The sequence below is a fragment of the Carya illinoinensis genome, chromosome 7, assembly GCF_018687715.1.
Source record: "Carya illinoinensis cultivar Pawnee chromosome 7, C.illinoinensisPawnee_v1, whole genome shotgun sequence".
NCBI classification, from domain to species: Eukaryota; Viridiplantae; Streptophyta; class Magnoliopsida; order Fagales; family Juglandaceae; genus Carya; species Carya illinoinensis.
In genome coordinates, this window is record NC_056758.1 from 7,393,332 (window position 1) to 7,465,420 (window position 72,089).

Here is a 72,089-nt window from a genome sequence, read left to right on the forward strand (position 1 = left end):
GCCAAAATCTCCTTTTTGGCCCACAATAAATTCCTTTAAAACAATTTCTCGCCATTATCCTAGATAATGGTCTAACATGAGAAAACCACAATTTTTCCAGAAAAATGGATCACAAAGCCCACATATAAAAGCTCGCCATTTTCCCATAAAATGGCTCACAAATAATCCTTTAATCAAACTCGTCATTTTTCTAGAAAATGGCCCATATCCGAAATCCAAAACCAGTTTCAAATTTAATGCATGCACCATGATCTTCCCTAGGGATCATTCGCACACTTTGGCTCCTATACCACACTGCAGGTAATGACTACACATGTGATATCTAAATGAATGATACCCAATCTCGCGCCCAACGTGTACCTAGATCAGGCCATTCTCTAGTCCCTGCTAGCCAAGGGACCACGAAGTTAACATGACAGCGTTACTATATCGTACGATCCGGTCGTCGCCCAGCGATAATCCAGGGAATGTCACTCAGTATTATCCACTCTGAGTGACCAGAGGAGCTCTACCAAGATATTGTCCCATCCCGGCTTAGGGTCGTTATACACACGCACCCGAAAATTCATTTATGCCTGAAAACTCAGTTCTCACAATTTAACACATGTACATGCATGCACCATGCGATGCAAATGATACAACACAAAATATCCAACAATTCTCAACATCAACAACAAACAAATAACTCATTCCTCAAATCCATCTGACCCCCAACTCCTCGGACTCAGTCCGGAATAACCAACCAGTCACAATATATTGTAAAAGTAATAATATATTTAAATCTAAAATGAAGTTTGAAAAAACATTTACAGTGCTATATAACAATTTTCGAAGGATCAACAAGTTGAAAAGGGCGAAGAAAAAGCAACGTAACAGTGTAAAAACATTGTGGCGTGGGTTACAAAATACCCACTTTTGAATGAGGGTGAACCAAGGCTTGTGATTAATAGGGAATAGCTTAGAAGTGTTTATGAAGCTAGTGGAAGTGAGGGTTGGCCATGAGTGGCGGCGAAAATGGTCGTAGAAGGCCAAGAATCTCAAAACGGAAAGTGTGGTCATGGGGACTGCTACGACGACGAATCGGAGCTGAAAATGGGTGGTTTAGGACGGCAATAGGTCGGTGATTGTGGCCAGAGGTGGAACGACAACAGTGCTGGAGGGAAAAGACGTTGTGGCTTAGAAGAGCTCATGGCGGTTAATGGTGATTTGGATGGAGGTGCAATTAGGTGGGGATGATCATCGGTCGGAGGGGAAGTAATCTGGGTGGGTGGTGAGATGCATGGTGCTGGTAAACGGCGGCAGAAGTAAAACGACGAAAATGGAGGGGGGAGAGAGAGAGAGAGAGAGAGAGAGAGAGAGAGAGAGAGAGAGAGAGAGAGAGACGTGCGCATGGGAAGAAAAAATCGGAGGAAAAAGAGAAGAAAAAGAAAGAAAAAGAGAGAAGAAAGAGGGGAGAAAAAAAAAGATGGAGAAAAGAAATGAGGTCCAGTCCTCACCTCTGGAGTCCAGAAACTGATCCAACGAAAGCAACTTTAAAAGCTATAAAACGAATAAAATAATTTAAACACTAGATCTAGATAAAATATAATAAATAACTAGTAAAAACTAATTACTAAATTTTAAATCTGAAAATAAACTAAAATAAATTAAATAGCAAATTAAACTTAAAACAATAATTAATATTAAGAAAGCTCTACAAAATAATTTTCACAGCTAAATAAGTTCAATTAAAATACGATAATTTAAAATAAAAGAACTGCTATTTTAATTAAATTAAAATATTCCTTTAATAAAAACACAAGTTAAAAAGGGGGATCACATATGAACTGGTACATTTCTTAAGGCAAAAGAGAGGTGCAAAGTAAGAATTCATGTATTTGAAACTTGACATGAGTAAGGCTTATGACCATGTGAAGTGGAATTTTCTAGAACGGGTGATGAAGAGAATGGGTTTTGAGGCTAGATGAATTCAGTTGATAATGTTGTGTGTAAAGACTGTCATTTTTAATTTTGGTGAATGGAGAGCCTAAAGGCCCTGTGTATCCAACTAGAGGTTTGAGGCAAGGGGATTCCATCTCTCCTTACTTGTTCCTATTATGTACTGAAGGCCTTATAGTACTTTTGAAGGAAACAATAGTTTATAAACAAATGGATGGGATACAAATATGTAAAAGAACACCCAAGATTAACTACATTCTATTTGCATATGACATTGTTCATTTTTGCAGGACAACTTTGTAGACCAATTTAAATATTCAATACTTGCTAGAAATTTATGAACAAGCCTCTAGACAGAAGGTGAATTGTGAGAAGACTTATATGGTGTTTAGCAGAAAAGTACCACATAGTCTACAAGAAGTGATCATGGCTTTCTGAGGAGTCCAACATCACCAACAATATGAGAAACATTTAGGTCTCCCTCCTATGGTTGGTAAAGAAAAGAAAAATGCCTTTTTAGATTTGAAGCATAAAGTGTGGACTAAGTTCAAGGGATGGAAGGAAAAACTGCTTTCTCAAGGAGGTAGGGAAGTTTTGATTAAAACTGTTGCTTTATCAATTCCAACTTATACCATGAGTTGCTTTAAATTGCCTGTTACATTATGCACTAAACTATAAAATCTTATGGCCAAGTTTCGGTGAGGGAAGAAGAAAGATGAAAACAACATAAGATGGGTGAGCTAGAAGAATATGTGTGAAACAAAAGCCAATGTTGGGATGGGATTTAAGGATTTGCAGCTTTTCAACTAAGCTTTACTAGCCAAGCCAGGGTGGAGAATTTTGAAAGAAGAAAATACTTTACTTCATCAAGTGTTCAAGGCCAATTACTGCCCAGATACAAGCTTTAAAGGGGCTAAATTAGGGTATGCACCATCATATGTTTGGAGGGGGATATGGGAGACAAAATAGAAGCTGCTGCATGGATGTAGATGGAGGATGGGGGATGGGCAGTCAATAAATATTTGGATTGAGTTTTAGTTACCAAATCATAAATTGGTGCCACCTCAGCCAAATACACATGCTGACCACAAAAGGGAGCTGGTGGCAAGTCTAATTGATGCTAACACTAAATGGTGGAATGTAGAGAAAGTTAAAACAATTATTCCTCCTCGAGAAGTAGCAAAAGTGTTAAAGATAATGCTAAGTTCAAAGAACAAACCTGATTGCCTTATTTGAGAGCATGAGAAGTATGGACAATTTAGTGTAAGGAGTGCATATAGATTTTTTAAAACTCCTGGTCCATCTGGATAGGTGGGTGAATGTTCTAATGTTGAGGAACAAAAATAGATATGGAAGAAGATTTAGAAGTTGAAAATCCCCAACAGAATCAAATTATTTGCTTAGAGGGCTAACAAGGAGGGGCTACCAACAAAGAAGAATTTAAGGACTAAAAAGGTGATTATGGAGGCCTCGTGTCAATGGTGTAATGAGAAAGAATAAGATTTTAGTCATGCTCTTTTATTATGTCCTTCAATTAGAGAGTGCTGAAAGAAATATTTTCATAACTTGTTAGTTGCTGAAAAACAAGTAGACTTTCTGCAGACAATAAGAAAAGTGCAATAGATGGGGATTCATGGTGAGCTTGAAAACTTTTTCTTCATAGCAGGGGGTATGTGGTATAGAAGGAACAAGAATATGTATGCAAATCAAGTCCTTAGTCCTAAGCAGACAATTGGATATGTTTTATCTATGTCTATGGAGTACAGGGCAGTGCATGATCTTTCTAAGCAGAACATACAAGCAATATGTAGGTGGCTTCCACCTCCTAATGGATTTGTTAAATCAAATGTGGATGGAGCTATTTTTGCAAATCAATGTAGTGCTGGGGTGGGAATCATCCTAAGGAATGAAAAGAGAGAGGTTGTTCAATCGGCTAGTAACAAAGAAAGGGAGGTAAATGACCCTTTAGAAATTGAATTGCTAGCAATGGTAAGAGGTCTTCAGATTTGTATCCCTTTGGGCTTACAAGAGCTGTTCATAGAGAGTGACTTGCTGATCTTAGTGAATGAAGTTCTTGTTGAAGGGATTCTATAGAACTGTTAGGCAACCTAGTGTATGAAGTTAAGAGATTGATGAAGTATTTTCCAAAGTGTTCTATAGAGTATACTGGACGTATGGCTAATGAAGCAGCTCACAAATTGGCAAGATATGCATGGCATCTTCAAGACTTAGTGATGTGGTGGAATTCTTTTCCTGTATGCATCGCTCAAACTATTTGGGCTGAGTCTTTGATGTAATGATGGTTGTTTCTTTGAATAAGATTTTTGATTTATTATGGAAAAATAAAAAAAAGGTATAAGTAAAGGAAAGCAATAAAGTGGGAATCAATTTTCACAACTGCTGGAGAATCAGTATGAAAAGGACTGTCGTGCTAGCTGGTTCCGCCATAGTGATCTAGTCATAATGAACATATTTACAATAACCCATAATAACCTTATTTAGGATTTGTGTCCAGCATCCTTCGCGTTTTCCAAGTATGCTACGTCCAAGATGGAACACATCTATGCTTGATTCCCAATACCCCTCAAGGACTCCAAAGTTATTGGACAACCACTTCTCAGTCTAGGAATAGGTGATTTCTTTTCCAAGCAAGTATCTTGATCATCAATAGTCCACCTGCACAAATAATGTAACAAAACAGGATGAAATCTTGGGTCTTTTTTTTGCTAGATAGGATGAAATCTTGGATAGGTTAAACTCACTTGTATCCACTAGTCAACCTGTGTAGAAATACCAACATTGTCACCTTTGCCATGTTCATTCCTATGCAGGTTGTTGGTCCTGATCCAAAAGGTAAAAAACTGTATGGTTTTTGCATTTCCTGCATGGATAAATAAGGCTTGGTTACTTTAAATCTTACACCTAAAGGTCATTTATCTAGTGTTTATACCAGAAAGTTAAGGAATGAGCAGGAACTGGGTATAGAGCTAATTACATCAAATCTAGAAGGATTGAATTGCATGGGATCCTTGAAGAGATCTGGGTCAGAGTGTATACAAGTTGCATCAATGTTCACATGCCATCCTTTCTTTATCTCAAAACCTGCAATAATTCATGCATAATTGATGAAAAGGCGTTTCCATTGAGGCAAAAATTATGACTCAGAAGAAGCTATTTATGAACCCAAAATGAGTTTTTCAGTAGTTTTAAGGCAAGAAGCGTAAATAAATATTGATCCAGATCAATATCTGTGTAGGACCTTTAGCATAATCAAAACAAAGGAGAAACTAGCCTTCTATTGTGCAGTCATCAAGTGCCACGCGGGGAAACCACAACAAGACATTTGACATTCTTAATGTTTCTTTGACAACCTGTAAAGTGCATGAACTAAATATCAAGACCTTTCCACGAAGGAAGTCCATTTTAGTATCAATTTTTGAATTATATAAAGAATGAAAAGTAAAAGCCTTTCATCTAATTTATATGTTCTTTGCATAATCGAAACGGAAGCAGCATAACTTGCAAGACTTTTCATCAACAAAGAACAAAGTCAATTAGATATAATAACCTTTGAACCATAAGAAATGCTGTTGAGATCTTCAAGACTGAGTAAGGCTCCTTCAAGCCTATTTCTAGATATTGACAATTGTTCTTCCTGCAAGTTCACATGTGAAATTCCCAACGTACCCCTGTAAAACCACAAAATTGTTTACCAATTTCTTTGAGCAAATAAGTTAGATCTCAATTATCAAGATTATGAAACGAATCAAATACTTTAAAATAAATAATCAAACTTTCAAGACACAACGATTGGTTATGAAGGGAAACCCTTTAAGGAACTCTTTAAAGGTAAAATCTTACGGGACAGCCAAACCCAAAAAAGTCAATCTTATTATTTGAAGAACAATTACAAGTAATAATCAATTACAAAACCTTTGCAATTCGACTCTCTCACTTGTCTAGACAACGAGCCATTTGTCTTCTACTGCAGTAGCAGCCAGAACCTCTGGCGATCTTCAAATGTTGACTTCTCTTCTGAAACTCTAGAGGCTGAAATCCAATCGATGTTCCTTTACACTCAAAGTATGATCATACTCAAGAAGATATGAAAAACCACATGAAAATTCTCAAGTGAATTTTCTCTCATAAATGTTCAGAATATCCTCTCTGAAATTCGTGGCTAAAAGTGCTTGAAAAGATACAAAACCGAATCCCTTTAAATAGAAAGTCTGGAAAGAGTTCTAGTCGCAGTAGGACTCTGCTGATGGTTAGCAACAGATGCGAAAATGTGTTCTGACGGACTGCTAACATTTCGCGATAATATCTTCTGTTATTGACTAAACTCTGTTCAACTTTCTTCTTGATAAATACCAATCTTCCAGAACTCGATTTTAACCTTAAATATTTATCTAAACAACATCTAAGACTTATAGATAGACTCAATATTGTTTACATACAAATCAATACTTATTTTACATTCATCCAAATTTAATCAAATAATGATAAGATAAATCTTATCCTTAATCCAAATTTAATCAAATAATGATAAGATAAACCTTATTATTTAGTCATCTAATCCTAACCAATTTTTGTCTTTACAATCTCCCCCTTTGGCGGATTGGTGACAAAACTAACTTAATGAATGTCTTGCATATATAATCTTCCCTTTGACGGATCGGTCACAAAACCAACTTGATGAATGTAGTGTGTACCAAAGACAAAAACTACCAGCAGACCAAGATCTCGTAAAAAATATCTTAATACAGAAATGATAAGAAATGACATAGAACATTCTTTGAAGCTAGTATCAATAATAATAAAAAATTAGATGTAATGTAAACCTACAAAACGAAAGTGTTCTAGTCGTCATCAATAACCATGTTCAATACTTAGTTCTCTCCCTCAATATTCTGCTGCTCCCCCTGAAGTATATAGTTCTCCCCCTCAATATTTTGTTGCTCCCCTTTTTTATTTTCAGTAAATTCATTAAACTCTCACTAAATTTCACAATATCAAAATATTCCAATTTGCTCTTCCAATACTCCCCCTTTTGGTCACTAATCTGACGAGACACAAAATAGAATAAATATCACTTATTCCCGCCTTTCAGTAAGTATTCCCGCATGTCACGCGGGTGACCCGGGTTTGATCCCCGGCAACGGCGCCAAAAACTTGACTCACTCAAAAATGAGTAGCACTAATGCTATCCCAAGTGCAGGAGGATGTCGTGTAATAATTAGGAATAAATTCCTATATCGTCTCCTCAGGAAAAGTTGCTTAAAATTAAACTCGTTGAAAAAAATGTGAAAAGCTTCACAAAGAGAAAATAAAATGATGGTATGTGCAATGGATGGAAAAGGGTACTAGTCATGGACTAGATTCATGTTTTTAGATTTTGATTGTTGGATTGAAATGTAAAGGACTAATAAATTAAACTCAGAAATTAATAAAATTAAATTAAGAATTAAACTAAATTAGAAAGTAATTGACAAAACATGAACTGAAAATTGAAAATGCCCAAAACCAAGATTCTAGAATTCATCTTTGTAATTAAATCACAAATTCTCAAAATAACACATAACAATTGTAATCACTATTAAATGAAAACTTAAGGAAGTGAGAAAAATAAATAACACAAAATAAGTAAACAGAAAATAAATTAACCAAACTTCTAAGTAAAAAAATATCTCAAAAGTATTCTATAAACTTTAAACTGAAGTTAAATAAAAATAGAAAACGAAAAGTCTAAACGAAAACTTCCTTTCATTATTCAATTGAAATTCAAAACAAAAAGGAAACAACTTCTCACGTATCACTCTTGAAAATTAATCTCTAAACCTTTAATAATAACTCTAGAATAATTTCTCTACTCCCCACGTATGATGTTCAGAAAAATCAAAAACAAAAACAAAAACTTAAAACCAAACATTTCTTGCAATAAATTAAGGTAACACAATTAATGAGAACTTCTAAAACAATTCTTTTTGTTTCATGAAACAAACTAGCAATTTGATTAAAACTTCTAAAACAATTTTTTTTTGTTGCATGAAACAAAATAGTAATGAAACAACTAGCACACTTAATATTAAGGTATTACTCTTAATGAAATAAAATTCTAGAACAAATCTTAATACACTTAATAAAAATGCTAAAATAACAAAGCTTTGAAGCCAAAAGGAAAAACAAAAATCCAAATACAAGAAAGAGCCAACTCTTTCAAGAACATAACAAAGAAATAACAAAAGTAGAAAATTATAAAATGTAAGTTGTAGTTGTGTGTTGTAAGTTGAATTTTTGTTGAGTTCGGACTGCATCCTTTTATAGCCGAACATCTTGGCTAGTTGCATCTCACATTCATACTTCATTTGCATTCACACTCAATTGCATTCACACCTCAATTGCATTCACACTTAATTGCATTCACACCTTAATTCGGCTACCTCTTGCATTCAATCTTTTATTGCCGCCTCTTGCATTCAATCTTTTCCTCAATTTAAACCAAGCAACCAAGTCCAACACGGTATGTATACAGAAAATTCAGCACATCATTCACACTTCACGCCTAACTTGTTGAAAATTCATACACGGTTCTTCTTTGCCTCAAGTTGGTGCTGCCCTTCCTCCAATCAAATTAACTAGCCGACTTCTCCTATCTCTTTTCTTCAATCTGTTTTTTTATTTATTTTTTATTTTTATTTTTTTTAATTTCAGCACACAACACTCACCTACTTTAAGAATAATTCCAGCCAATTGCTTTCAACCCCTAGAAAAAGCATGCACCGACTGCTTATTACTTCCAGAAAAATAATCTGCACCGATACAACACAAGCACCCACCGATTGCCTCCTTCTATCACAGCACAACACATCTCCCTTCTTCAATCTAATTCAGTTCCAGAAATGCATCGACTCACTCCTTTTTAATTCCAGCACACAACTCTCTCTAATCATGCACTGACCAACTCTCTCTATGTCTCTACTCACCAGAATAAAGTCAGCACCAATAAAATCCTTCAAATCGACTATCACTCCTGCTAGAGAAATTAATCCAGCCGACTAAACTCCAATCCGTCACATGTTCTCTTTCTATCTTCCTTCATTTCGGCTCTTGTCCAATTTAATGAAAAGGAAGCAGCCTTTTATGACTTTTTCAATGTCAAATTTGGTGGAGACAATTGGTGGACAGCAGCAGCCTTCTTCTTCCTTCATTTTGGTGGAAAGCAACAGCCTTTGATGACTTCTTCTATGTTAATTTCAGTGGACAGCAGCAGCCTTCTTCTTCCAATCCATCACATGTTCCTCACCTTAATTTAGCTGCACCAACCGATGTAAGTTAAGCCAAACAAGCAGCCTTCCAATTAATGTATAATTTAGGTGGGTTGGAAATGAGTTGGTGGATTTATTTGAGTGTGAAAAGGGCATCCGTGAGTTTTGAGGGAAATGAGGAATGGGTTGGACGACAAGTGGGGGCTAGGCTTTGGAAGTTTGGTGGCTTGTTGGAGGGCAATTGTGGGTCATGGTTTAAGTGAGCATGATGTGGGGTGATTGGTGTGGCCGTGTATGAGGTTAGATGTAGTTGGGAGTGTTTGAATGGTGGGAAAGCTCAAGACAAAGTATGAACAAGGCATGAACATAATGAACCATGGTATGCACGAAAAATGGAGATGGAGATTAAAAAAAAGAAAACACTTAACAACAAAATAACACAAATGAAAAATTAGCTTGAGCAATTTCCATTCAAAGATGGCAAGAAGTGCTTCTATTTTTTGAGGTTCATGGATTGAACCCAAAAGATAGAAAGATAGCTCAAGAAACTTTATGAACATGAAGAACAGGAAAAACAATGGCACAAACGCAAATGATAATAGAAAGCAAGAAAAATTATGGACTAGAATGCAAAGTAATCAATAGTTGGTAGAATTCAAGCAGAAATTCATGCTTTTAATCAATTAAAATCACAACTTTGATTTATCCTTATTAATCATTTTTCCATTTAAAACTAATAATAATATTATGATGAATTTAAAATACATTGGTTTTAAATAGCTAAAATATGCAATATTTCAGCTCAATCAGTCGGCACATGTATGAGACACAAGAAAGAAAAAACATAAGGCACATAAGTGTCGTGTGCTTAGGCACGTGCTCGAGGAAAAAGAGTCCCATTGGGACTACTGCAACACCATCATAAGAGACCAAAAACACAGATTTAGGCTCATATCTCAAACAAACCAAACAAAAAACTTTATATTTTTATTTTTGTATTTATTTTATAGAAACCAAAATAAAAAGAGATTAGAAAAAATAAAAATAACAAAAAATGATTTTTTTTTATATATATTTAAATATATGAAAAAGCAATAGGGCAAGTAACATGCCTAAATGCATCTTAGTTCAAACATAGTGTAACTCACAAAACAAATTCAATAAAGTACATCCTTTTATTTGCAACAATCACTATGGATGTTCACTCCTCATAAGATCATCAATGTCAAAGTTCATGTGAGTGTGTGAATGAGCAAACTTATATAAGGTAGTAACTCTTTATTTTATTTTATTTTTCTCAATATATTTTTATAATATTATCCATGAGTTTTTTTTTTTTTAGATGCTCCCAAGAGATTGTCACTTACCTCAAAAGTCAAACTTTATGCTAGGGCCTAGATACATGAGCATCTCCTCCAAACATTAGTTTGCACAATCCTTTTTTTATGTCCATTTTTGTTGCTCGTATTTTTCCATAATGATTAGAGCAACGATTCTTTCTATAAGGACTTAAGGAGATAGATCTGTGTAGAGTGTTTGTCTTTTTCCGCAATGAATTAACACCGACTTTTTCTATATGGATCAACTCTTTGTGTTTGGCAAGAGGAGAGCTCTTTATTGATGTACTAGGTTCAACTAGTATTAGTTAATTCAAGGTATGAACTCTCTCTTTGAAGAGCATCTCATTAAATGATGTGAACTTTAATTATAAAAGGCATATATATAAGTTTTTCATTGTGCATCGAAAATAAACTTTGCCAAGATAATATATAGGGTTAGTATGCACAAGTGAATCGCACAAAATAGAAAGATGGATAGGTTTAGGAATTTATTATGTGAGAACACAAATGCTCAAACTTTGACATATCAAGTATGCACTTTCCTTAAAGAAAAGTTTTGAACCAAACCAGAATTTTTTTTTATATTATATTTTTCTTATTTAAAATTGAAAAACAGAAACATAAAACAAAATAGAAAAATAAAATGCATGTCCTAGGCTAATGCAATAATATAAAGGATGCAAGAACATGCAAGTAGTCCTATCCATTAATGTGACATGACATCTTCTTTGTTTTAAATTTTGGCCTATTTTTTTTTATCAACATCACTTTGTATGATATTTTCTTTATTTTGAAAGCAAAAATCTGCTATTTCACCAATTTTGAGACTTAAAAAATTGATTTGTTGACTCATATCACAAACTTGATTCTCTAGACTATTTCCTTTCCTTTTTGAATTTCTTTCACATCCATTTTTCTTTACTTTATTCAAGTTAAAACAATTTGGTCTTATATGACCAACAACACCACAATAATGACAAATAGGAATAAACTTACCTTTGGACTTACCTTAGTTGGGCTTATTTATCATTGATCTATCATGTGAGGCTCTTAGAACATGAGTTGTAGAAATGGCCTTCTTTAGAGTTTCCTCATCTTGACATCCTTTTAACAAAAAGGATATCTTTTGATGAGGTGGCAGTGGATGATGAGTCTTTAAGTTCCATACCTTGGGAAGTCATATACCCCAAACCCGTGCGATCACAACTAGATTTTTGAAAACTTAACATATCTTCTAGTTTCTGTGTTGCTGTTTTTTCTTGAACCTTTTCCAATTCATTTTCTAATGCAAATTTTTTGATCTCTTAATCTTGCTATTTCAATATTAGAAATTTTGAATGCATCAGAAAAATTATTTTTCTCACTTTCCATATTAATGAATTTCTTGTACAGCTTCTTGTTGAGTTTCTTTAATTTGATCACTTCTTTACGCACATTATTGTAAGATTCTTGTAAACTCAACTCATGATTATTCACAACTAGAGCAACCTTCGAATCACTATTGTCATCATCACTTTCAGATTCTGTTAGCTCAATATCAGAAAAATCATTAACAATAGTAGAAAAAGCCACAAAAGTATTGTCATAATTAGATGATAAACTTGAAGTTTCAGATTCTAAACTATCACTAAGTGTGATATTCAATACTTTTCCTTTACTTTTCTTGAAATTTGGACATTTAATTCTTATATGACCATAACCGGAACATTTATGACACTTTACTTTATCGGATTTTTCTTTATTCCATTTTTCAAAATAATTTTTCTTTGCAAAAAATTCTTTACCTCTTTTTTTCTTTCCATTATACTTTTTATTAAACATGAATTTTCTGAACTTTCTTACTATGAGATCTATATCCTCATTGTTAAGATTTTCTTCATCAGAAAAATCATCTTGATTTTCTTTTATAGTTTTTAAGGTAATAGACTTACATTTTCTTGCTTGAGGAAGCGAAGATTCATATGTTTATAAAGAACCTACCAATTTTTCTACCCTTATTGCATCAAGATCTTTACTTTTTTCAATAGCGGTAACTTTGGGTCGAAATTTTTCAGGTAAAAACCTTAGAATTTTCCTCACGATCTTTGAATCCTCCACCTTCTTGCCGAGATTAAACCTAGAATTTACAATATCAGTCAGTTTAGCATAAAAATCATTAAAATTTTCGTCTTCCAACATTTTAATCTTTTCAAATTTTGAGGTTAGCATTTGCAATTTTGAATTTTTTACTATTCTTGTGCCTTCATGTGTAACCTCTAAAATATCCCAAGATTTTTTAGCAATCTCACACATGGAGATTCTTTCAAATTCTTCAGAGGATACCGCCATGAAAATAGCGTTAAGTCCTTTGCTATTCAAATTGCAATTGCTAATTTCATCTTTTGTCCAAGCATCTATAGATGTCTTGGGTTTAGTCCATTCTCGTTCAATCGAATGCCATACACGTCCATCTAAAGACTTGAGAAAAGCCCTCATACAAACTTTCCAATAAGTATAGTTTTCTCCATCGAAGTATGATGGAACGTATAATGACGTCGACATGATCTACAAGGGCACGGATCACACTCGAATGAGTGAACCACGCTCTAATGCCAATTGAAATTTCCAACGTACCCCTGTAAAACTCCGAAATTGTCTACCAATTTCTTTGAACAAGTAAGTTAGATCTCAATTATCAAGATTATGAAATGAATCAAATACTTTAAAATAAATAATCAAACTTGCGAGACACAACAATTGGTTATAAAGGGAAACCCTTTAAAGAACTCTTTAAAGGTAAAACCCTATGGGGCAGCCAAACCCAGGAAAGTCAATCTTATTATTTGAAGAACAATTATAAGCAATAATCAATTACAAAACCTTTGCAATTCGACTCTTTTACTTGCCTAGACAAACGAGCCGTTTGTCTTCTACTGCAGTAGCAGCCAGAACCTCCGGCGATCTTCAAATATTGACTTCCCTTCTGAAACTCTAGAGGCTGAAATCCAATCGATGTTCCTTCACACTCAAAGTATGATCATACTCAAGAAGATATGAAAAACCACATGAAAATTCTCAAGTGAATTTTCTCTCATAAATGCTCAGAATATTCTCTCTGAAATTCGTGGCTCAAAGTGCTTGAAAAGATACAAAATCGAATCCCTTTAAATAGAAAGTCTAGAAAGAGTTCTAATCGCAGTAGGAATCTGCTGACGGTTAGCAATAGACGCGAAAACGTGTTCCGACGGACTGCTAACATTTCGCGATAATATCTTCTGTTATTGATTAAACTCTGTTCAGCTTTCTTCTTAATAAATACCAATCTTCCAGAACTCGATTTTAACTTTAAAGATTTATCTAAACAACATCTAAGACTTCTAAATAGACTCAATATTGTTTAGATACAAATCAATACTTATTTTACATTCATCCAAATTTAATCAAATAATGATAAGATAAACCTTATCATTTAGTCATCTAATCCTAGCCAATTTTTGCCTTTACAACATGAATATTAATTATATTCCTAAGATGAATATTCTTCTTAAAATTAAGGCGCAAAAGAGAACCCTTCTTTGAACCACACCCTGAACTCTATTTTGGCTCAAAAATCAGTAATTCTCACTCACCATGGGCCTTTCCTGGACTGCTCTGTTCTCATCCAGAAACTTGACAGCCCACATCATTGCAGCTGCAGTGCTCCTCTGCCCTCCAAGTAGCAAAGACAAGAGGTTGTCCATGATTTCTTGGTCGTCTAGCTTTTCATTGGGAGTGTATGAGTCTCTGTGTAACATTGACTGCAAGAAATCTTCTGAAGACTCACTCCCACCCCGTCGCCTTTAAATTAGCACTCTAAATATTTCCATGAGCCTTTTACGTGCCTGCTTTGATAATGTCTGTTAGTGTAACATATTAAAAAAGTTATGAATATTAAGATCTATCATCTACCATTGTCTTTTTAATGGATAAGTACACTGTGTACGCTCAAACTACTAACGGTCTTACATTTTTCACAACCTACCATAACTAACACATTTCATCCTACCGAACGATACTTTGTACTCTTCATTAAAAATCTGACTGTCAAGATTATGCAACGTCACCTATTTCGTTCATCTCAATAGTCATAATTGAATTAGGGTGCAAAAATGTCAGTTTTTAGTAGTTTGTGCATATAATGTGCCAATTTCGATTGTTTTAGATGTGAAGTGCAAAACTCCTAATAGTTTGAGGATGCAAGTAAATGATTTACATTTACTTCTGCCATTATCTGGACTTCTAACCAAGATGCAGGGCTTGCATGTCCAAAAGCCAGGCAACTGTACCCTTGTAACCATCTCTAAGGCTGTCAATCTTACCTTGATGCCTTTGTAGTATGGGGTGCCAGGTATCATCAAAGGAAAGGATAACATGGCGTTAGAGACAGAGGTGCAGTCTCTCTCCATATCTCGCAGCAAGGATTCCTCTGTAATACTCATTAGCATGTTGCACATTGCATCAAATGTTAACTGTAAATTAGAAACCGTCAAAAGGTTAGCTTTTAGAGTACATGCGACTGCAATTTTATCGGGCCGTACTTCAATCATTACAAGCTGAAGCACCTACCATGCTATTAATGGTATTAATGAAGAAAAAACAACTGATTCAACACAAAGAATTGTAACCTTACCTTCATGGTGAAGTCAAGCACCACAAAGCTTTTCTGAGCTTCTAAATTCTTCAGCCTTTCACACAGCATTTTGTCAAATTTCTTGACAAACTTGGACATAGAGTTCATGGAGAAAGGATTGGCTAGAAGACGCCTCATCCTTTTGTGGCTCTCAAATGGCACACATAGCAAGCTCTTTTCTCCTACCGCATCTGCCATTGATTTCACAAACCCCCTCTTGAACTGCACAAAATCACTAGTAAATATCGTTTTTGTGCCATCAGTACTTGGAACAAACAGATGGATCTTCCCAAATATCCTTGTCTTGAACCATTTCCCATACCTACATTCAGTACCACATTGTCAACTATATGCAGCATGTAATAATAATATGGATCAAGGTCCCCTCAAGTTGTTGCCTGAGTTTGAGGGCCCCAAATGGAATAGAGATGGACACATCAAGTGGACTCTACTGCATTTATTGAACTTTTAATGTTGTAGGATTCACTTGATGTGTTTATCTCCTTCCAACTTGATACCCTCAAGTTTGAACAACTTGAGGGGATGTCGTATCTACAAAGACCAATTAGGTAGATACCGATATGCTACAGTCACATGCCATTAGAAAGAGAATAGAAGAACCATTACTAATGAGTTCATATGAGCACGATAGATTCTCTCATTGTGATTGGGAACACACAGAATGAATCGTAGTTTTATCTTGAACTACTAATACTGATCATAAACATGGTGGAGAATCACTGACCTCTGTCGTCGGAGTCTAACAAAATCATAGCATCCTCTGGTGCTGTTAGTGGCTGAAAGAAAAGAAATGGTTTCACGCAGAAAAGGCAGCCCCAGCCGGCCAGGGATGCCACCTTTCTCAGTAAAGACTTTTCTCCAAGCTTTCGAGACTTATTCCTACAGAAACCAGTGCGGCAATGATAACACCATAATAGTTCCATACTTGAAAAATTAGCTCTTTCTTAGACAGATCCAGCATTTTTAGCTTTCTTGAACCATTCTCCCACTGGTTGAAGAAAAAGATGCCGAGGTTGTGACATCTGGTCCAAATGGTGCACTTATTTATATAGAAAGATGGCAAAAATAATATCTGGAAGGAGACAGGTTTGCTTTGTTTTAAACATTTAAGAAAATGGGGAGCATCTTATAATTGGGTAAGATTGTTAAACACAAGTCTAAGCAAGATTCCTGTCGGTAATAGACAATCCCGGGTGCCAGTATTGATATTGCCACTCTGGATGTCGTTATTTGAATGACGCAAATACCTACGACTCCTCCAGGCTCCATTCTCTTCTATTTGACTCCTTCCATCGAACATCGGCCTCGTTTAAGAACCTTATGTGCAAATACCTTTTTCTTTTTACTTCATTTTCCCACCTTGGGCAACCGCAAAGGGAATTTGTTCTTGGAATTGCTTATTGGAAACATTGCAATGGTGTATTGATCTCCTCTCTCAACTTCTTAATTTGCTAAGATCATTTAGATCAATTGGCAACACCTTGATTTCTCATTAAGAGAATCAGTGATCGAATTTTCCCTCCCCATGTATAAAAAAAAAGATTTTTTTTTTTTGAAATAGAAACATATTCATTCAGATCAACAATGTTGGCATTCAGCCAACACGAGCAGAAATACATGAAGGGATAGAAACAATATCTATAAGTTCAGTATTAAGAGATGCAGCCTCTTTAGCAAGAGTATGTGCCACCCCATTTGCTTCACGTTTGACATGCCTAATTTTTCACTCAAAGTCATAAAACAAAAGCTTCACTTCAGAGATGAGGCAACTGAAAATTGCAGCAGAGGACTCCCTTTGAGAAACAGCTTGAACTACATTGATAGAATCATCTTCAAAGAGAACCTTTTGCAAACCGAGATCCCTACAGAAGCGAGCTGCTTCCAACAGGCCTCGAGCTTCAGCAGTAGTGGGATTAACACAATAATCAAGTGGTTTCATTATGGAGGCCAGTACTAATCTATGATTATCCCTAACAACCACCCCAACACCAATTCTGATAATAACATCTCTAATAGACACATCCCAATTGCACTTTACCCATTGCTCAGGAGGTAATTCCCACCTGGGAGCACTGGTCTGTGGGGCTTCAGATGGTCTATGTAAGCTCCCCATTGCCTTTGCATAGGCTTTGCTTGCTGTTAGTGCTGTTTGGTAAAGAACTGTAGGAGGTTGGAAACAATCTTCAAAAATAAAAGCATTCCTTCTGAACCATATTGATCGGGCTAAATAGGTGAATAAAATCAAGTCTTGTCCAGATAACCTGGTGGACATTTGGGAAAAAACAGATGCAAAATCTGTAGTAACAATAGAGGCCTTTTCTAGTAGTCGATTTCCCAGCAACCAAACATCCTGAGCAGTAGGACAATCCCAAAGAACATGACCAATAGTCTCCACTTCTGTTTGACAAACTGGACATAAAGCATCTGCAGTCAATTTTCGTTGGAAGAGTTTCAACTTTGTAGGGAGGGCATCAATACAGGCACGCCAAAGAAAAACCTTAACACTAGGAGATATAGTTAAGTGCCAAAGTTTCTGCCATATATGGTTCCATTCGTTGGTTCTTGAGGATTCCCCTTTCTGTTGATTCTGAATCTACATACATAGATGATAGGCACTTCAGATATGAGATGAGATAAGTTGAGATAAGTTAAATAAAATATTATTAAAATATATTATTTTTATATTGGGATTTAAAAAAGTTGTATTGGGATTTGAAAAAGTTAAATTATTTATTTTATTTTGTATGGAGATTTGAAAAAGTTGTAATGATTAAGATGAGATGAGATGAGATGAGATGAGATGAGATGAAAGTTTTGTGAAAACAAACCATAAATCTTCCACTTGATGTACCACACCAAACAAGTTGATCAGAACTCCCTCTAGGATTTACAGGGATTGCCATTATTTGAGATAGGTAATCTCTATTAAAAATGATCACTAAAAGATCTTGTTTCCACCAACCCTCATCTGTATCAATAAGATTTGCAACCATTGCATTAGCAGGCAGAATACTAACTTGAGATTGCACTTTATGAGAGTAAGTATTAGGGAGCCACTTATCATGCCAGATGGAAACCTGTGTACCATCACCAACTCTCCATATAATACCTTCCTTTAGCAATTGAACACCACACCAGACACTTCTCCATAAGAAAGAGGGTCGAGGACCCAAAACAGCTTCTGTAATTGCACTACGAGCAAAATACTTGGCTTTGCAGATCTTTCCAGCTAAAGAGTTAGGTGAGTTCAAAAGCCTCCAAGCTTGTTTAGCCAACAAAACTTTATTAAAATACATCAAATCCCTGAAGCCCAATCCACCACTCTGTTTACCCAGACACAAACAATTCCAATTTTTCCAATGAATCTTGGAACCATTATCAAGGTGGCCCCACCATAAATTAGAGATTAAAGAATTTAACTCTTTGCAGAGAGCTTTTGGCATTAGAAATACACTCATGCAATAAGTTGGTATGGCCTGTAATATTGCTTTAATTAAAATTTCTTTTCCAGCTAAAGACAGGGACTTTGTCTTCCAATCCTCAAGCTTCCTTTTAACTCTATCCACAGTATGCTAAAAAGCCAATCTCTTTCCTTCGCCTATCAATGAAGGGAGGCCCAAATACCTGTCAATATTGCTTGCTGTCTTGAAACCAGTAATCTCCTTTAGATATGCTCTAGTGGAGAAGTTTGTGTTTTTGCTTAAAAATAGGTTAGTTTTATCCCTATTTAACTGCTGTCTAGAAGCTTCTTCATAAAGACCCAGTAGATGGTTTAGTCTAGCCCATTCATACATGTTAGCCTTACAAAATAACAAACAATCATCAGCAAAGAACAAGTGGCTCATCCTTAGAACTCCTCTGGCAATTGGAACACCAGTTAACTGACCATCACTTTGAGCTTTATATAAAAGTGAGCTGAAAGCCTCAGCACAAAGAATAAATAAATAGGGTGACAAGGGGCAGCCCTGGCGTATACCCCTCTGTGGTCTGAAAGTCTCATAAGGAACACCATTCACCATGACAGAGAAAGAAGCAGAGGAAACACAACTCATAAACATATCAACCCATCTTTAAGGGAACGCCAACTTTGTCATTACAGTTGAAATAAACATCCATTCAAGCTTATCATATGCCTTACTCATATCCAACTTCAAAGCCATATATCCTTGTCTACCATAGAGTTGAGTATGCATAGTATAGAGGGTCTCATAAGCAGCAATAATGTTGTCAGTAATTAATCTTTCAGGAACGAAAGCACATTGGTTAGGAGAAATAACATATGGCAAGACCAACTTCATTCTATTAGCCAACACTTTAGTAATAATTTTATAAATCACATTACATAGGCTTATAGGTCTATATTCAGTAACTTTTTTAGGATTGTTGCCTTTGGGAATAAGCACAATATAGGTGTGATTAATCAGACCAATACTCGATCCCCCATTTAGAAAAGATAACACATCACTACAAACAGAATTGCCCACAATATCCCAATGATTTTGGTAGAAACAAGCACCAAAACCATCAGGACCAGGTGCTTTAAGAGGTCCCATTTGAAAAAGAGCTTGTTCAACCTCCTCCCTTGTGAAATCACTCGAAAGTAGGTTAGCCATCTCTGGTGTTATTTGCTCAGAAAGACCAGCAGTACATAAATCAAGATTAGAAGGGCAGGAGGAGGAAAATAACCTTTTAAAAGCACTACCAATATCCTTAGGCTCCGTGAAAACAGTGCCATACTCATCCATAACACTCTTGATTTTATTCCTCCTTCTCCTTTGATTTGCACAAAGATGGTAATACTTTGTATTCTTATCCCCATGTTGTAACCAATGAACCTTTGCTCTCTGCTTCCATTTTAAGTGTAGTCGATGTTGCAAGCCATTAACCTCTTTTTGTAGATCAGAAACTTCCTGAATAGAATTAGCCTGTAAATTCTGCCGCAAAACTTCTAATATTTGAACTTTTGTCTGGAGATCAATGTCAGTAACTGGATCCTTACTTTACTCCATGATTGCAGTGAGGACATGCAACCCTTCAACTTTTGCTTAAGCTAAGAGACAACCCCACAGAAGTAGTTCCATGTGTCCATGCCTGCTGAATAATAGTCCCACATTCCTCAAAAGTAGCCCAAGAAGCTTCATATCTGCATACTGGAGAAGAAAACCTTCGTTGGCAAGCCAAATAAGAAAGACTGAGTAATAAAGGAAGATGGTCAGAAGTAGATGAGGCCAAGACTTGAACATTTCCATTGTCAAACTTGTCACACCATCCTGGGGAAGCTACAACATGATCCAAGCACTCCTTAGTAAAAGTATGATCCCTTCGGTTATTTGCCCATGTGAACTTACCTTTAGAAAAACCCAAATCACAAAGGTGGCAATGAGACAACGTTATTCTAAAAGACTCCATCTGTTGCACACTCCTCCTTGCCCCACCAGCCTTTTCACTTTGGTAGAGAAGCTCATTAAAATCACCCAAACAAAGCCATCTCGAAGGGGATAAACTAGATAAATAGTGAAGCATGTTATACCCTTCCTGCCTTCTAGCCACATCAGGGTGCCCATAAAAACAAGTTAACATCCATTGAGAATTATCACTGTCATCCAAAGTCCATGAATTGATTAACCTTTGTGAATAACAATGAATGTTCAGTTTAATTGAATCCTTCCACAACAGTGCTAGATCCCCACCATGGCCTATACCATCAATAGAAAATAAACACTCAAAAACCAACTGCATTCTTAGTCTGTCCATTCTATATCTTGGTAACTTTGTCTCCATTAGGAAGATAATACTTGGCTTATTTTCCCTAACCAAACAGATAAGTTCATAAACTGATCGAGGGTTGCCAAGCCCTCGACAATTCCAACTTAGAAACCTCATGGCATCCGGAGGGGCTGATCAACAGCCTTTGCCGATCCATGAAAAGGGTGCACTACTAGGGAAATCTTTTGCAATGTCCTTGGGGTCTCCTCCTATTCAATAGATGAACCAACAAGTTGTTTCCTCTTTTTTATTCTACCAGGTTTGGGTGGTATCTTGGTAGGAAGTTTAGCCTTATTCCTCAAAATATTTTTCCATTTGAGAACAGAAAACTCAGGGCTACTTTGTGAACATTGCTCAGTACCATCTTGCAAAGAAACATGGTTGTTAGCAACGGTAGGGAAATTGGCCACCATGCCATGCCCAGATGCCTGACCTTTATCCTTTGAAAGAGAATCCCCTGAATCTTGCAACTGTGAACTGCCACTCCCAGAAACCCTAGTAAGAGAAACATACTGACCAATACCAACATGCTTAATTGGACCTGTAGCCCTCAACCAAGTTCCATATTGCTGAATGACAGAATTTCCTACAGAAGGATCTTTTGGTGTTTTCGAGAAATTCACACTTGAATGGGCAAGCATACCACATTGAAAATAGAATTTAGGCAATCTCTCATACTTAAAGGCAACAATAGTCTGCTTACCTTCCAACAACAAAGTCTTCCCCCTAATTAAAGGTTTGGACAGATCCAATTCAACAAGGCATTTCAGAAATCGACCCCACCCTTTGCCTTGTTCATCCACAATCACATAGTAAACCTTGCCAATACTTTCACCAATTAGTGAACCAACCTCGAAGTTCATACAAGTATAAGGTAAATTATACATGTGGACCCACATGAATGTATGAGAGAAAGAAATCGCATTTGGTGGTGTAAGACCATTAAACCACTTCATGCAAATCAGATTTTGATCAAAAAGCCAAGGCTACCCATCCCATACACGTCCCAGGTAACATAAATCAACAAAATCCAGAATAAACTTGTTCTCCCCCATGTCCACAAAGTTGAGTTTTGAGATAGGCTTCCACACTTTAGTCATAGTAGACTTAAAGGCTTCAAAGTTTATATGTTTGTCAACAATAATCTTCCCAATCAATCTCTATTGCATTTATTACTCATAGTAAAATCATCCATAGTCTCAAAGATTAAGTTGATGGGAAGGAAGATGAAAATTTTATTATTTTTATTATATTCTTTACGGCCTCTCTTACATGTGGGCCAAACTTTCTTAATTAGTATGTCTAATAAATGAAATATTTAATTAAATAGGATAGAGTGTAGAGTTAGGATTTGAACTCAAGACATTTTCAATGATATTATGTGACATCACCCATACTTGCCCCAAAAATTTAGAGTGATGGAAAGAGGGTCCATGACGCTTTTCTCTTCTTGTATTCTTATTTTATTTTTATGAAATATTTTATCAGAAAAATAAATAAATAAGGACAATACTAGGATGTACACTAAATTTGCACCCCAAATATGTAAACTAGTGCAAATAATTTTTTTTCTTTTAAGCATTTTTTAAACATCCTTTACAAGGCTAACCTATGACCGATGATGGGCTACTGCGACCTACCCATGATGATGGTACCAGAAATACCAGCCCAAAGTGAGAGGGCATATTGAGAAATCTCACAGGACTTAAGAACAAACTCATTTTGGGCTTTATAAGGAGTTATCCTACTCCTCCTATTAAGCATTTTAAAGGGATAAATTGGTGTTTCTATAGTGAAATGATATAAGATGGTTTTTGATGAAAGTTAAAAATTAAATAAAATATTATTAGAATGTTATTTTTAATATTATTATTCTTTTAAGGTTTGAAAAAGTTGAATTGCTTGCTATCCAAATGGCCTTAATCCTTTAGCAGACGTTTTAGACAATCGAACGATAATAGGCAAAAAACACAACCGCTTGAAGGTTGGACCATAAATGTACATAAGCCTTAGCTCACCAAGCGACCAACCTCAATTGGAGAACAAAAATCAAGGCTAAAAAAGCCTTGAGGAGGCTGCCAGAAAATTATGAGAAAAAATGGAAACCTACAACAGCTTTCCAGAAAAGAAAGAGGCAGGCGCTATGATCCTTGGATGAATACAGAGGATCATCCTCTGTTTTAACAAAAAATTAATTCAATATAACTTACTAACTCCCAATTAATTCAATTATTGGACATTAAAAATACTAACAAATTTCAAGGATGAAGAAATATTTCAAAAATCAGTAATTTAAAATTCTAAAACTTTAATTCAATTATATTTTGAAAATTCATCTAAAATATTCATCTTTTCTTTTTAATTCCAAGGTAATTTCTACGCTACATATCAAAAATCAAGAAGGTAAAGACAATTGAAAAGTAGGGAACTAGATTGAGAAATTGGATAGAACCTCATATTCAGTAGTCATCAGTCAAAGTCTTCCCAACTTTATCATTTTTCCATGAAATAATTTAATATATAATGCATATAAATTTTATAGTCTTTGGCCTTAATTTCTAAGTCATCGGTCAAGGTCTTCTCATTAATGTTGAGGTGTTTATATAAACTCTTTAAGAACAATTTCGCTTAGACGCCTAAACATGAAACGGAGTTTGGAATTTTTGGGTGGTGGTTACTACTGTTGGCGGCCTTGTTTCAATTATCTTCTATTCATGATTGTTTGAGGGAAGATAGAGTAGCTCTCTTGCAACTCAAAGGTTCCGGCCTGCACTCCTCGTATCAACCCTTGACATCTTGGAACTCATCTCACGAAGAGAGTAATTGTTGCGAGTGGGAACATGTTGTGTGCGACAACACTACAGGGCGTCTAATCGAGCTTGATCTTGTGAGGAGCTATTCGAATACTGATGAAGTTTGGTATCTGAATGCGTCTCTGTTTCTTCCCTTTCAAGACCTTAAGTACCTGGATTTGGGTAATAATGGAATATCTGGATGGGTTCCAAATGAAGGTTTGTTTATATTGTTTTGTTTTTCATTTTCTGTTTAAATATTTCTTTTTTTTTATTTTTTGAATTATGCAATAGAAATCAATTTATACTTTGTCTAAATTGAAGGTTTTGAAAGATTATCCAGATTGAGCAAGCTAGAGGTGCTTAGATTGGATGAGAATTACATCAATGAAAGCTTCCTGTCATCCCTTGGTCAGATTTCATCTCTCAAGAAACTATATTTGAGATACAACCTCTTAAATCGACCAATCAATATCCCAATCTCAGGTAATTAGTCTAGAAGGTTAGATCGACATGTTGTCTTCTTCTTTAAAACACTTGATCTCTATTCTATACTAACTTTGGAATTGAAGGTTCCTTGGATCACCCCTCTCTTGCCTCAGGATCTGACTCGAGCAAAGACAAGGATCGGCTAAGTGACCCGGCCCAAGGGCTTACGAAACATGACATTAACATTTGGCACTATCTGTGGGATTTGACTAATCTTATGGTCGAGCGTGTCCTTCGTATGCTTGTGAGGACCCGTTCTCAGCTGGCATGGGAGTAGGATGAAGGCATGGCAAGTGGTAAGTAAGCAAGGTTGGCCGCTATGGAGCAGCTCATTCGGAGGCTCAATAGCTAGGTGAAGGACCTTCGGGAGGAAAACCAAGCCCTTAAGGATACCTTCCATGATTCGGTACACTAGGATGAGCCCAGTGTCAACGAACAACATTCGAGAAAAGAGGAGGAGTTCAACAATGCCCAGGATGAAAGGAAACGCATGTAGTAGGACCTGCGTAACCTTCAGGTAAAGTATGAGGAGGTATTTAGGAAGATGGGCAGCTCGTGCTCAATAGACCAACTACTGGTCAGCACAGGCCTACCATTGCCAACAAAGTTCGAAAACCTGCCCATGGAAGCTTATGATGGGACCCGAGACCCGGTGGAGCACTTCGAGACCTTCAAGGCCCACATGACGCTGCACAAGTTCCTCAGGGAGGTAGCATGCAGAGCCTTCCCACTGACCTTGAAGGAACCCGCAAGAATGTGGTTTGGATCCTCGGCACCTGGATCCATTGAGAACTTTGACGAGTTGGCCCGCCTTTCCTCACTCACTTTATGGCCAGCTGAAGACTAAGACACTCGGCCTCTTACCTCCTCACCATCAAGCAGAAGGAAGATGAGAGCCTGAAGACTTACTTGGCTAGGTTCAACAAGAAGCAGATGATCACAGAAGACCAAGATGAGAAGATCACGTTGGTGGCATTGCTCGAAGGGGTCTGGCCCCGAGTGATGTTCATGGTTGAGTTGGCAAAAAAGACCTGCCACTCTCTGAGAGTTCATGGATTAGGCCGATAACTTCATCAAAGTAGAGGATACCCTTCACACCCTAACTGAGCCTTGGCAGAAGGAGGTGGAGGGAGCGCGCAAAAAGGAAAAGACCTTGACCAAAGGCCCCACTCAGGAGAAAATGGAACATAAACATTGAGAGTTGAGAAAGGAGGAGCTCACTGTGAGAGGCATGCAACACAAGTCCAACCGTTCGACATTCACTATTGCACAAGAAGAGAAGCGGCACACCTCGGGGGAACGTCACTACTGCACCCACCATTGAACCACTTCTCACAACACTGAGGAGTGCTGATCACCTCCAACAAGCTACTGTCCACTGCGGTATCCATCCTTCTAGCGGAGAAAGCAGCCATGGAGAAGACGCTCCAGGGAGAGGAGTCCTGTCCGGGAATACCAACAGAGGGGACACACAGCACTAACCGCCCCCACTCTTTCAACAAGTGTACCAGACGGTTCCCCCTGTAGGGGAGATTTGAAAAAAGTGGGAGGCTTCATTAGTGGAGGGCCAACCTCATCAGGGAGAAAGGCCCATGCCAGAGAGGCCTGATACTGAGAAGTTTACTTAGCCTCCAACTGACCTGAGAAGCTCCCCTGAACCGAATCCGCCCCTGTAATCTCCTTCGAGGGAGTTGACGAGGAAGTGGTATTCTATCTGCATGATGACTCCCTAGTGGTCACCATGCAGGTTGCCAATTTCACAACCAAAAGAATCCTCATCGACAACAGCAGCTCAATGGACATCTTGTTCTGGGATGCATTCACCTTCATGGAGATAGACACAACTCGGCTCCTACCAACCCAATTGCTACTCAAAGGCTTTTTGGGAGAAACGGTCCACCCGACGGGAACCATCGCCCTATTAGTCTTGGTAGGCGACCCGCCCTGCGTCGCCTCAGTTATGGTTGACTTTCTAGTAGTAAAGGCTCATTCCTCCTAGAACACCATCATCGGCCGCCTGACACTCAACCAGCTACAAGCTATCACCTTCACCTAACACCTAAAATCAATTTTCCTACAATTTAGGGAATTGGTGAGATCCAGGGAGAGCAGGCTTTGACACAGGAATGCTATATGCAGGAGCTAAAGTCCACTAGGAGGGAGGTGACATGCAAGCATGCACCAATCTTGAAGTCGCGACAAGCTCCTATCAGGATGCAAGCTATCCCAACTAGGAGGGTGGAGGAGGGGCACATGCCAAGATGAAAGGACAACCGGGGCCCTCCCTGTTTTCTCACATTTTTATTTTTATATTTATTGTTATTTTTTGTCTGCTTACTTTGTAAATATGAGCTTATGATAGATTAATGAAAATGATGGATCTCCTTCAGGAAACTTGCAAAAACTACAAATGACTATGATTCTTACTCAATGAAACAAGGCTCCCTTGAGGGAATGACGAACCTCCCCAGAGGCCAATCACCTCGCGCGGGAAAGCTCGTCCAAGGGAATGCTTCTCTAAGGGAATGAACCAAGACCTTCTTGAGGGAAGGACGAACCTCCCCTGAGAAAATACTCCTTGCGCGGGAAGCTCATTCAAATGAATGCTCCCCAGAGAGGATGACGATCCTCCGCTGTGGGGAAAGCTCCTGGGCATGGGAAAGCTCCCACAAGGGAATAAACGAAGGCTCCCTTAAGGGAATGACATACCTCCCCTGAGGAACCACCTCACGTGGGAAAGCTCCCCTAAGGGAATGCCCTCAAGGATATACCTCACTCAGGAAAGCTCTCCTGAGGGAATGCTTCCTAGAGGGAAGTCTCCCCTAAGGGAATGATGGACCTCCCCTGAGGAACCACCTCGCACGGGAAAGCTCCCATGAGCAAATGAACGAAGGCTCCTCCGAGGATACACCTTGCGTGGGAATGCTCCCACGAGGGAATGCTCCCCTGAGGGAATGACAAACATTCCCCGAGGAACCACCTAGCGTGGAAAAGCTCCCTTGAGGGAATGAACAAGGCTCCCCCAAGGATGCACCTCGTGCGGGATACCTCCCCTGAGAAAATGAACGAAGGCTCCCCCAAGGATACACCTCGCGTGGGAATGCTCCCACGAAGGAATGCTCTCCTGAGGGAATGTCAAACCTCCCCCGATGAACCACCTCGCACGGGAAAGCTCTCCTGAGGGAATGAATGAAGGCTCCCCCGAGGATGCACCTCGCGCGGGAAAGATCTCACGAGGGAATGCTCTCCTGAGGGAATGACGAACCTCGCCCGAGGAGCCACCTCACGTTGAAAGCTCCCCTGGGGGAATGAACAAAGGCTCCCTGAGAATACACCTTGTGTAGGAAAGCTCCCACGAGGGAATGCTCCCCTGAGGGAATGACGAACCTCCCCCGAGGAACCACCTAGCGTGGGAAAGCTCCCTTGAGGGAATGAACAAAGGCTCCCTCGAGGATATACGTCGCGCGGGAAACGTCCCACAAGGGAATGCTCCCCTGAGGGAATGACGAAGGCTCCCCTGAGAATCCACCTTGTGCGGGAAAGCTCTCTCGAGGGAATGAACGAAGGCTCCCCTGAGGGAATGACGTACCTCCTCTAAGGAACCACCCCGCACAGGAAAGCTCCAGCAAGGGAATGCTCCCCTGAGGGAATGATGAACTCCCATGAGGCCACGCACCTCGTGCAGAAAAGCTCCCATAAAGGAATGCTCCCCTGAGGGAATTGATTGAGCTATAGTATTGCAATTATTTTGCACTTAAATTAGAGTTAATCACACTTTTCTTCCTAGTAATTGAATGAGTGTGGCGTCGATAAATCAATTCTCACTCAATTGATAATAGCCTAATTTTATGATCTTAATCTCTAAATTATTACATGAAATTTAGGATGTTAATTGTTTTGCATATATGCAGGTGGCCATGTAGAAATTTTAAAGCTTAAATTAATTCATGCCCTGCATTTTTAATCTCATTTTTTGGATTTAGTGGAAGAGGCACTTAGCAGACGAAAACGCAGCAATCAAGCTTCACGTTTTACGTTTGACGAAAATCACAACTCTCATAAGACCAATGCCCCATAATTCTCTTCAATGTGTGGACCCCATATGCACCCCATCATACGACCCCTGCGTCAACTTACGTAAAGGAGGAAACTTTCATCCTTCAACTTGCTTGACTCTTCAACATATAAAGCCTTTCCATTTCACACATGGTCTGGGATATTTCATAGAATAGCAAGAGGTCTCACGGGAATTAAATCCATGGCTAGTCTCATTGCAGAAAGCACTTATGAAAACCACTTCATCTCGTCAAACCAACGGTCCTCTTTGCATCAACTCCTGCGTCAACTTGCACCTCAATTCTTGCATCAGAGTACTTATGCTCTTCAATTTAGATGGAAGTGGACCCCGCATGGCCTTGACTCTTTAACTTAAACGGAAGTCCCTTGCATCCTCATCTTCATTTTGGAAATAGCATCATGCCCCTGCTCCATGCCTGCATCAAAGTACATTACAGAAAGTAAATCACGCTTGCGCCTCACGGAAGCTAAACGTGAGCCCGATTTCGTTGTAGTAGAGCATTTATTTTCTTTCCCTTCTTGGACATACAGTCACTGCTAGGAGGAAAGTAGCATGAAAATGTCCCTTAGAACGTAAGCTTCATAAATTTGCTTTTATTGCTTGGAAACGTTGGATTAGATGATATTGATGAATGTGGTTTAGCTTCTTAAGTGAGGATAATCATAATTTAATCAATGCACATTTACGAATCCACTTGATGTGTGGAAGTGATTGAAATAGCGTCAAGGTGCATTAGAGCAAAAATTCTTAGATGCTAGCTAAATATTTCCCATTCCCTAATCGTGTTCGACACATTTTTCTCCTTATTTTTCTTGCATATCCTTAAGCATTCACTCACCATCTTATACAAAAGGAAACAAGGCATTTTTAACAAGGAAGCCCTGCTCTTCCCTGATGCGGGGGCAGCCCGGGATGTAAGGAAAAACTGTGAACTGCACGAGGAGTCCTAAGGTAGAGAAACCCACTAAACAATTGTCCCGCGAAGCTGGGGGTGTGCTGTCTTTTCAAGACATCTCACAATAATGAAGAACATCATAGCTTTTGAAGGGGCATCTGTGGGAGCCTCAAGGAGGCCACTAGTGCATGTCTCCACAAGAACTCATCATAGGGCTCGGCATCGCAAAGCCAATCCTAAGCCAGGGTACCCATTGATGTTAAGAGCAACAAGTATGAGTGCAAAGGGAGGGAAAGACGGCAGGATTTCAGAACGCTTGAGGAAACAGGAATGAAGGTTTGATGGGAAGCAACGAAGGGGGAAGGCCTATATATAGGCTGCACTTCACATCCTGAGATCCAGAGTATATTGAAGGGCTCCATCAGATCATATGTGGATCTCACAGAAACTGCCAGCACAGATTTCATGGCATGGGTGGGGAAACAGCATCCGCGCCATAAAGGCAGGGCAACCAACAGATGAGCAATAAATGACTCACTATTTGAAATCCCTCCAAATCCGCACGAGAAACGACAGCCATTAACTCACTCCCTCAGGAAGGCTAAAGGGCAGGCATAACATTAATGACAGGAGAGTAGAATTCAAAGCGTCATCTCTGAGAGAAAAACACTATAGGTAAACGGCAGCCAAATAGTCTGAGAGGATAATTTAGAGCGTGGGAAGAAAGTCAGGACATAAAAGAAAGATACAAGTCTTTATTGATTAATCCGTCTACAATTTACAAAGGGACCACATGGCATTTACTACCGACATGGCCCCAAGAAAGTACACGACAACGAAAAGAAAGACTACGACCATATAGGAGGATCAGGACTAGAAAGCTCTAGGCCCTTCCGTGAATCAGAAGTTAAACTTCTCTCAACCTACTTCATACATTCAAACATATATATTTTAACTTATTTATATTTAAAACACATCTCAATAGGATCCACAAACACAACTATTCACATATCAACTCAGATCATCTGATATTGATAGAATCCAAAGTTTTGCACAAAATCAGCAAGATTACTCAACACCATGATTTTAGGCATTAGTCATTGATTTGTATATATCAATTCTTTCTATATGTTTATATGTTTCCATATATAGCTTAGCTCCCTATATATATTTAAATGTCAATTGTTTCATTGTAATATGTGAGTTTTAGTGAAATAAAAAGCTTTTGTTTATAATTTTAACATGGTATCAGCCTAAACACAATCCCCATTCCCTTTCTCATGGCTTCTTCTTCTTCTTCTTCCACCGTTCCCTCTCCCTACCTCCTTCATCCCTCTGATTCCCCCAATCTCATTCTTGTTTTTGGACTACTTACTGGAGACAATTTTCCCAAATGGCAAAAGGCCATGACTCTAGCTCGCAATGCCAAAAATAAAGTTAGCTTTGTTCATGGTTCTCTAACCCCTCCTGACAAAACTTCTCCCAATTACACCTAATGGAATCAAACAAAAGATATGGTTCTTACCTGGATTCTCAACTCTATTAGCCCATCTCTTGCCAACTCACTCTAGTATCACACAAATCTATGAGACATTTGGATTGATCTTCAATCCCGTTTCAGCCACGGCAATAAATGCCTAACTTTACCACCTCAAATGCGAGCTCTCTTCCCTTAAACAAAATACCCATTCCATTCATGAGTATTATAACCAGATTAAAAAAATCTAGGATGAACTCAGTCACCTCCAAACTAGCAATGATCTTACAGATTTGCAACAAAAAGCAGAGGATGAACACGTTTATCAATTCCTGCTTGTCTTAATGACTCGTTTTCCCAACTCAGAACCCAAATCCTAGTCATGGATCCCCTTTCCCCATCACAAAAGGTTTTTCTATACTATTTCAGGAAGAGCAGCAGCACCTCCTCCACATGCGGTCGCTCCAGCCAACACCATGGTCCTGGCTGCTCACTCCAGCAGCTCTATAGGCCCCCCAAAAAGCTACCTCCAATGAATGAAATGCGACAAGTCTGGCCACCTATGCAACTATTTCTGGCGTTTAATTGGATACCCACCTAGTCGAGAGCCTCATTCCCCTCATCAGCCTTCACTTCTTGACAAACCACCGTTTGGCGTGGCCCTTGTTACTCATCAAGTCTATTCCTCCAACCTCTCATTGCCGGTCCTTGGTCTCTCACTTGATCTCTACCTAAAATTTCTAGACTTGTGTAGCCCAACCACTCCATCGGCTAATTTTGTGGGTACAACTTCTTCACTTTTCACTTTTGATTGTTGCCGCATATAGGTAGTTGATAGTGGGGCAAGCCATCACATGTGCTTTGACCAAAGCTTCTTCAGTCAACCTACCCCACCCCCTCATGCCTAGTCTGTAAGTCTACCCAATGGTCAAACCGTTCAAATTGAAAGGGTCGGCACATGCCCTTTGATTGAATCACTTATTTTGTACAATGTTTATTTTGTCTCACAATTTACTTTTAATCTCCTTTCTGTCCCTCAGCTTACCACTAATAATTCTTGCCTTGTTTATTTTTCCTCTACTAGTTGTTTTTTCAGAACCCACAGTCGACGAGGTTGATTGGAGCAGGTGAGCTTTGCAACGGACTTTATGTGTATCGGTCCGAACCCGTTACTGCTTTTACTACTCAGCTCACTGCCAATAAGATCCTATGGCACCAACACCTAGGTTATCATTCCATATTAAATATTCCTAGTCTTTTTACTAATAATCCTCGTGTTCTTTCCGATTGTGATATTTTTGCTCGTTCTAAGCACACTAGATTGCCTTTTCTTTCACATGCTAATAAAAGTACTTTTGCTTTTAATAGCATTTTTTTGTTATATATGTGGTGGTTATCATACTTTTTCAATTTGTGGTGCTCATTACTTTCTTACAATAGTTGATATTTTTCTCGCATTACTTGGATATATCTAATGGGACAAAAATCTGAAACTTATACTCATCTCATACATTTTTTTGCACTTATCTAAAATTAGTTCAACACCATGATTAAAATAATAAGAACTGATAATGGATAAGAATTTCTTTCCCACAACTTTCAAAATTATCTCCATATCCACGACATTATTCATGAATGTACTTGTGTTGAAACTCAACAACAAAATGGTGTTGTGGAGTGCAAACACCGATACCTCCTAAATGACGCTCGTAGTCTCCGTTTTCAAGCACACTTACCTCTGAAATTTTGGGGTGACTATGTTCTCATTGCTACTTATCTCATTAATCGCACCCCAAGTTGTATTCTTCAAAATAAATCTCCTTTTGAACTTCTGTTTGACACTCCACTGCGCTGCGCTTACTTATGCATGTTTGGATGTCTTTGTTATGCTCAAACCCTTCATGCTTCCAGAGACAAATTTTCTCCCTGTGACTCTAAATATATTTTCCTCAGCTATCTCGGTATTCATAAGGCATACAAACTTTATAATCTCGACACCCAGGTCACCTTCTATTCCAGAGATATTACTTTCAATGAAAAAAATATTTCCCTTCCAAGATACTCCTGATCTCACAAATACATCTCTTCCTGTTATTCCCCTCCTTGTTCCTGTTACAAAAATGACTACTGTTAAGTGTTTGTTAGCTGTCGCTGCTACCTGCCAATGGAACATTCATCAACTTGATGTCAAAAATGTCTTCTTACACAGAGATCTTGATGAGTAGGTTCTCATGACACCACTTCCTGGTTATTGTCCCAAGAGGGAGACCCATGTCTGTCGCCTTCACAAATCCCTCTTCGGCCTCAAACAAGCATCCTACAACTAGTTTTTTAAACTAATCACTATGTTTCTTAATGCAATTTATACTTAGTCTTAAGCAGATCACTCTCTGTCCACAATGCTCACTTCCATGAGTATCACCATTGTTCTTATCTATGTTGATGATATTCTGGTTGCTGGTAATGATCTCTCTTGGATTGCAATTTTCAAATGCCTTTTTTCCACACACTTCAAAACTAAAGATCTCGATCCTCTCAAATATTTTCTTGGTCTCAAAGTTGTTCGCTCCCACAAAGTCATCTTCCTCAATCAATGAAAATATGCTCTTGATATTCTAAATGGCAGTGGACAACTTGGTGTCTGCATTGCTCCCTTTCCCATGGAACAACACTTGAAGCTCACCAATCACGATGGCACACTTCTTCCTGATCCTAGTGCTTATCGATGCCTCGTTGGATGCCTCACCTATCTCACTATCACCCGCCTAGATATTGTCTTTGCACTGAACATTCTCAATCATTTTATGCATACCCCTCATGTTCCTCACATGCAAGAAACCACTCGTGTTCTTCGTTACATCAAAAGCAGCCCAGGGCAAGGCATTTTCTTCTCCTCCTCTAGTAATTGACATGTTACTGCTCATACTGATTCGGATTGGGCTAGCTGTCCCACTACTCATCGCTCCACCACATGATACTTCATCCCACACTTCCTCCCATGAGCAAGTTCCAACATCTTCACTAAAGCCTTAGGGCGGGAACAATTTCATCATTTTTCACGTAAGTTGGGCATTACAGATCTCCGTGCGCCAACTTGAGGGGGAGTATTGACAGAATCCAATTTTTTACACAAAATCAACAAGATTAATCAACACCATGATTTTAGGCATTAGTCATTGATTTGTATATATAAATTCTTTCTATACGTTTATATGTTTCCATATATAGCTTAGCTCCCTGTATCTATTTAAATGTCAATTCTTTCATTATAATATGTAATTTTTAGTGAAATAAAAAGCTTCCGTTTATAACTTTAATAGATCACCTTAGCATCCAAATGCAGTTTAAAGATCCAAAACTAAAAGACAAAAATGGCACTACTGGAAAATATATAAGATGATGTCAAAGGTTTAACTATTGATCTAAAAGTTTAAAGACAATGATTTACTCCATCAACACTAACCTGACTGGGATAAGAGCTACTCGATCCCTATCAATATATATACAAACATAAGAAAATTTAGGTCCCACCATCATAGCACATAAAGAAAGGAGGAAGTGAGGAGGAGATAGAAGATGTTGAAAACTTGAAATTCTGTACGTTTAAAACTAATCAGAACAAGCTAGCTAGGTTAGGGATGGCCTGGATGCTTGGGTATATGTGTTGTGCTCGTCCTATGTACTTTGTGGGCTAACCTTATGTTGGAAGCCGGAAGAAAAGTCATGGTCATGTTTGCAATGATGCCCCTCATGATTTTCCCAATTTGCAGTGATGCACTAAACATTATTGGCTGAAATAGCTATCAAGTAGTACGTTTCAAATGTAACATATATATATATATAATTGACTATGCCTAACGAGTTTTTCAACAATTAATGGCTTTTTTGTCTCATTCACCACCACGGTCCTCGTCTCACGTTGTGGTTACTGTTAATGGTGATGTTAGTATCGTCTTAGAGTAGAGTGTAAGCAAGTAGAAAATTCAAAGAGTCTAGAGAGCGTTTCTCATTCTAAAACTTGCCTTTTATACCTGATCCCTGGGACTAGATGCCCATGTTCTGTGTCAGGGGAAGGTGTTCCCTCCATAGTTCCTTCCACCTTACTCCTTTAATGGGCGTGGTTCTTTGGAGGTTGCATGTAATGCGGTGTGGCTCTCTGAGGTATGCATTTAATGTGGCATGGCACTTTGAAAGGTGCATTTAATGCGGCATGGCCATCTACATCATTTTGCCAGGGGATGCATGCTATTAGGCTCTTACTTCTCCTTCCATCAGAGGATCAAGGGCTCCCCGTAATCTGTGCCCACTTGTCTGCTCAAGGCTACCAAGGATTCAATTCTATCGAGGTAGCATGCTCCTCACTCCTTTGTGCCCAGGTGGACTTCCCACACTTCCGAGCCATAGACTGACTTTTGCTACAAGTTTGAGAACCCTTTAACTAAGCTTGTGGATTGTTCAGTCGGCCTGGGCCACTCATGATGTTGGGCTTAGACTCTGGGTCGTTGGCTCGAGGAAAAAAATCTCTCTAATAGTTACCCCACCAATTTTTATCGAGCTGGTCTGATTGGAATTTCTCTTTCCTTTCCTTTCAAGACCATTGTTGCTTGACATCCTTCCCACTTGAGTGGGATGGCCCTTTTACCTTTTGGTCCCTCCTTGTGTTAGACCCCTAGGCTCCCTTTCATCGTTTGATGTGACATTCAACACCCCACATTTTGATTTTACTAGCACATCCCTTAATGATTGGGTTCTGATACTCGATGGCGGTCATTCTTTCCCTTCGGCATTAATGGTTGTCACGTAGTTTCTTTAGCTTCAAGCCACGCCATGTGTTCACGATACTTAAACCACTCCACTTCCCACAATCAGTTCGTGGATGTTGGAAGGCCAACTGTTGCTCCTTTATATAAGCTTCATTCTGAAAGGGCCTTTTACCCCCTTACCATCAAGCAGAAGGAAGATGAGAGCCTAAAGACTTACTTGGCTAGGTTCAACAAGAAGTGAATGATCGCAGAAGACCAAGATTAGAAGATCAAGCTGGCGGCGTTGTTCAGATGGGTCTAGCCTCGAGTGTTGTTTATGGCTAAGATGGAATGTAAACATTGAGAGTCGAGAAAGGAGGAGCTTGCTGTGAGAGGCATGCAACACAAGTCCAACCGTTCGACATTCACTATTGCACAAGAGGAGAAGCGGCACACCTTGGGGGAACATCACTACTGCACCCACCATTGAACCACTTCTCACAACACTGGGGAGTGCTGATCACCTCTAACCAGCTACCGTCCACTGTGGTATCCATCCTTCCAGCGAACAACGCAGCCATGGAGGGGACTCTCTAGAGAGAGGAGTCCTGTCCGAGAATACCAACAGAGGAGGTGGGAGAGCCTGAGAAGAGGGGACACACAGCACTAGCTGCCCCTCCTCTTGGCAAGTGTACTAAATGGTTCCCCCTGCAAGGGAGATTTGAAAAAAGTGGGAGGCTTCATCAGTGGAGGGGCAACCTCGTCCGGGAGAAAGGCCCATGCCAGAGAGGCCTGACTTTGAGAAGTTTACTTAGCCTCCTAGTGGCCTGGGAAGCTCCCGCGAACCGAGTCCGCCCCTGTAATCTCCTTTGAGGAAATTGACGTGGAAAGGGTTTTCTATCTGCACTACGACTCACTGGTTTTCACCATTTAGGTCGCCAATTTCACAACCAGAAGTATCCTCATTGACAACGATAGCTCAATGGACATCTTCTTCTAGGATGCATTCACCTTCATGGCGATAGACACAGCTTGGCTCCTACTAGCCCCAATGCCACTCAAAGGCTTTTTGGGAGAAACAGTCCAACCGACGGGGACCATCGCCCTGTCAGTCTTGGTAGGTGACCCACCCTACGTCGCCTCAGTTATAGTTGACTTTCTTATAGTATAGGCTCCTTCCTCTTAGAACACCATCATCGGCTGCTTGACACTCAACCAGCTGCAAGCTATCACCTCCACCTAACACCTAAAAATCAAGTTTCCTATGGTTCATGGAATTGGTGGGATCTAGGAAGAGCAGACCTTGGCGCAGGAATGCTATATGCAGGAGCTAAAGTCCACTAGGAGGGAGGTGACACGCAAGCATGCGCCAATCTTGAAGTCGTGACAAGCTCCTATCAGGATGCAAGCTATCCCAACTAGGAGGGTGGAGGAGGGGCGCTTGCCAAGACGAAAGGACAACTAGGGCCCTCCCTGTTTTCTCACATTTTTATTTTTATTGTTATTTTTTGTCTGCTTACTTTGTAAATATGAGCTTGTGCTAGATTAATTAAAATACTAGATCTCTTTCAGGAAACTTGCAAAAACTACAAATGACTACGATTCTTAGTCAATGAAACAAGGCTCCCCTGAGGGAATGACAAACCTCCCTCGAGGCCACGCACCTCTCGCGGGAAAGCTCCTTCGAGAGAATGCTTCCCTGAGGGAATGAACCAAGATCTCCCTGAGGGAAGGATGAACCTCCCCCAAGGAAATACTCGTTGCGCGGGAAAGCTCCTTCAAATGAATGCTCCCTAGAGAGGATGACGATCCTCCACTTCTAAGAAAGCTCCCACAAGGGAATAAAAGAAGGCTTTCCTGAGGGAATGACAAACCTCCCCCGAGGAACCAGCTCGCGCGGGAAAGCTCCCCTGAGGGAATGAATGAAGGCTCCCTCGAGGATATACCTCGCTCGAGAAAGCTCCCTAGAGGGAATGAACGAAGGCTCCTCTAAGGCAATGATGGACCTCCCCTAAGGAACCACCTCGTGTGGGAAAGCTCCCCTGAGCAAATGAACAAAGGCTCCCCCGAGGATACATGATTGAGCTGAAATATTGCATGTTTTAGCTATTTAAAATCAATGTATTTTAAATTCTTTGTGACACTATTATTGGTTTTAGCGGGAAAAATGGTCAATAAGCATAAATACGAGTTGTGATTTTTAATTGATTGATATCATGTTTATGCTTAATTTTATAACTATGATTTAATTGGACAATATTTCCATTTGAGATATAGTCTATTCTTGATAATCTATTTTTCTTTTAATTTATTTTTGAGTGTTATTTTTCTTCTTCTTATTTTCAGCTTAAATAAAATTCAAATGGGATTTAGTTGGAACTTTTGATCAAAAACACATACTAATTGAGAGGAATGAAGAGAAGAAAGGAAGCAGTGTACTTGGATAACTAAAAAGGATACAAAATGAAGAACAATAAATAACTTTCGGTGGTTACCTTCTTCTTTTGATTATTCAAGATGCATGTGATCTTTGGTTAAACAAAAATCACGGAGTCTTGAGAATTTTCGATGGTACAACATTAAAGTCATATAAAGGGGCTACGGCAAAAGTGAAAAGAAAAAAAGAAGCGGCTAGCTGGGATTGAATTTTCCGTGATAGTGTGAATGTAATTGGCAGTTTGTTAAGCTTGACTTTTGACTTTTATGTTGATAGAAGGAAAAGCAATTCAGCAACTTGAGGCGGCAACTTGTTGTTATTTGGTTTGACTTTTACGTTGACAAGAGGTGAATACTAAAAGTGTAGCTTTCCTTTCGGTGTTGTAAACATGGTAAGCAGAATCAAATATTTGGAAGCTCTCGTGTCGGTTGGTGTAGCTAAAGTGGACAAGATTGGAGGATGTTTTTGGTGGAGTCTTCACGTTGGAGGTCCCTTCAGTTATTTAATGATATATTCTTTGTTCTATAAAAGGGATGGCGAGTAGAGAGGGATTGGAGGGGAAGAAGGAGGTGCCGTGCTTGACTTGGATTGGAGGGAGTTGTACGTGGAAGTCTATAGTGAGGAGATTCGGTGGGTTTATTTTTCTTGCAGAATTTTTTGGCTGAGTCGGTAAGGGATGTGGGGGAGTAGGTAGGTTGGTTGTGAAAGAAAGGAGAGAGGGAGCTGAGAAGAGGAGTGTCGGTCGGTTGAAACAGAGTCGGTTAGTGGAGTTGAGGTTTGTCAGTCGGTTTGATTGTGGAAGTTGAGTGAAGACATGTGGGGCTAGCTGAAACGTGAAGATGTGGTCAGGAGCTGGAAGAAGAAGAAAAAAAAGCAGTAAAGTCGATGCAGGAGAGGTGTCATGCTGACTCTTGAATTTTCTGGAGGTGGATAACAACTTGATTTTATTTTCTTTTTCTGAGGGACGGTAGAGAAGGGGGAAAATTGGAGGTAAGTCGGTTATTGAAGAGGAAAAGAAAGTAAGTCAGGTGAGGTGGGTGGTGATTTATTGAGGGAAGAGGGAGTTTATTCGTTCAGTAGGTATGTGAGGAACGTTTGAGGGAGTGTTGGTGAAGGGGAGTTTTTGCCCAGCCCTGCTGGCTTCATTTCTATTTTCTGTAGTTCAACGATGGCGTGGATTTTATTCTCTTGACGTCGATTGGGTTCCAAATTTTATTGTTTCTAAATTGTTGCTTAGTATTTCTTGTGTTTTATTTTAGTTTTCTAATGGAGAATATTTATGTGATTTCTATAGCACTTGTAATGAATCTGTTTGGCTAAATTTTCATACTAAGGTTAGAGGTGAAGTTTAATGATTTAAATATTGTTTTCGAATCCATGTAAAATTTATTTTGTGAGCTTGATCGATTGAATGATTTTCTTATTGGATATTTTGATTATCTATATATTTATCTTGATTCGTTGTGATTTCCAAATACAGTGAATGCTTGAGGAATCCCTGTAATATTCAAATAGATTTGTGAATGTTTTAATCATCAATCGTTCACGCTCAATCATTAGCGACTATTTTGCATCTAAAAGAATTTGAAGAGGTTTGTGCAACTTTACAAACCCAAACTATCAATGATGATATTGTTAGATTAAAGTTGTTTCCATTCTCTTTGAAAGAAAAAGCTAAAAATTGGTTGAATTCCTTAAGACTAAGATCTATTGGCACATGGCAAGAAATGCAAAGAGAATTTCTGAAAAAAAAATTTCCAACTCATAGGACCAACACTCTTCGCAAAAATATTATGAATTTTGCTCAAAAAGAAAATGAAACATTTTTTCAGTGTTGAGAGCGTTTTAAAGAATTATTGCTAACTTGCCCATATCATAGCTATGAGACTTGGCGCACCATTAGTTTTTTCTATGAAGGTTTAACATCTCAAATACGTCAGTTTGTAGAAATGATGTGTAATGGTGAATTTTTAAATAAAGATCTTGATGATGCTTGGGATTATTTTGGCCAATTAGCTGAAAATGCCCAATCTGGGGAAAACACAGATCGTTCTGATCGGTCAAATAAGCCCAAACTTAATGCCATATCTCAGGAGGGTATGTATGTCCTTAAAGAAAATGATGATGTGAATGCTAGGATAGCAAGTTTGACAAGAAAAGTCAAAGCCATGGAACTTAGGAAGGTAAATTCAGCTAAGGCCATTGGAAAAGAGGAAGAGAATTGTGGCATATGTGAGATTAGTGGACACCTAACTCAGGATTGTCCAACAGTTCCCGCTTTTAAAGAGGTGTTACACGAACAAGCAAATGTCATGAATTCTTATAGGAGACCTTTTTCTTCCCCTTATTTGGAAACATATAATCTTGGATGGAGAAATCACCCCAACTTTAGTTAGAGCAATGAGTCCAATTCAAATCAAAATCCTCAAGGGCCATCTTCTTCTACTCCTTATGCACCTCCACATAAGAAAATCCTTGAGGAGACATTAAAAACTATTATGCAGGGACAGGCCAATATCAACACTCAGACAATGCAGGCAATTATTGAGATGAGAAGTTTCATTAGCAACTTGATCCCCGCATTGCACACTCAAGAAAAGGGTAAGTGTCCCACTCAACCTCAGCCGAATCCCAAAGGTAAATTTGAGGTAAGAAATTCAAATCCTTCTGATTCAAAATTTGAACATGCCAAGTCCATCACTACTCTATGCAGTGGAAAAACAATTGATAAGAGTATTTCAACGAAAGTTGATGAGACCAACAATTCTTTAAATTCCAAGAGTGATGGTGAACTTGACATGGTTGAGCCAGATATGCCTATGAAAGCCCCAATACCTGCCCTATTTCTCCAAAGGTTGCAACATTCTCACAAGTTGGTTCAAAATGCTGATATTCTTGAAATTTTCAAACAAGTAAAAACCAACATTCCTCTGTTGGATGCAATCAAACAGATTCATTCGTATGCTAAATTTTTGAAAGATTTATGCACAGTGAAGCGTACGATGAAAGTACAGAAGAAGGCTTTCCTCACTGAGCAGGTAAGCGCTATCCTCCAGAACAATTCTCCTCCAAAATACAAAGACCCAGGCTGTCCAAAAATTTCCCGCGTGATTGGAAATTTTAAAATTGAAAAAGCTTTACTTAACGTCGGACCTAGTTTTAACCTCCTACCCTACTCGGTATATGAGCAGTTGGGTCTTGGTGAACTTAAACCCACCAAGATAATACTCCAACTTGCTGACCGATCAATTAAAATACCGAGAGGGATAATTGAGGATGTGTTAGTTCAAGTAGGCAAATTTTATTTCCCAGTGGATTTTATTGTTTTGGACACAGAACCTATCTTTGATGTTTGTACTCAAATTCCTATAATTTTGGGTAGGCCATTCCTTACGACCTCAAATGCTTTAATAAATTGTATGAGTGGTGTGATGATAATTTCATTTGGCAACATGACTTTGGAGTTAAATATTTTCAATATTTGTAAACAACCTGATGATGATGATGATGTGCATGAAGTAAACCTGATCCAAACTCTTGTTCAAAATAAATTTGATTTGTCAATTCTTTCTGACCCTCTTGAGACTTGTTTGGTTCATGGTGAAAATTTTGATGATGATTCTGTGCTTGCATCTGTGAATTTTTTACTAAAATCTACTCCTATAATGGACACTGATAAATGGAGAACACGTTTTGAGGAATTACCACCTCATGATGTCGTGTCTCTCCCCTCAAGTGTGCAAACACCAAAACTCGACTTGAAACCTCTACCTGCTGATCTCAAATATGCATTTTTAGGCCAAGCAGAGACATTACCAGTGGTCAACTCATCAAAACTGGATGAAATTCAGAAGAAAAAATTAATTGGTGTTCGCATTGAACACAAAGAGGCAATAGGATAGACCATAGCTGATATCAAAGGTATCAGTCCTTTGATTTGTACCCACAGGATTTATCTAGAGGACAATTCTAAACCCTTTAGAGAGATACAGCATAGACTAAACCCCAACATAAAAGAGGTTGTCAGAACAGAGGTGTTAAAACTTCTGGATGTAGGGATCATTTACCCTATTTCTGACAGCAAATGGGTTAGTCCCACGCAGGTGGTACCCAAGAAATCTGGTGTGACTGTAGTTAAGAATGCTGATAATGAATTGATCTCAACTAGAGTTACTACTGGTTGGCGTATGTGCATTGACTACAAAAAACTAAATTTTGTCACCAGAAAGGATCATTTTCCCCTACCATTCATGGATCAAATCATTGAATGTGTAGCGGGCTATAAATTCTATTGCTTCCTAGATGGTTATTCTGGATATAACCAAATTGAGATTACTCCTGAAGATCAAGAAAAGACCACTTTTACATGTCCATTTGGTACCTTTGCATATCGAATGATGCCATTCGGACTTTGTAATGCTCCTGCTACATTTCAACGATGCATGATGAGCATATTAAGTGACATGGTAGAGTGTTTCATTGAAATATTCATGGATGATTTTTCTATTTTTGGTGATTCATTTGATGAATGTTTGACTCATTTGGAAAGAGTGATGATTAGATGCAAAGAAAAGAATTTGATTTTAAACTGGGAGAAGTGTCATTTTATGGTCACTCAAGGGATTGTCCTTGGTCACATTGTTTCTTCTCAAGGTTTTGAAGTGGATAGGGCCAAAATTGAAGTAATTTCTAAATTGCTCATTCCAAAGAACATCAGGGATATCAGATCTTTTCTATGTCATACAAGTTTTTACAGGAGGTTCATTAAAGACTTCAGCACAATTTCTAGACCTTTGTGTAATTTATTGTCAAAGGAAAATTCTTTTGTGTAGACTGATGACTGTGAGTTAGCTTTTATAAAACTAAAAGGTATGTTGATTTCAGCCCCAATTATGCGATCACCTGATTGAAATTTACCATTTGAGATTATGTGTGATACTAGTGATTTTGTTGTTGGAGCTATGTTGGGCCAACGTAAGGACAAAAAGCCTTGTGTTATTTATTATACAAGTAGAACTTTAAATAGTGGTCAAAAGAATTATTCAATAACTGAAAAAGAGCTACTTGCAGTAATTTTTGCACTTGACATATTTTGCTCTTATTTGATTGGATCTCAAATTGTCCTCTTTACTAATCATGATGCGTTAAAGTACCTTTTAGCCAAAAAAGATGCAAAGCCCAGGTTGCTTCGATGGATCCTTCTGCTGCAAGAATTTGATTTGATAATCAAAGCTAAAAAAGGAGTTGAGAATGCTGTTGCTGATCATCTGTCTAGACTTGTTCTTTCAGATTCCATAGAGACAGTTCCTATTAGAGACATATTTCTAGATGACCAACTTTTTGGTATATCTCAAATGCCTTGGTACGCTGACATTGCTAATTTTCTCGCTACAGGTGAAATTCCTCACATTTGGACTCAACAAGATAAGAGAAAAATTTTTTTGGAGGTAAGAAAATTCTTTTGAGATGATCCATATCTATTTAAATATTGCCCAGATCAGATAATTAGATGATGTGCTCCCAATAACGAATTTCAAAGTGTGATGTCTTTTTGTCACTCTAGGGCATGTGGTGGCCATTTTTCTAGAAAGAAAACTGCTTTTAAAATTTTACAATGTGGTTTCTACTGGCTTATCATTTTCAAGGACACTCATGAATTTTGTAAAACTTGTGAGCGCTGTCAAAAATTGGGAGGGATTACGTGCCGGAATATGATGCTATTAAATCCAATCTTAGTTGTTGAAATATTTGATTGTTAGGGCATTGATTTCATGGGACCCTTCCCAGTTTCTTTTGGCAATCTCTACATTTTGATAGCTGTGGATTATGTGTCCAAATGGATTGAAACTGTTCCATGCAAAAACAAAGACCACAAAGTGGTACTAAGATTTCTAAAAGAAAATATTTTATCAAGGTTTGGAACACCTCGAGCCATTATCAATGATGGGGGTAAACATTTCTACAATAAGCCTTTCGAGGCCTTAATGCAAAAATATGGTATTACTCATAAGGTTGCTACCCCTTATCATCCATAAACAAGTGGCCAAGTAGAGGTATCTAATCGGGAGATCAAAAAAATTTTAGAAAAGACGGTTAACCCAAATCGCACAGATTGGTCTTTACGATTAATCAATGCACTTTGGGCATATCGTACTGCTTTTAAAACCCCAATTGGTATGTCCCCATATCGACTCATTTTTGGAAAGGCATGTCACTTACTTGTGAAATTGGAGCACAAAGCTTATTGGGCAATCAAGCAATTTAATTTTGATGTGGATAAAGGTTGTTCTCTTCATAAGTTTCAGCTTAATGAGTTAAAGAAAATCAGGAATGAAGCTTATGAAAACTCTCGTATTGCCAAGGTGAGAATGACAATTTTTCATGACAAAAATATTTTTCGAAAATCTTTTGAGCCTTCACAAAAAGTTTTGTTGTATAATTCAAGGCTCCATGTATTTCCTGGCAAGCTTCGATTCCGATGGATCGGCCCCTGTGTTATAAAAACTGTTTATCCTTTTGGGGCCATTGAGATAGAAAATCTAGAAAATGGTAATGTTTTTAAAGTTAATAGACAAAGGTTGAAACCATTTTTGGGTGATTTTACTCCAGAGGTTGAGTCCACCACTCTGGAGGATCCTGCTTATCAGAATTAATTTCTAATTCCTCACTATATATACCATATTTGTTTGTTTTGTTTTTCTTTCTTTCAATTTTTGTGTCTTTTAACTTTAACAGAAATCAACTCCTTGTGTGCACTCGAGTATCTCAGGTGAATTCTTTCCTCTCTGTTTAATCATTTTCGTCTCAATATATGTTCTGCAGTGTTTATCTTGCTCTAATTCATGCTTGTATAGTATACATCATCGAACATTCAATTGAACATTGAGGACAATGTCACATTTAGTTGGGGGGAGGGTTTTCTGTTGAAAATTTCTTAGTACCAAAAAAAAGAAAAAAATTTGTGAGGTGCATTGAAACATAAATGATTAACACACACTCCTGGCATTCTTGTGAATTTGAGCACCTTTGTGGAGTAGTTAAGCAGAATTATTTTGTGAATATTTATTTTCAACCTTAAGCATAGAACATGACATATAATGCATCATATTTTGTTGATGAGTGGCTTGAAACACTGGGATGTGATATTCACAAAAATGAGAATTAGTATGATTTATATAGAATGAAGGACAAGTTTTGAAAGAACATTTTGCACATGCTTACACTTGTAGTGTTCCTCATTAATATTCATCGATTTAAAACAGGAGAAGTAAACTGTAGGACTACCGAGCCTAAAAAAAAAAACAAAAAAATCGTGTAAGTTTTCCTAAATAAAGGGCTACAAATAGTTACCCAAAACTTTGGGGGTTGAATGTTCAACCTTTAAACAGATTTGGCGTGAAAACTGCTAGTCCCTTAGGCTTTGAGGTAGTTAGAATCAATAATGATTAATCTTAAGGTTGAAAACTTCTATGATAAATCATGCTTATTAGTGAGGAACACACAGACGTTTAGCCACACACACATATCCGGGTTCTAAGACATTTGCCCCAATTCTATGTGAACAATTGTTGAGACTTTCCTTGTGGATACAACTCCTGGTGTTGAGTAGTTACGAATCGATTTTTTGTGAGAATTGAGAATTATGTTTGATTTTTTTTGTTTGAATTTCGAACTTTATGCAACGTTCATCCCAATTAATTTTCACTATTTTGCTCAAGGATTAGCAAAAAGCTGGTTGGGGGTGTGATTGAGCTGAAATATTGCATGTTTTAGCTATTTAAAACCAATATATTTTAAATTCTTCGTGACACTATTATTGATTTTAGAGGAAAAAATGGTTAATAAGCATAAATAAGAGTTGTGATTTTTAATTGATTGATATCATGTTTATGCTTAATTTTATAATTATGATTTAATTGGACAATATTTCCTCACATATATAGTCTATTTTTGATAATCTATTTTTCTTTTAATTTATTTTTGAGTGTTATTTTTCTTCTTCTTACTTTCAACTTAAATAAAATTCAAATTGGATCCAGTTGGAACTTTTGATAAAAAAACGCATACTAATTGAGAGGAATGAAGAGAATAAAGGAAGCAGCGTACTTGGATAACTAAAATGGATACAAAATGAAGAACGATAACTAACTTTTGGTGGTTACCTTCTTTTTTTGATTATTCAAGACGCATGTGATCTTTATGGTTAAACAAAAATCACGGAGGCTTGAGAATTTTCAGTGGTACAACATTAAAGTCATATAAAGCGGCTATAGTGAGGAGAGTCGATGGGTTTATTTTTCTTGCAGAATTTTTTGGCTGAGTCGGTAAGGGACGTGGGGGTGTAGGTAGGTGGGTTGTAAAAGAAAGGAGAGAGGGAGCTGAGAAGAGGAGTGTTGGTCGGTTGAAACAGAGTCGGTCAGTGGAGTTGAGGTTTGTCAGTCGGTTTGATTGTGGGGGTTGAGTGAAGACGTGTGGGGCTGGCTGAAACGTGAAAACGTGGTCAGGACGCTGGAAGAAGAAGAAAAAAGCAGTAAAGTCGATGCAGGAGAGGTGTCATGCTGGTTCTTGAATTTTCTGGAGGTGGAGAACAGCTTGATTTTATTTTCTTTTTCTGAGGGACGGTAGAGAGGGGGAAATTGGAGGTAACTCGGTTATTGAAGAGGAAAAGAAAGTAAGTCAGGTGAGGTGGGTGGTGATTTATTGAGGGAAGAGGGAGTTTATTCATTCAGTAGGTACGTGAGGAACATTTGAGGAAGTGTTGGTGAAGGGGAGTTTTTGCCCAGCCCTGCTGGCTTCATTTCTATTTTCTGCAGTTCAACGATGGCGTGGATTTTATTCTCTTGACGTCGATTGAGTTCCAAATTTTATTGTTTCTAAATTGTTGCTTAGTATTTCTTGTGTTTTATTTTAGTTTTCTAATGAAGAATATTTATGTGATTTCTATAGCACTTGTAATGAATATATTTGGCTAAATTTTCATACTAAGGTTAGAGGTGAAGTTTAATAGTTTAAATATTATTTTCGGATCCACGTAAAATTTATTTTGTGAGCTTGATCGATTGAAGGATTTTATTATTGGATATTTTGATTATCTATATATTTATCTTGATTTATTGTGATTTTTGAATACAGTGAATGCTTGAGGAATCCCTGTGATATTCAAATAGATTTGTGAATGCTTTAATTATCAATCGTTCATGCTTAATCATTAGCGACTATTTTTCTTGATCTTAAATGCTAAATCTTCCAATTAAACGGAATCATTTTTTTAGTTTAATTGAAATAAATTGATCAAAAACAATATCATAAATTATTAGACGGATCCTCAAAACCTTAGTCTTTCTCCATATCAATTCATTTTATCATTTTAGTTTTATTCAGTTATTTCAAAAATCATCATCTCAGTAATTTTATTTTATATTCGATCGCACATTTTTTTAGTAATTTCTTTTCATTATTTGAGTTTATTTTATTTATCACTTAAGTCAATCCCTATGGATTCAACCCTATGAGGTACTACAACACCTGTATACTTGTAGGTAAAACTGTACTAAATTTTTTGTTCATTAGTTTGAGTCAAAGTTTAGGCGTAACAATACACCTTGTGTGGGAATGCTCCCCTGAGGGAATAACGAACCTTCCTCAAGGAACCACCTCACATGGGAAAGCTCCCCTGAGGGAATGAACGAAGGCTCCCTGAGGATGCATGTCATATGGGAAAGCTCTCCTGAGCAAATGAACGAAGGCTCCCCCAAGGATACACCCCGCGTGGGAATGCTCCCCCGAGGGAATGCTTCCCTGAGGGAATGACGAACCTCCCCCGAGGAACCACCTCGCGTGGGAAAACTCCACTGAGGGAATGAACAAAGGCTCTCCCGAGGATGCACCTCGAGTGGGAAAGCTCCCAAGAGAGAATGCTCCCCTGAGGGAATGATGAACCTCGCCCAAGGAACCACCTCTCATGGAAAGCTCTCCTGAGGGAATGAACGAAGGCTCCCCCGCGAATACACCTTGCGCGGGAATGCTCCCACGAGGGAATGCTCCCCCGGGGGAATGACGAACCTCCCCCGAGGAACCACCTAGCGTGGGAAAGCTCCCTTAAAGGAATGAACAAAGGCTCCCCTGAGGACACACCTTGTGCGTGAGAGAATGCTCCCCTAAGGGAATGACGAAGGCTCCCCTAAGAAGCCACCTTGTGCAGGAAAGCTCTCTTGAGGGAATGAATGAAGGCTCCCATGAGGGAATGATGTACCTCCTCTGAGGAACCACCTAGCGTGGGAAAGCTCCGGCAAGGGAATGCTTCCCTAAGGGAATGACGAACTCCCACGAGGCCACGCACCTTGTACGGAAAAGCTCCCATAAGGGAATGCTCCCCTGAGGGAATTGATTGAGCTATAATATTGCAATTATTTTGCACTTGAATTCGAGTTAATCACACTTTTCTTACTAGTAATTGAATGAGTTAGGCATCGATAAATCAATTCTAACTCAATTGATAATAGCCTAATTTTATAATCTTAATCTCTAAATTATTACATGAAATTTATGAGATTAATTGTTTTGCATATATGCAGGTGGCCATGCAAAAATTTTCCCTCTCCTTGCATCCTTATTCTTTTCCTTGTCTCCTTTTTTGTTCTTACTTCCAAAAGCTGCTAAGACGTCCAATGAGCTCATGGTCTCCGATGCACAAGACTTGCCCAAGGCTTATACTTCAGAGCTGAGCTACACCAGTTGCCATTGGAGCTCGGAAGCTTCCTGTGAATTTTTGGAATCACTGATTTCTACGTACCGCATCCCTGTCATAGTATTCCTTGAGATTCTTGGCCATGGGAGGGGGTCGTCAATGCCAATGGTTTTGCATCGCTTCTTGCCCTCTTTGCAACATGTTCTCTTGTGGGCTAAGGTTGCCTTCCCCTCGCCTTGTCCTCGAAGTTTTGGACTATCTCAAGTTGGATCCCTCCTAACTTCACCTGAATGCTTGGCTTATTCTGATATGCTACTATATCCTATGGCGACATGTGCTATTGAAGTCTGACTCAGAGCACGCCGACTTGACCTATTGTTAATTCGTCCTTACCCATAATATCTAAAGGGGTGCCGGGGATATTTATAGCTTCACGATATTGCAAAATTAATGATTAGACCAGCAAATTCTTCTTTGTGTTTGAGTGGGAGTTCCCCTTCTGGGTCCAATGGGGTGTCATTCCTAGTGACAAGGTTGTGCGGCCGATAGCCACTCCCAAGGAGTTGTGCCGTATAGCCATTGTCAAGGAGTGGGTGAAAAAGCACCCCCTCGCAGTCCACTCGGAGATTATCCTGGGGTAGGAGAACATAACGGTGCATCTCCGTCCCCTTGGTCACACTATTCATGTCGAACGCGGTATTTCCATTTGGTCATCAGTGGTCTCTCCATGAAAGGAAAGGAAGAAGAGGAGAAAAGCAATGAAACAACTACAAAAAAGAGGAGAGAGAACACGTCAAAGAAACAAAGAAATATACTAGTTTATTAATAATTAAAAGTTGTACAAAGGAGAAGACTGAAACAAAAAAAACTGTATTACATCAAGATGATAGTAATAGAAATGCAAAATCAGGAACGGGGGGCATCGAGATCCTCCTCAAACTCGATAAAGCCCACCTTAGGAGTGTCAGGGTCGACTGCAGGCTCGGTGGGGCTTGCCTTAGGAACATTAGGGGTAGCCCCGACTCAACTCCTACAGGATCGGCTAGCTCGACACCCTTAGGATTGGCTACAAGGGCTTCGTCTTTAGGAAGGAAGGCATCAGGAATCATCTCTTGACCTAGTTCTTTGCCACCATGTTCAAGAGAAATAGGATGGGGCTTGAGCTGGCATAGATTGATGGCTCTCAAAAGTGCCTCAAGTGTTTGTGAGCTCACTTGAGGGTTCAAAATGACATAATCTTGCATCTTCTTAAGGCCTTTGATGTACTCATACACCCAAGTATCATAGCAAATGGAAAAAGCCTTTCCCAACTAGCCACTTAGGCAAGAAACAACATCCTACACCTGGGATAGGTCACTTTGCAGGTCCTTGCTAACCACGTCCTGGGCGGCAATCCTTCATTGAGCCTCCTCTAACTCTTTCAATACCCTCTAAACCCTCATCTTCTTCTCCTGATTAGCCTTGGCCTGAGAAATTGATAACAAGTCCTCTTGACCATTCAAGGCCATTGAAAGGGATGAGCACTCCCTCTCCAACAGTTTGAGTTGCTAGGCATCTACATCTCGACGGCCCCTAAGTTCCACACTCTTTGCCTGAAGCTGACTCAGTGACTTCTCTAGCCTGCCACCTAGGCAGTCAGCTTACCAACTAACTCATGGACCGAGGTGGCTTGCTCCTTCACCGTCGCCAACTCCGCCTCTAGGCGCCTTTTCTCCTTATTCTCTTTGCTCGCATAGCGGAAAGCCATCTTCACCATGGAATGAAGTTCTTGATTCTTCGCCCCTGCCACCTCTTGGCCACTTACAATGAAGTTGGCCAACTTGTCTGCTACCTGCAGCCCACCACGATAAACACCGAAAAAGTCAAAAAGAGGAAAAACAAGCAGAGAGGGGGAAAAAAGGTGAACCAAAGGAAAGAGAACCTCGGAGAAGAAGCCCCGCAAGGATCCAGCCACCTAGTCTAGGGCCTCAGCACAAGCTCCCCCAGCTTCAAGATGGGTGGATGCAGGATGACCTTTACCAGACTATCCACAAGGGGTGGCTGACGAACCACCCCTTCACTCTCAACTTCGCTTGCCGTCCCCCCAGGCGATTTAATGGCTAAACGATGGGAAGGACCCCCAGTCATGGGTGATTGCTTTTCCTGGGAAAGGGAGCATTCCTTCTCCTTGCCAAAAGCATGCGGGACCCTCTTTTTGGACCTCACGATAGTGGCCACAAACTCTTTAGTGGATGGCAGGATCTAGGAAAGGGACTCAACTCCCCTTCGAGGAACCTACTCGACTAGGAGATCAATAACTGCAACAATAGGTGCTGCACCACCTACAATAACGAGACTCAAGTGTGTACTCTTCTCAGAAGAGCTAGACCCTTCAGTGAGGTCTCCAGAAGCACCCACAGAGACTTGGTTCCCGAACACAGAATGGGCAGTAGAAGTAGAAAACACGATCATCTCCATGTTAACCTTGGGAGACGGATCGACCGAGGTCAACCGATGAGGGGCCTTCTCTAGAAAGGCTCCCCAAAAATGCATTTGGAGCATGTTAGCCCTCTAAGACAAGCCGTGTGGCCCTACCAGTTAGGCAGGCACCTTTGGATCAATGACCGATGCTGGCTCCATGACTAAAGCTATGGTTGGAGAAGTAGCAACTGGCACGTTAGGGCTAGTGGGCTTCCCTCCCTCCTGCCTATAAGGTCTACAAGAGACACTCAAGAGGTTGGGTGCTGGGCAGGTGTCGCAGATCCTGGCTGCTGCGTATCGAACGAAGGAGGCTGAGAAGAGGGCTGGGTTTATTGTGCCTTAGCCTTTTCTGCACGAGGTTTATCCCCTTAATTTTAACAGGAAGGCTGGGGAACACGTCTTTGGTTGGCAGCGAGTAGCCAAATGGAAATATCGTAGCTGGCATGAATGGTGTGACTGATAGGGGGAAGATTCACTGCAATGTTCTCCTCCCCCAAAAGAGCCTCTGAGTGGACAGTGAGGGGGTGCTTAACAATGGATATAGAGCATAGCTCCTCAGGAGTGGTTGTCGGTCGCACAACCTTCTCACTAGGAACAACACCCTACCGGGCCCTGACGAGGAACTCAACATGACTAATATGACTCATGGAAAATTCTCACCCCTGGCTAGACACAAAGAAGAACTTGCCAATCTAATCCTTAATTTTGTGATATTGCTGCTCCAATACACCAAGAGAATTCATTGCCCTAAAGATACAAATATCCCCGACCCTTTTAACATTGTGGGTTAGGAGGAATTTATGGTAGGTCAAGTCGGCATGCTTCAGGTTAGATTTCAATAGCGCGCCGCCATAAAATACAACAACATATCAAAATCTACCAAGCGTTCGAGTGAAATTGGGAGGGAACCAACCTAAGACATTTTAAAACTTTGAGGGTGAGGAAAAGGTAGCTTCAAACCACAGGAGAACATGCTGGGGAAAAGGATAACGTGCAATGCAGAACTGTCAGTGTCGATAACCCCGTCCCGTGGCCCAGGAATCTTAAAGAATATTGTGTCTGGGACGTCGTAGGTGGAAATCAACGACAACAAAAATTCTTAGGAAACCTCCAAATGCCAATGGTGACAAGAGTAGCCCGATTCCAGAGTATGAACCTCATGCTAGTCTTGCTCACTAGAGATCGAGGGTTCATCGGACTTTTTGGCAATCATTGGAAGTAAGGATGAGGAAGTAGAGGAAGAAAAGAATGGAGACGCAAGGAGAATGCAAATGTAATGAGAGGAGAATGGCAAGGACAAAATGAAGCTTATGTAGAGGAGCAGTCGTTGGCTTTTCAACTTCCACAAACTGAATGTGGGAAGTGGAACAGTTCGAATCCCGTAGACATGCAACATGATTCGAAGTTGAAGAAACTACCTGACAACCATTAATGAGGAAGGGACAGAACAACCGCCATCGAGTACCTAAACTTAACCGTAGCGAAACATGCCAGTAAAGTCAAAAAGTGAAAGCTTCGCATGTCACATCAAACAATGAGAGGGAGCCCGAGGGCACGACACATGGAGGAACTCGGAGGCAAAGGGGCCATCCCACTCGAATAAGGAAGGACACCTAGTGACAATAGCCACGTAAAGGTGTGAATTGAAAGAAAATAAGAAATTCCCATCGAACCAGCCCAATGAGAACTGGCGGGGTAACTGTAAGGTAGACTTTCCCCCAGGCCAAAGGCCCAGGGTCTGAGCCTAATATCACAAGGGGCTCAGGCAGAATGAATGACCCATCGGCCCAATCAAAGGGCCCCAAGCCCTAGGGCAAGAGTTGGTCTATGATCTTTGACACACGGGAAACCCACCATAGTGAAAAGGAGAAGCTTGACGGTGTACATCCCTTGGTAGAACAGTGCCGAGAGCCATGCTGCATTAAATATGGTAGCCTAGAGAGCCATGCCATGTTAAAGGAGCTTGGCAGAAGGAATTATTGAGGGGGCACTTTCCCTGACATAGGGTATGGGTATTTGGTCCCAGAAATAAGGTATATGACAATCCCTAGGTAGTGGAGACTCCCAGCCTCCACCATAGCACTCGTTTCGCGGTGTTTTCTTTGTATTCGTAGGACTAAGATCAAAGATCCGAGTTGCTAATAGTTCAACTCAACGGCGTGCAAAACATGACGTTAACATTACTAATCTTCAATGAGATTTCATCCACAACCTTAGTTGAAAACTTAGCTAAACATGTTCATGAAAATAAACTTCCAAATCTGAAAGTAAATAAAAATCAAAGTAATATTTAAAAATTACAGTGCATTCAAAACGTAAACATAGATATAAAATTGAAGGTAAGAATATACCAACTTTCCTAGATATATGGGTAATCATAGTATGCAATGCATTACAGTATGCACAAATATGTCCTTTACAGTATGCAAACTTTCTAGATATATGGGTAATCATAGTATGAATCATTGGAAAGCAATTAGTAGAGACCTTGGGTAACTTAAAAAAAGAAAAACTAGTTTGTTAGGACTATATTATACCAACTTTCCTACTATACTAGAAGGATATTGTGATGCTAGTTGGATTACTAGTGCAAGTGATAACAAGGCTACATTTAGTTGGCTTTTCACCCTTGGTTGTGGGGTTTCTTGAAGGGCTTCTAAGAAAAAGTTGTGTATTTCACATCCCACAATGAAATTTAAACCCACAATGAAATTTGAATTTGAAACCTTGGTGGCAATGGGTAAAGAGGCAAAATGACTGAAGAATTTATTATTTAACATAAAGTTGTGGCCAAATTCGATGTTAGCCATTTCTTTGCGTTGCGATAGTGAAGTTACTATGTCTAGGACTTATAGTAAATTATATAGTAGAAAATTTAGACATATTAGTCTAAGGCATGAATATTTCAAGCAAATAATAAGTGATGGTATTATCACTATTGTATATATGCGGTCAAGTAAAAACTTGGTAGATCCTTTCACAAAGGGACTCTCCAAAGATTTAGTAACTAGCACATCTAGTGGAATGAGTTTGCTTTCTTTTAAAAGTCACTTGTAATAGGAACCTAATCTTACACTATTAAAAATAGTCTAAAATTTAAAGGGTAATAACAAGTTACAGTTCAATGGCTGAAATAGCACTAAAATTTAATTTAATGTGAGAAACCCTTCCAGGATGGTTAGTGCTGACCATTACATTAAATGAAAGATGAGTATTATACTCTTAGTGAAGTTTAATAGTTGTGTAAGTGTATGAAGTAATAAAGAAACAAAAGAAACTTTACCTATGTAAATATAAGAGGTGGGGACAACACCTAACAAAAGTTTAAGGTTTATGTTTGTAAATGTTCATGAATGACAGGATGGAGTACATAGATTAGTCCAAACTAATTGGTGAGATATCTCGCTAAAATTGGTGGGAAATATGTGTGTGATATTTCCGTTCTTTACGTATAAAGTCTTGGTTTAAACCTAGACCACCATTTACTTTATTAAGAATTTGAGATACTTCATGCACTAATAAAAGGTTCAAACTAGTCAAAAGATTACCTTCTTGTATGCAAGAGGATATCAGTATTTGATTGAAAATTTAATATGCAACCTAAGTGGGGGATTGCAATATTTATTGTAGTTTGTGATATTAAATATATGAATTTTGGAAATATTTTTAAAATAATTATATAGTTTATTTATTATTAAATTATTTTTGGGATCTACTTGGAAGTCATGAATTACTTTGGAAAAATAATAAGTTATGGGTTATGGTTATAATAAATTGGGTCTATATATATAGCATAAGCCATCCATCCGCTCAGTGGAAGTGAATCCCATGGTTGACCGAAAGGGCAATGGTCACCCAAGTCAATAAAGGGGTTTTAAGGATTTAATGAGAGGATGGACATCCCTATCCCTCTACATGTGCTTGGGCGTCCGGCCTAGCAACGCAAGGCATATGAACTACAATCCAGCAAAAAATTTCAAATCCTTAAGAGCATCTATTGGGACTCAAATCGGTACCAACCAGATGGTGGAGGACGTGTAACCATTGAACCAAGTCCAACGTATGCTTTGTTCGGGGATTAGGTATAATAAATATACCTATTCGGAACATATGTTAGTGACATTTTGCATCTTTTGGCCATCTATAAATAAACTGATATGAAATCTGTTGGTTGAATAGTAAAATTCAAGGGTATTTGAGATATACATATATCTTCGTTTGGATTGTAAGAGGATCTCATCTCATCTCATAATCTAAATACAACAAACACAAACACTTTTTAAATTTAAATTTTCAATTTTTTTCATATAATCATTACTTGATCATTATAACTTTTTTAAATTTTTAAACAAAACACAAAAAATAATTTAATTTTTTCAAATCCCAAAAGAAATATTATATTATAACAATATATAACTTTATAATATTTTTATTCACTTTTTCTCTTTCCTAAAATCACATAAAATAACATAACTCAAATTATTTTACTACTACTCACAAATTCAGTGATAGGGATAAAATATCTTCTATTATCTTGTTATAAAATCATAGTAGTACCGATGTTGACATTTATTATGTGGAATTTGTGGTGGTAATATGTGCCAGACAAACACAAGTTATGCTCATGGCCAAGTAGACGTACATGGTGGTTTGGTTAATGGGATGGTGTGATGTGTGAACACCAACATTACTTCAAGGATCCACGCACCAAGTAAGGTTAAATGCACAAGAGAAACCCATCTTGAGGTGAAGCAGGGGATCATTTCCTTAATGCTAAATAATTGCATTTGGATTTAGTGGTTGTTGATGATGTATTTGATCTAAGTTAATCTTATTGGATTTCCTTGTGTATGGTTGAACTATGATACCACATTTGATGTGTAAGGGTAATGTGGTATATGTTTCAATGAGACTCTAATTATATCATTAACTAGTCATTTTGGAATACAGACAATGTGATTTGGGCCTTCCATTGGGGTGTTACAAATGATATCAGAGCCTAACCCAATCACAAATGTGAGACTTGAGTCATGCCACCTACGAAACACAGGCTCGAGGAGGACGTCAAAAATTTAAGGGGGGGGATTGTGATACCTTCTATGATGTGTAAGAGTAGGTTATGTGTAGGATCTCACATTGTTTGAAAATGAGAAGTTTTTGCTCTTTACAATGTTCCAATTGGACTCCGATTGTAACATTGACTAGTCCTTTTAGAGTATAGATCATGTAGTGTGGACCTTTTGTTAAAGCGTTACATGAACATATTTAAGAGTTCATTAATGAATTGAAACTTATTTATGATCATTTGCCTTGTTTATGATAATTTACGTTACTCCCCTTTTATAACTTATATATAATTTACATTTTCCTTGAGTAGTTCTAACAATCCTAATTTTATAGTCATAGAAACACACTAAATTAAAGTTCTTTGTATGGAAGAATAGGTTATTATTAGTGATGAAAATAGTCTGGGTAATTCTTTTCCAGCCAGTTGCTAGGATCATAAGATCGAATATCAATATAACTTCAATGAAGAAACTATCAGGGCCACTCAAATTGCAGTGAATATATAGTGAGGCACAAAATGGTTATTTATGTCCAAAAATAATCACCTCAAATCTATGCTTTCCGAGTGTACTAGCCTCAGAAAATTCCGGCGAATCATTTGCCATGGGAAACACAGCCGTTTTTGGTGATTTAAATTTTTCTGGACTGAAAAAATATGACTAAGTGCAGCAATCACCTTTTGCTGGAAACTTCAATAATGTAAGATACTAGCTACCATTGAAAAGAAAATAATGTAGGATACTAAGAAGTTTGCAAAAAAGACTACAAGATCTACCTCATATCATTTCCTTTCACTTACTTTTGGATTTGACTTTTCTACTATGGTACTAAAGCAATTCTTAAGCGGTGGTCCACAAATAAATGAATTTCCTTCATAGCTACTCTTCTCAAAAGTCTCAAATTGATTTTTCATATAAGGAACTTTACCAGATAAATTATTGTATAAAAAATTGAATTTTCCCATAAAATTCAAATCAATCAATGTCGAGGGAATTTCTGCATTCAAACTATCGTGAGAAAGGTCCAAGCTTTCTATCAAAGCCAAACTCAAAAATTCCTCTGGAATCGAACCTGTCAATTGATTGTAAGACAAGTTTAGTGAATGAATTGAACATAATTTTCCGAGTTTCCATTGGGATTAATCCACTTGTTAGTTTGTTGCATGACAAATCTAATCCAGACTTGTAATCAAGGATGCCACCCTTGTAGGAACTAAACCTGTATTTCGTTACAAACTCAACCTCAACTTGATTATCATATGGTATATCTATATTGGCATTCAGATGGGTATTTATCTAGAAGACTTTCACCTGGTACCATATCATAAAAGTAGTATAAGTTTCTGAAAATGAAGAACTATAGCATTTATCTTCCCAAAGATAATATTGTAAAAACAATGTGGTCTTGTCTCAGAAAAGGAGTTCCTTGAAAAATCCATTATGCCTATTTTCTTTAGCAAGCATATTTGGTTTGGAATCATACCACTAAAATTTTTGCTTCTAAACAAAAGTATTTTTAAGTTAGAAAGTGTACTAATTTCAATAGGAAGGGTGCTGGAAAGGTTGTTTCCTCTAATGTCCAATGTCAAAAGAGATGATGAGTTGAAAAGAGCTTTTGGTATAGATCCTGTAAGCTTGTTCCATTGCAAAAGTACATTATTCTGTATATCCAACATTAAGATGATGAGGAGTTGCAACATTAAGACCTTGCTTGGATGTTGAGATGAGAAATGCGTAAATAGTAGTAAAATTATTTATGAATAGTAATGAAATAGTTTGATTTAAGATATTTTATGGGTTTTGGGAAAGGAGAGAGAAAAGTTGAATAAAAAAAATTATAAAGTTAAAATATTGTTATAATATAATTTTTAATTTTTTTTTTATTTCACAATTTCCCAAATTTTCTCCAATGATAGTCTGCAAAGAAATGGATTTTTAGTTTTTTCCAAATTGATCTTTCATATTAGGAATCTTTCCAGATAAATTATTGTATGCAACATCAAATATTCCCATAAAATTCAAATCAACCAATGTCGAGGGAATTTCTCCACTCAAACTATTGTGAGAAAGGTCCAAGCTTTCTACCGAATCCAAACTCGAAAATGTTTCTAGAATCAAACCTGTCAATTGATTTTAAGACAAGGTTAGTGAACAAATTGAAGATAGTTGTCCTAATTCCACTGGGATTCCACCCGTTAGTTGGTTGCATGACAAATCTTAGCCAGCCATGTAATCAAGGATGCCACCCTTGTAGGAGCTAGACCTATACTTTGTTAGAAACTCAACCTCAATATCTTTCCTATCATATGATAAATCTGTATCCACTTCTGGAAGATATTTCTCTAGAAGACTTTCATATGTTGGAGTCTTTAGTTCCCTGCTCCATACTACATGAATAGTATATGTTTCTGAAAAGGCAAGATCAATAGGATTTATCTTCCCAAAAGTAATATTGTGAAGACAATGCTGTATTGTCCTAGAAAAGGAGTTCCTTGAAAGATCCATTATGCCTATTTTCTTTAGGAAGCATACTTGGTTTGGAATCATACCACTAAAATTGTTGCCTCCCAACAAAAATATTCTTAAGCTAGAAAGTGTAGTGATTTCAACAGGAAGGGTGCCAGAAAGATCATTTTTGCTAATGTCCGATGTCATAAGAGATGATGAATTGAAAAGCGCTTTCGGTATAGATCTTGTAAGCTTGTTCCTTTGCAAAAGTACATTAGTCTGTATATCCAAGCAAGAAGGTAAAAGTCCCAAAAGTGAGTTATGAGAAAGATTTATTAAAGATGTTGAACATAATCCACATGGAACAGACCCTCGAAAAAGTTATTACTCATCCCGATAACAACCATTAGAAACAATGTTAATTTTCCCATCCCCGTGGGAATTGTACCTGACATGTTGTTGTTCCCAATATCAAGCAGAGTCATGGCATTGCAAATTGATAATACTCTAGATAGAGTACCTATGAACTGATTGCTGTTTAATTGAAGAGTAATTAAGGATGCCAAGTTGAAATGCTTGGAGAAGATTTCACCCTGAAAGCTATTATTGCATAAATTCAAAATACCCAATGAGGTACATTTGGAAACCAATTCCTTTGGCACCTCTCCCAAGAATCTATTGAATCACAAATCCAATCTTGTCAAATAACTCATGTCACCAATTGAAGATGGGAGATCGCCATGTAAATTATTTCAGGAAAGATTCAGAGTTTTTAAATATGGCATTATGTTTCCAATATTTTCTTGAAGCCGTCCATTTAAGTGATTTCCTAAGACATCTATCCAAGAAACATTAATGCGGTGCTCTGGTTGTAAATAAAATTGACCCTGGAAATAGTTATTTCGAAGATATAGTAGTCGTAGCCCTGTATTGTTTTCTGGCAACCAAACTGGGAAGCTTCCTTTCAACTTGTTGTGAGATAAATCAACTACTTCCAATACGTGCTGATCAAAAAGAAACTTGTGGATATTTCTAGTTAGCTTGTTTAGATTACAATTCTGCACTACAAGGGCGGTTAACTGAAATAATGGGGTCCAACCCACGGGATTTTCAGTTTCAATCTCAAGTTTGTTGTTGTCACTCATAAATCAAACCACCATAAGCTTGGAATGATCAGCGAATAAGCCAAATGAGAACAGACCCTCAAAAAGATTATAACTAAGATCAATATACGCAATACCTGTGGGACTCAAGCTGGCTACCATAGATGAAGATAAGTTTCCAATGAAATGGTTACCAGATATATCCAACACTCTTAGTGATGACATATTGTTTATGCATCAAGGAAGTATCCCTTCAAAGTCATTGCCAAAAATATCCAACTCCTCAAGTTTCTTCAATCTACACAAATCCATCATAACAAATAGAATTAGTAGGAGGCGTAAACTGAATGGCCAATTCCCTCACTTTTTTTATCAAATCAATTTGTGTGTGTGTGTGTGTGTGTATTTAGTGAAAAAAAAAAAAGTGAAAGGTTAATTGAAGATGCGTGATTAATTTTTTTTTCATTCTCACCTTCAGTAGGAAAAGCTCCATTGAAATTATTGTCAGATAACGATATAGCCTTCGCCAAAGATAGTGCCCCAATATATGGAGAAATACTCCCAATGAAGCGATTTCCACTCATATCTAGAATCTCCAGCCTACTCAAATTTGCCCAATCTATCAAGGAATTTGAAGACAGAAAATATGTAAAAAAATATTTAGAAAGGTTAAAAAGATTGATATATTAAAGAGACTTTCTACAAATTAAATTCCCTCTAACTAACTTGCAATAATTTATTTTAGCCTTAATTGGATAGATCAGTTGTTACCTTGAGACCTCCAAGTTGCTTAGATTAGCCATTTATACATCACATAGTGAATGAACACATATGCTAGTTTGAAATTATTGTACCGATCAAGGATCAAGATCATGATCCAGCACATATTTTGATTCAAACATGTGCATATTGAAAACAAAAGTTAGACTGACTAATGTCAACATTAGCATAGCTCATGAAAGCATGCATGCTCGATCACAATGTAACAACTAAAAGGATAACAAGATAATCGAAATCAAAATAAATTATAATCATGATGATATATAATTTTGATAAGATTTCAGCTTTCTACGGTGTAAGTTTGCTTTCTTGCTTGGTTTATTCCATTCCACCAAATCTCTTCATTTATATAAAAAGATATGAGAAAGAACAAGGAAAACTACTTCGTTAGCCAAAATTAAACAAACGATCATGCATGTTACAGGAAAGAAAGGATATGATATAACTGCAAACGAGCGGAATAGAGCAGGCTGCCAACAAAATCCTAGCTTGTGAGGGATGAATCAATTTAAACTGATTTGTTAATAATTTAAAGCATGGGTGTAAATTAACTCATGATCTCTACAACTAATTACGGACACAACCCTCCATTTTTTTTTTCTTTTGGTCTAATTTGTTAAAATAGAAAACAGAAAATAGAAAACAGAAAAATTGAGATGAACAAGTGATGTGGAGAAACTCTTTTCTCATATATCATTTATGTTACATGGAACTTGATATATATATATATATATATACACTGCTACAAGAACAGAAAGACAAAAAGAAAACTTCTAAAATACATCTTTTTACTCTACTACTAAATTACAGATTGTCAATCTCAGCTTTTTGGACAGCATGGTGTATGAAGTGTTTTGTGCATTAAAGCCCTGGCTTTTTCTGTGCAGTCATGTATTCTTTCAATTGATGTTTTGTGTTTCTGTGCCAATACTTTCTCCTTTCTGCTGCTTTCTTCTTTTTGAATTTTGCAGTACACTTTATTTACTTTTTCAGCTACATGCTTTCCTTGAGTGTTGCAGGTTGTTACAGGTCTGTTTTGGCTACTGCATGTACTACTTTGTGAGTTGTAGTCTTGATGTTTAGTGTCCTCATGTCCTTCTTGCTTGCTCTTGATTTCTTTGCTTTTTATTTCGTGATACTCCCCCTCAAGATGGGCATAGATATTTAGGATTCCCATCTTGGACAATAGGAACTGAAGAGTGGAAGATGTGAGAGCCTTAGTGAAAATGTCAGCTGATTGAAACTTTGAGGCTATGTGGACTGGAGTGATGATTCCAGCTAGGACATTCTCTCGAACAAAGTGACAATCTATCTTTATGTGCTTAGTTCTCTCATGGAAGATAGGATTCCTTGTAATGTGAATGGCTGCTTGATTGTCACAAAACAAGAGGGCAGATTGCTCATGCTTGATGTTGAAATCTCTTAGCAAACCAATGAGTCATATGATTTCACAACTTGTGGAGGCTAAAGCCCTATATTCTGCCTCAGCTGAGGACCTAGAAACAGTCGTTTGTTTCTTTGATTTCCAGCTTATCAACAAGTCTCCAATAAACACACAAAAACCTGTGATAGATCTCCTAGTTTCGGGACAAGCAGCCCAATCAGAGTCACTATATGCTTTTAAGTGCAAAGATGATTTTGAGGACAAGAAAATTCCCTAGCCAATGGAGCCTTGAAGATATCTGAGAACCCTATAGGCTGAGTGCATGTGAGTCTGTGAGGGCTTATCCATGAATTGGCTCAGAACATTTACTGCATAAGTAATGTCTGGCCTTGTGATTGTCAAATAAATGAGCCTTCCAATAAGCCTTCTGTAGGCTGTAGGGTCTTGTAAAGTCTCAATCGAGTTGTGACTTAGCTTGTGATTCAATTCAATAGGTGTAGAGACTGATTTAGTGCCAAGTAACCCTGCATCTTCCAAGACTTCAAGAGCATATTTCCTTTGACAGATGTTAATTCTAGAGGATGATCTAGCAACTTCTAAGCCTAGGAAATATTTAAGAGGTCCAAGATCTTTGATTCTAAATTTGCTGTGAAGGTGAGCTTTGATTAAGTCAATTTCATCTTAGGAGTTGCTTCCAACTATGATGTCATGAACATATACTAGGAGAGCAATAAATCCTTTTTGACTAACCTTAGTAAACAAAGAATAATCAAACTTGGATTGATGAAAACCAATAGAGGTGAGGGAGTTAGAAAATTTGGAAAACCATTGTCTTGAAGCTTGTTTAAGTCCATAAAGAGACTTGTTCAGTTTACATACAAGTTTATCCCCCTCAATCTGCTCTCTTGGAGTGTGATAACCTAGTGACATTTCCATATAAATTTCCTCATCAAGATCCCCATGTAAAAAGGCATTATGAACATCCATTTGAGATAACGACCAGTTATGAATAGATGTCAATGCAAGGAAGACATGGACTGTAGTGAGTTTAGCCACTAGACTGAATGTTTCTTGGAAGTCAAACCCTTCTCTTTGTGTGTATCTCTTGGCAACAAGCCTGGCTTTGTGTCTCTCGAGAGAACCATCTGACTTAAGCTTGACTTTATAAACATACTTACAACCAATGGTAGTTTTATTGGGAGGAAGTGAAGTAACAGTCCAAGTGTTATTTTCCTCTAAGGCAATAAGTTCATCATGCATGGCATCTTGCCAATGTTTGAATTTCACAGCTTCACTATAGGAATTACGCTCAGAAGAGAGTGAGAGGGAAATTGAAAAAGATTGATGAGATGGGGACAAATTTTTGTATGTGAGATGATGGCTAAGTGGGTGAAATGTGGAAGGTGAGTAGGCTGCTTCCAGAGGCACAGCTTCTGCTACCCAACAGTGGTATTGATAGAGATAGGTAGGTCGGTGCCTATCTCTAGTGGATCTTTGAAAAGGCAAGGTGGTATGCATTTCATTAGGATGAGGTGAAGCAGGAGGTGTATCAGAGGATGTAGTAGCTAAGGGTGATTCAAGATCAGGTGGCTCAGATGATAGTTCAGGTGGAAGGGATATATCAGACTGCAGAATAGGAGAATGTGAAAAAGAATCATCTGGTGGTGGTGGAGGTAAAACCAAATTCTGAGGGAAAGAAGCATGAAGGTCTGAAGAAGTTTGAGAAGTGGGAGTGGAAGTGGAGGAATGGAAGGGAAAGATGGATTCATGGAACACTACATTTCTAGAAATGAAAGTGGTGTGATTTTCCATATCATAGAGCTTGTAGCCTTTGATGTGTGTAGGGTATCCCAAAAAAATGCATGGCTTGGCTCGAGGTTCAAACTTGGTTCTTTGGTGTTTAGAAGTGCTAGCATAGCTCAAGCAGCCAAAGACCCAAAGGTGATCATAGGAAGGAGGTGATCCAAAGAGCTTCTCATAGGGAGTTTTATTTGAAAGTAGAGGAGTGGGGAGCCTATTGATGATATAGGCTGCAGTCAAGATGGCATCTCCCCAAAAGGAAGTAGGAAGTCCAGCTTGAAAAAGGAGTGACCTGGTAACATTCAAGCGGTGTTGGTGTTTTCTCTCAACTACACCATTCTGTTGAGGGGTATACACGCATGATTTTTGGTGAATGATGCCATTTTCTTTATAAAAATCCCTCATGTTGAATTCAAGGCCATTATCAATTTTGATTTTCTTGACCTTGCTATTGAATTGAGTTTGAATTAATTGGAAGAATGATTGTAGAATAGACATTGTATCTGACTTTAGTTTCATTAAGAAAATCCATGTGATTCTTGAATAACCATCCACAATAGTTAAAAAATAATGAAAACCCTAAATTGATGCTTGGGAATATGGGCTCCATATATCACAATGGATTAAGTCAAAAGGGAAAGAACTAGTGGATACACTTGAAGGAAAAGGAAGGTGTTTCTGCTTAGCCAAAGGGAAGATCTTACAATAAGGCAAGTCTTTGGACTTTACATTAGGAACAAGAGAATGAATTAAATTCATTCTTTGTGAGGACAAGTGTCCTAATCTAAAATGCCATAAATCAAAATCATGTTGCACAGCTGCTTGGTTGATTCGAGCTTGATTAGGGAAAGCTAAAGAGGGGTTATTGTTGCTGTCATGGGAAGGAGGCAGCAGATGATAGAGGCCATTATGGACCTTGGCAAGTCCAATCATCATCCATGTAGAGAGGACCTAAATGAAGCAAAGGTTATTTGAGAAGAACAGACAAATATCTGGTTTTTGAGTGAGTTTGCTGACTGAGATGAGATTGAATGTGAATGAGGGCTAGTCAGTATCAAGAAGTCTGATAGCTTGACAGTCCCAATGTGTGTGACTTGAGCCTTTGTGCCATTTGGAAGTTGGACAAAGGTTTGTGTGCAAGGGGAAAGTTCATCAAGGTATGAAGTAGAGCACACCATGTGATTAGTGGCTCCTGTATCCATGATCCATGGTGTCTCATAATTGCCAATGTGTTCAGGAGGTGAGTTGTGTTTTAGAGTAAAAAGAGAGGAGATATAGTGGTGGTTACCTACAAGGTTTGAAAAAGAGATGGTCCATGAGCTTGGTTCAGAGGTTGCAATAGGAGTAGGCAATACAGGTTTCTCCTGTCCCAAGGTTAATTGTGGAAATTGAGTGTTGACAAGATGCATGAGATGTTGTGCTTGTTCCTGAGAGAGTTTCAACTGAGAAACACTTGGAGTAGATGCTTCATGAGGTGAACTAGCAGCTTGAGCAGTGACTTGATTTGCAGAATAAGGTGCAGGAGAGGTTCCCTTTGTTTTGGTAAATTTGAAGTTTGGTGGAAATCCCACCAATCTGTAGCACTTATCTTTCGTGTGCCCAACCTTGCCACAGTGGTGACAAACCAGTTCTGACTTATCCTTTTTCTTTGGGAAGTTCTGGTAGGCAAGTAAGGCAGAAGGTTTTGAGGTAGGTAAGGCTGTGTTTCTTGCTTGCCTCTGCCTTTCTTCTTGCAAAATGAGTGAAAAGGTTTTATCTAATGAAGGCAAGGGACTTAGAAGAATGATTTGTCCCCTTATAGCATCATAGTTGTCATTCAATCCCATTAAAAATTTAAACACATAATCTCCTTGTTGGACTTCACCAACATTTTTCAAGGCATCACAGGTACATTTACCACAAGAACAGCATGGAAGAGGCCTATAGCTATGTAATTCTTCCCAAATGGCATTAAGCTGAGTGAAATAATCACTTACAGAGAGGTGTCCTTGCACAGTGCCATTGAGCTTGTGTTGGAGGTGATAGATTCGAGCTTCATCAGGTTGTGCAAAGCGTTCCTTGAGCTTGTCCCAAACATGCTTAGCTGAAGGTATGAAAAAGACATTAGATGCAATGTCTTTTGAAACAGAATTCAGAATCCATGCAAGTAGTATGTTATTGCATCTTAGCCATGAAACATAGGAAGAATCTGTCAAGTCAGGAGTAGTAATGGAGCCATCCAGAAATCCTGATTTGTTCTTGATAGAAATGGAGAGCATAAATGATCTACTCCAAGAAATATAGTTTGAACCAGTTAATGGTGGTGAAACAAGGACAGTATTGGCATTGTCACTGTGATGTAGGAAGAAGGGACTATTTGGGTCCCTAGGGAAGGAGGAGAAGAAGAAAAGGAGGATGTCATGACTTATAAGTTAATATTCTGTTTGCAAGCTTTAAGGAAACAAAGCAGGATTGAAGACCTGCTCTGATACCATGTTAAAACAGAAAACAAAAAATAGAAAAAAGAAAAATTGAGATGAACAAGTGATGTGGAGAAACTCTTTTCTCATATATCATTTATGTTACATGGAACTCGATATATATATATACACTGCTACAAGAACAAAAAGACAAAAAGAAAACTTCTAAAATACATCTTTTTACTCTACTACTAAATTACAGATTGTCAATCTCAGTTTTTTGGATAGCATGGTGTATGCAGTGTTTTGTGCATCGAGGCCCTGGCTTTTTCTGTGCAGTCATGTATTCTTTCGAATGATGTTTTGTGTTTCTGTGCCAATACTTTCTCCTTTCTATTGCTTTCTTCTTTTTGTATTTTGCAGCACACTTTATTTACTTTTTCAACTACATGCTTTCCTTGAGTGTTGCAGGTTGTTGCAGGTCTGTTTTGGCTGCTGCATGTACTACTTTGTGAGTTGTAGTCTTGATGTTTAGTGTCCTCATGTCCTTCTTGCTTGTTCTTGATTTCTTTGCTTTTTATTTCGTGATATAATTTGTTGAGAGAGCAAGGGGGTGGGTGGGGTTCATATTGTTCGAAAGTTAAAGCAGCAGCTAGCAGGGGCCACAAATTAGAACCCAAACCTTCATTTGCTATGCAACCACCTATTTGATTGCCTGACAAATCAAGACTCGTTAGCTTCTTGAAGGGCCGAAACAGGAACACATTTAGTAACCAATTAGTTGTATTGGTGATATCATGGAGGGAGAGTCCAACGACATGACCCGTGGCGGAGTTGCACGAGACTCGCTCCCTCCACAATAGTCACTCATGCTTATCTGATCTGCATTTTCAATCCAGGAGGGAAGACAGTCGCCAATTTCAGCATTGGATTTCAAAAATGCCTTCAGTGTAACAGACCAATCCTCTCTTCCTCTAAGCAACTTCTGTGCTCATGAATTTGCACAAAATTACTAACGCCCACATCAAACACTTCACCAAAGACCATGGCCTCCTGACTGGAAAACATTGCCACACACCTCGATTCATGATTTCTTGCTAATTAATTAGCTTGTTTTTTGTGGCATACTCACTCTTATTTTCTCCATTTTTCTATGCTATATATAATAATACGTTGGGAAGACTTTCAAAAAGGAAAAATATCACAGATAGTGAGCATTTTTCTATGTAACTGAGCACATGAAATGTTCGAACCTTATTTTTCAGTCACCCTTTTGCGCGGATTATTTGGAGATAATCCTCTTTCTATTTGTTTTCTTTGGTTTCCATTTGTTTTTTCTCTCTTCGTTTCTTCCCCCACAGTCCTCACCTACTCTCACCCACGCTCTACCAATCCCACCTACGCCCTCAAACTCGCTTACCTTTCGTTCTCTTTATTTTTTTCACGGATCAACTGCACTACACAACTCAGTCTCTGTTTTCATCCCACCAAACCAGAGTACCCCAAACCCAACGACATCTCGGCCACGACCGCGGCTCACTCGGAGAACCGCCGTGAATCCATCTACTGCTCAGTCTTCAGCCACCCTCACGCACGGCAAGCCGCCAGCCCGACGTCCGATGACCCATCTTCCTCAGCGGTCCAACACTGTCAAGCTATCCCACCATCACCGAAGGCCCTGTTTTCAAGCATCGAAACAGAGGACTAGTTCCCCACCGTGAGCTCTCTGCCCGTCCGCCATTCAACGCCAATCGTGCCAGCTCAGGCCGCCGCGTGCCTCTCGGTAAGCCATGCTGAACCTTCCCCACTGCCTCCCTCTCCGTTCCTCGTTCCCTCACGTTAACTCTCTCTGTTCTCTCTCTCTCTCTCTCTCTCTCTCTCTCTCTCTCTCTCTCTCTCTCTCTCTCTCTCTCTCTCTCTCTCTCTCTCTCTCTATAGGTGCCCAACGCCAGCTCCGTCTGAAGTGCTCAGTCGCACGGTGGTCTCTGTTTCGTTGAGTTTGTGCTGCCGCCGCCACTCTTTTGTTTTCCTCTTGGGTAAGCTGCCGCACAACCCTCTCTCTAGCTTTACGGCCCGTTTGGGACTGCAGTAGTTTACCAAGTGTTTAAATAGTTTTAAAAATATTTAATTAAAAAATTAGATTATTTGAATTTTACCTATTAAAATACTTAATAAGCTAAAAAGTACTTTTATTTTCTTGCAATGCGAGTAATTTCCAAGCAATGTACCGTTTAGACTGATCCTGAGCAAGGACTAAATTCTTGCACAATGTATGGATCAAATTATTTGATCAAGGCATGAATGTCCAGGAGAAAATGTTGCTACATTTTTTATATGAAAAAAATAGAATCTTTAAAATGCATATTAATTAGAAATAATCATTAAGATTAAGAGTCATTGAGAAAATAGTAATTGTTAATATGATAATGAACTAAGGGCCTGGAATTACGTTAGGAGTCGTAAAAAGTGTTTAAATATTCTTAAAAACTCTTTAATGAAAAAAATAGATCGTTTGAGTTTTAAATATTAAAACACATTTAATCTCAAATAAGTTAAAAATTACGTTTGAGGAAAAGCATTATTTTGATGTTTTTTCTCAAACGTGCTTTTCCAGATAATGCGAAACGTAATTTGAATTTTAAAAAAACTATCAAGAAAATATTCATACAATTTTAAGATATTTATAACTTTCAAAGATATAATCCTAATTTTTAAAAATTCAAATAATCGTTATTTCTACTTCAGAAAATACTTTTTTAATTTGTTTCCAAATAAACGTAACATATTTAAAAGTGATATAAATATATGACTATCAAATAGTAAATAAATTTTTAATAATAAAACTTATTACTTAAGTTATAAGTTATAAGTCTTAAAGTTATAAGCTATATTTTCTACTGCAATCTCAAACATGTACTAAATAATGTAAAAATGTTTTAGAGTTTTGTCAATTATAAAAAATAATTATTAAATCGATAATAGCAAAGATAGCAAACCTGGGATAGATACGTGAATCAAAACATAGTTTCTGAACAAGTCAAGTCAAAAGGCATATACACAACCATTGTAAAGTGTAGTGTTTGTTACCTACGGACATGTATTTGTTGTGCACATGATTAGGCTATTAAGAAGACAATTATTTTGTTTTACAGAAATAGAATTTGTTTTGTTGATAAAATTGATCTTCCCAACTCATGTATAGTTTTCCTTTAATGCAAGGCTCATGCCTATGTCTACATCGTTTGTATACATGAAGATCATTTTGAAAGTTGAATGTTTTGAACTAAACTAATGAAAATGTAAAATAGAAAGAAATAATAATAGAACAGTAGTTTGACATTCTTTAGCATGCTAGTCCTCATGATTGGATCACATTTTTGTAAATGTCAATGGACAAAAAAATTATTAGATGGTCATACTTCTAAAAACTCATACCATATGATGTTATTACTAAAGCACATGAACCTAATCCTAAGAGCGTCATAGCACAAGGGGATGACCAAATTTACCTAAAAGTTGCTGAAAATAAATCTTAGGGTTAAAAATATAATTTAGAAGAGACAATAAAATTTAGTTAAGGAAAAATATACAGTAAGAAAAAGATAGAAAAAAAAAAAAAAGAAAAACAAGCACCAATCATCTAAATGAAAACCTTGGTTATTTTGCTAGCCAAATAAAAAATATTTTAGAACCTAGTGGACAAAAATGTAGCCCATCAAACACAAATCTCAAGGACAAAGAGGTACTTTTATCCATCAAACACATTAGAAACTCAACGACAAAGAGGTAATTTTGCTTACCAAACACAATCCGGAAGGACGAAAGATAACTTTTGCATCAAACCCAACCTACTAACAAACCTCAAGGACAGGAAGGTAATTTTACATCAAACACAAACTATTAACAAATATAAGGACAAAAGGGTAATTTTCCACTATTCACGTGTGGATAGATGCATTTATACATAGAGTAGATATATGACAACTAAGACAATGCTATAGGCTACTCCAATATATATAACTAGACATGCATTTGATTCAGAGATCCCAAAGTTTATGCTTGATTCTTGGCATGAATCTCAGCTAAGAAAACAAGAAGGAATAGAGTTGTCAAATTCTCTTAGCCTCTATGGTGCTTGATATCAATTGCCTTTAACTACATATAACAATTTCTTGTGTTCTTAGAATTCATATAACAATTTCAAAACAAGAAGGAAAAGAATTCATACAACAATATGTGTTGCTATTAAGTACATAAATTAGACTATTTCAAAATTTTATAAGTCAATTTCTTTTCCCAATATAGACGTCAATTTCTCAAGTTCAATCCTTGCTTCTTTTTCCCAACGCAACAACAATTACAAGAAACGAGGATAAATTTCTCCTCTAGCATTGTTTCATTTACGAAGTAGATATCTGCTCAAAAACTCATTTTCGACAAATCACAAAATGTTGAATTGCACAATTTTGAATTGAATAATCTTTGGATGGAAATGCTAACATACCTTGCGTGTAGACCTAGACTTGGAGATAGATTCTCCTCTGCAGATCTGGACGCATACCCCTTAAAGTTGAACAATATTACGTGTTTGTCCTAAAATCAAAGAGAAACAAAGAAATGGAGTAAAGAGGGAGAGAGGAGCATGAGAGCTAATCTCATATACATGGCTTTGCCCTAGAATCACAGAGAAACAATAGAGAGGACTAACGACTTACAATTTTGGATTTGTACACGCCGAGTGAGTGCATGAGCAGCTCGATCGGAGATGAAAAAGGGAGGAGAGGAGGTGTCGAGCTTCACATGCTTGGCTTCACAGAGGATAGGGAAAAAGGGTGGAGACAAGGGCATAATTCTCACAGCACAGATGGAGTCAAGCTTCATAAAGAAGATGAGATTGCTTGGCTTTACAGAGGAGAATGGTAAAGGGAGGAGACGACAGCATGATTCTCACAACATAGATGAGCTCGAGCTTCACTGGAAAGTGTAGACGGAACGCGGGGGTGGGGATGGGGAAGAGGAGCTCTATTTTGAAAAATCAAATGGTTGAAATCTTAGAGAGGAAACTTGCAGTTGGGGAGGAGGAGAAATTGGTCATTTTGGCTAGAGCCACGTATGGTGTGGGTTTGGTTGACACCAAACAGTGGTTGATGCCAATATTTTTACTATAAATAAACCCATTGGCCTATGAATTGAAAATTGAAGAAGGCAATTTTGAAATTCTCTCTCTCAAAGTTTTCATTTCTTAAAAACTTGTTATTAGAGTCTTTTTATTTTGTAGATAATAGATTTATAATCTTTTGGTTGAATAATAAAATCCAAAGGTATTATACGTATATGATCTCTTCGTTTGGATTGTAAGAGGGTCTTATCTCATCTCATCTCATTATCTAAACACCACAATCACAAACTTAATTATTACCAAATCATTATAAATTTTTCAAACTTATAAATAAAACACAAAAAATAATTCTATTTTTTTAAATCTTAAAATAAAAATTATATTATAATAATATATTAAATTTATAATATTTTTATTCACTTTTTTCTTTCATTTTTCTAGACAATAGTAGTACTGTTGTTGACATTTATTACGTGGAATTTGTGGTGGTTATAAGTGCCAAACAAACACGAGTTATGCTCATGGCTAGGTAGATGTAAATAGACACACGTGGTGGTTTGGTTAATGGGATGGTGTAATGTGTCAACACCAACACTACTTCAATGATCCACTCACCAAGTAAGGTTTAATGCACGAGATAAACCCATCTTGAGGCTGAAGCAAGGGATTATTTCCTAAATGCTAAATAATTACATTTGGATTTAGTGGTTGCTATGATGTATTTGATTAATATTAAATTAATCTTATTGGATTTCCTTGTGTATGATTGAATTGTGATACTCTATTTGATCATGTGTAAGGGTAGGTGGTGTATATTTCAATGGGGCTTAACTGTATCATTGAAAAGTCATTTTGGAGTATAGGTCACGTGGTTTGGACTTTTTATTAGAGCATTACAAATAATATCAGAGCATATTTCAATTAGAAATATGGGACTTAAGTCGTGCCACCTACA

The 72,089-nt window shown here is 38.1% G+C and overlaps 1 protein-coding gene and 1 pseudogene across 1 annotated transcript; one reads left to right on the forward strand and one right to left on the reverse strand.

The window, feature by feature from the left end:
- Positions 1-4,383: 4,383 nt before the first annotated feature.
- On the reverse strand, positions 4,384-16,173 carry LOC122317188 (annotated as a pseudogene).
- A 6,426-nt stretch (positions 16,174-22,599) lies between these two features.
- On the forward strand, positions 22,600-26,653 carry LOC122316131 (receptor-like protein 9a). Its single transcript, XM_043132665.1, has 4 exons — positions 22,600-22,629; positions 23,611-23,989; positions 24,095-24,256; positions 24,343-26,653. Exons 1-4 carry the CDS (start codon positions 22,600-22,602, stop codon positions 24,534-24,536), a joined length of 765 nt encoding a protein of 254 aa, XP_042988599.1. The 3' UTR covers positions 24,537-26,653.
- The last annotated feature ends 45,436 nt before the right edge of the window (positions 26,654-72,089 follow it).

Excerpts from the sequence above, each read along its gene's own strand:
- LOC122316131 (XM_043132665.1), top strand. The coding sequence starts at position 22,600 with ATGGGCTACTGCGACCTACCCATGATGATG. Across the intron at positions 23,990-24,094 it reads TGGATGGGTTCCAAATGAAG|GTTTTGAAAGATTATCCAGA; the intron begins GTTTGTTTATAT and ends TCTAAATTGAAG. Across the intron at positions 24,257-24,342 it reads AATCAATATCCCAATCTCAG|GTTCCTTGGATCACCCCTCT; the intron begins GTAATTAGTCTA and ends TTGGAATTGAAG.